Here is a 64,931-nt window from a genome sequence, read left to right on the forward strand (position 1 = left end):
TGACACTGAAACAGGATAAGATTGCAATTTTTATGATTAATAATTTGAAGATTAAGACTGGAGTCTGGAAGTGAACTTAGTGTGGTTGTCTCCTGGCTGGCCGTGAAACACATTTTAAAAGTTATTTGAAAATGTCAATCTGGTCTTGCTTCTCTGGCTCAATGTTTTTGAGGCTCAATTCTGTTTGAGGGCCCCCTGACCTTCGGCCCCTGCATCGATACCCGGTAGGTCCGTTCTGGGATCCATCCCTGCAGAAGGGTGAACCCACAATTTCTGCTTGTAGTGTCGTAAAAATACCAAGAAAATGTTGGCACATACTGTATATAAACTTCACTAAATACACTGTTGCGGGGTCAAGGTGGCATGGTCAAGCCGCTGCTGCAGACAGGTGGTGCAGGCTCCCCTCCCGGAGTTACTCAGCGGCTGGGGATCGGGCAAATCAACAGAGGAGCTCAGCTGATTTGTACAATCCTGGGCCAGAACACCCGTTCCCAACATTAACTGCACCCCCCTGTAACTTTGACTGTGGTGATCCACAGTAAACGGAAACTTTCTAATTCAGGCTTCTTGGGTCATTTGAAAGCGAAACGCAATAGTCGGCACGTTATACCGAGAAGCTGGACCAAGATTGTTAATGTCACTAAAACTAATTTGAACACACACACACACACACACACAGCTCTGAGGCAAAATCTGACAGCTCAGCCACTGTGGCTGAACAATTTTAGAGATTAGTCCTTGAATGCTGCGGAAAATTTGTTAAATGTCTCAAGTAAGAACACAAGATACAATTCATTTAATTTAATCATTCAGAACAATTGTTTCCTTGAAAGAAAATGTATTCTTTCAACCTTTCACCACAATTGTACTAATGTTACCGGAACAAATGGTAAAAAAGCTCAGGAGTGCGACCAGAGAGGGGTCACTGGTAGTGTTATCATGAGGTGTTATCACCAATTTCACCACAATGCTCCCTGGGTTCAAGGAACCGTCTGACAAATAATTCACCGTATCAGAATTAGGCAGAGTTGTTGAGTTGTTGATCTTAAGGAAAGCAACAGCCTCAGCAATTGCCGGTCCAGTGTTTCCCGGACCTGATTAACTTTGTTTTTCAATACATGTCCGATGTTTACGTTTTCCATGTACATGTTCATTGGTTCTATGTTTAATTGTCTCCCCCGTGGTGAATCTCCCCCTGGAGAGGAGTGATGAGTTGTTTATAGACCAAACATGATAAACAGTTCTACAAAGAGGGGGGTTGGTGGTGGTCCTGTACAACAAAACTGTGCTCTTGTCATCCTACAGGTCCTCCACAGGACAGAGTTATTGCAGCAGTTATTGATGATTTCAGAATTAATAAAGAGTTGCATTGCAGGTTGAGAACTTGAACTTCACTTGCAGACTAACTTTGTCCGGGTTGCAAGAGCTTCCAAATACTCTGTGTTGTATGCCCAGCATGCTGACAGCACAGGTTAAAAAAAGAAAAGAAAACGACAACTTAACTTAACAGCTCATCCTTAATTCTAAACTTGTTTGCTTCTTAATTTGATCTTTGTAAATAAATGTTCTAGGTAAACATCTTGTAAATTCTTGAAAGTTCAGAGTTCAGATTTTGCTGGAAGAGCAGAATGTGTTAAAAGGCTGAGGGCCTCGCAGCTTCTTGTCACCCGGGCTTCTGTCAGGATGAGTGGTTTTGGGCACGTGCTGAAGGAGATTGGGGAGTTTGGTCCGTTCCAGAAGCGTCTGCTGGTGACATTATTCATCGCCAACTTCTCTCTGGGTCTGGACATGTTCCTCTACGTCTTCACGGCTCTGAGCTTCCCTCACCACTGCAACACTGACTGGATTTCTGCAATCAATCCCAATCTGACTCAGGAGAAGCGGCTGAACCTGACGCTCCCTGTTGACCAGCATGGAGAGTATGAATCGTGTCGGATGTTCTCACCTGTGGATTTGGATTTGGAGACTATCGAGGCATATGGGATCAATAGCACCACGGGGTGTTTAAATGGATGGATTTACGATGCTGCAGAGGGCGCCACCAGCTTTGTGACTGAGGTTTGTGAATGATGTAACGACTGATTAGTCCAAGCTTGTATTATACTATATATTAATATTTTATTATCATACCTCTAAAGTTACTCCAGCCATCTTGGCAATGTGTAAAAATAGATTGTTTATCATCCTACACTGAAAATGTATTGCATTGGTGAGGTTTAACCAATTTAAACTAAATATTGGATGCACTTAAAAAGAACGGCATCCTTTGTAAAACCTATTCTAAACTAAAACATGCATGGTAATATCTTTCCGGCACTTTATAAGAAATAGTTATTCAATATACTTGCGTTATGCATGTTATGCATGTGCTCCTCTACATGTTGTTTCCATTGTTGATGGCAGGGTCCGCCTTTCCTTGCAAGAATGCAGAGTTTCAAATGAAATTCTGGGACTTGACGTAATCCAACACCCAACACAGACGAGCTGATGCGGTTGAGAACAGAGGTTTGCGTTTTTTGTTTTTTTTAGTTGGAAATATTCAAAAGGCATCCTGTTCCCCTTCTCAGTTTGATCTGGTGTGTGACCAAAGTAGTCTGAGGGAGGCCACCCAGTCCATCTACATGGCCGGACTCCTGGTTGGAGCGCTGGTGTTAGGGCCCATGGCGGACAGGTACGGCCTCCAAAAAAATCTTGATGCTCGATTGTTCCACTTACACTCCATCCAGGTTGTAGGTTTTATGTTTTTCTTTCATGTCGGCAGGTTCGGCCGTCGCTTCGTGGTCCTGTTCTCTATGCTGCTCCAGCTGGGCTTTGGTCTTGGCAGCGCCTTTTCTCCAAACATCTACGTGTACATGGCGCTCCGATTCGTAGTGGGAACCGCAGTCTCTGGCGTTCTGATCAACACCTTCGTCTTAGGTGGGTGGCTACTCTTCAATTTGACCAGATTTGTTTTGGCCAAGTGAGGACCACACCCATTAACCCTTTGTTAGATATTTGCGGAAGTTGCGTTAAACCACATATTATGATGTTTTCAACCGACAAAAAGCCACAATGGGTCAGTTTGGCAGATGGTTTTATCTAAATCAGGGCTTAAATAATCCCAGAGTTTAAAAATGCCTTCCTGAGTCATTGCTTAATTTAAGATGAATTAGTCCTAGGTTTTGAAAGACTAGTCAGCTCCCTTTGTCTGGTCTTGGTGCAGGGCTTAGTCCAGATAATCCATTTTCTGTATTGTCAAGGTCGACCTGGAGCCCCACGTCCATTAATCCAAAAAAAACCCTGCCTCTGGCCAGGTGCATTTTAACTTGGTCAAAAAAAAAGTGGTTTCCACAAGGAAGATTAGAGCTAATCTAGACTAGGGCAAGTCTGAGACTATTTTAAACCATGACTGAGAAACATCCATTTCAGTTAGTCCAGATTAAAAATATGATTTAGTCTAAGATTGTACAAAGCCAAGATACAGTCAAACGGTCTGCATTAATGTCGTTGTCTCAAAGGGGTGGAGTGGACAGGAACCTCCCAACGGGCTCTGATTACCATCACCGCTCATGCCTTCTTCTCCATTGGACTGGTGGTGATGTCGGGCATCGCCTACGGGATCCGCCACTGGAGGGTCCTGCACCTGGTCTTGTCCAGCCCCATGGTCCTGGCTCTCGGCTACTTCTACTGGTGAGTCCAACCCCCGTGTCCTCATGAAATTTAGGCTGAAATGTTTCGAGGGATAAAGGTTATTCAAGTGTTGTCTAACCCTCCAGGTTCCTCCCAGAATCGGCCCGCTGGCTGGCGAGCCTGGGCCGGCAGACGGAGGCCAGGGCAGAGCTCCGACGGGCGGCCAGGATCAACGGAAGGGAGGCCCCGGAGGCTCTGCTCGACAAGGTGTGAGCTGCATAAAACAACACTTCAACACTGCAAAAGAAATCAACGTGTGATACAGTATATATTAATTAGAACCATTTATTTGTTTAGTTGGACATTGAGGGTCCGTCCCAAACAGGAACCATGCTGGACCTCTTCAAGGTTCCCAATCTAAGGAAGCGTGCTCTCTTAATGAGCTTTGTCTGGTGAGAATATTCTTGTCATTGAACTTCCTAATGAAACCCAATACAATCCCTAATACCATGGCAAATGATCCCTTACGGTGAAAATATGCATTTATTTTCTCTCTATCATTTTTTCTGTTGTGATCTCTCCATTAGGTTTTCAACCAGTCTGGTCTATTATGGGCTGGGCCTAAGTGTTGGCAATTTTGGCCTGGATATTAACCTCACACAGTTAATTTTTGGTATTGTAGAAATACCAGCAGGACTTGGCACTATTCTGATCATCGAACACATAGGGAGGAGATGGACTACGAGTGTAGCCTTTTTTTTCTCAGGCTGTGCTTCCCTCCTGATCCTTGCTATTCCAAAGGGTAACTTTCAGCAACAGACCATTACATCCATAATTACATACAGTGGTTTTATGATATTTTTCTAATGTACATTATTGTGATTTATCTTTGCACTCAGACCTTCCAATCGTGGTGACAGTCATCGCTGTGCTCGGGAAGTACGCTTCTACATCTTTATTTTCCACCATCTATGTTTATACCGCGGAACTGTACCCCACTGTCATAAGGTATTCACACAAAACACGAGTGATGATGAACCTTTTAAAGTAGTAATCCGTGAGATCATTTTGTTTAAAATATTAATATATAAAATATTGTGCATATCATGGTTGGTCCATTTTTTCTTAACTGGCAACTCTATACACAACACTACACAGCTATTTAATGAATTAGTGTGATGCATGTGCTCCTCTACTGTATATTCCGTTTTCCATTATTGGTGGTGGGGTCCGCCTTTGATAGGGCACGCACAAGAATTGAAAGGCAACTGCAGGAAATTTGATAAAGCAGTTGTGTTCAGTAAAAATGAACAAAATCAATCGATCAGAAGAAGGGATACTTTAGAGAAAAGAAAGTGGCCGTCTTTGAGTGAGGACTAGAGTAAATGAATGTTGTAGAATGCTAGAAAAAATAAATCAGAATCCTGGGATTCAGCGTAATCCTTCCCACACAGACGATCTTCCGGATTGCCACTTTGGCCTCAATCTGTCCACCAGTGTATCTCAGATTACAGAGTGTTCTCCTCCATGTTTTTCCTTCCCAGGCAGAGTGCCGTGGGTCTGAACTGCATGTGCGGTCGTGTCGGGGGGATCCTGGCCCCGCTGATCCAGCTCCTGGGGGTCCACCACGCCGCCGTCCCCATGGGGCTGTTCGGGGCCGTCTCCCTGGCCGGGGGGCTGATCAGCCTCCTGCTGCCCGAAACCCTCCACACTGAGCTCCAGGACCACACCCAACAAAGCAGGTCTCACCCCACAAAGTATGGAGGAGAAATCATTTCAATCAGTTTTTTGTTTTTTTTGTAAACTATAGATTACATTGAATACTTGATTCGTCCCCAGAGGGAAGGTGTGGGATCATCGCAGCTAAAATAAAACAGGCACTAATAATAAAGTGAAAATTTTAACTAGAAAATATAAAGACAATTGAAAATATGCAATAACCTACAAATTAGCAATACTATAAAAAGAAACAATGAAGAATAAAAAAAATTGCAATATTCTAACTGTACCACTAAATTATAGTTGTTTTAAATGAATATTCTTTATTAAGTCACATTATATAGTGTGTGTTTTTCTGTTAATTTTACAAACAACATGAGCTCTGTTAAAAGGAACACTAAACTTCCTTTACTATGATCTAACTAAAACTAAACATTGCAAATAATTTTTTTTATAGGTTAGACTTCTTATGATTAGCTAGTTTTGTCTTCTCTTTCAAATTCTGTTTCATATTTTTGCTTTCAGAATGCCAAAAGATGGGTGTTTTGAGAAGGACGTCCACGATAAGCATGAAACAGGAATGATATGCACACAACTATAGATGACACTGAAATCATGAAACATGTTTCATAATTTGTCCTCAAAACATCCAACGACCGAAATGACACAAGAATTTTTACACATTCTTTGTTAGTCGATGAAAAAGCTAAAGTCAGAATACAAGATACGATTCATAAAAGTTATTTCAATGAAAAATGAATTCTGACTTGTGAACACATTTGACATTCAGATGCATTTGATAGCTGGTACACTTGGGCATTACTACAGTGATTATAATTTAAAACAGCGTTTACATATAGACACACTATAATGTCAACATTTTTATAGGCCAATTTAAAAAAAATGACAAGATTGGTTAATTATTCCCCATGCATGGTGCCTCAAACATTGTTTCAGTCTGTGCTGTTGTCATTGACACCATCTTATCTAAATTAACCATGATCGAGGGGCAATCTCACAAAGAATGGATTGCAGACTTTAATGGCACCAGGATTTATACATCAATTGCACCTACTAGCTGCCCGTCTCAACGTCTGATTTACAAAAGTTATTGCACTAATGATATGACAGCGCAAACACGGCCATAAGGTTTTGCAGCTGAGTGCAATTTGTTTTGTTTAGCGTCAGATTGCATGTAGGCCCATCCATGTGGCAAAATATAAATGGTGGCTTTGCACATAGAACACAGTAGGCAGGACAATGGCAGAGAGAAGGAGAAAAATGGGTATCAATGGCTCTGCAGACCCGACAGGGGATGCACAGGGCATTTTATGTTTTGTTCGATTAGGAAATGGGGGAAAATAAATACATCCAAAATAAAAACACTGTTTTAATTTATTTTGTTTGGAGAATGGGGATAGCCCTAATGCATAATGGAGAGGGAGCTGCAGCGCATGGTGGAGAACGGAGAACTCCACTCCAATCGCTCCCTCACCATTACGCATTTGAGTACTGGTGGAGGGGCACCAGATGTGCCATGAGGGGGTATTGTAATTTTTGCAGAATCAATTTTACTGTTTTATCCACAAACTCTTTCCCATTATCTGAAGATATGCGATCTGGAAGTCCCCACCTGCTTATGACCTCACGACACAAGAACTTGGCTTGGCAACTGACTGAGCATCTTTACGCTTGGTTGGACATGCTACAGGCCACTGTGAAAATCTATTTTCGACGACTAACATGTATCTTTTACCTCCTACTGGTCTTATCATATCAACAAAATCCACGACCAACTCACGCATGGGACCTGTCGGAGTTGGAATGTGACCGGGTGGACTCCTCACACCCCTCCGAACATTGTTTTTAAAACAGGTTGTACATCTGCCTATGACATAATCAATAATAATTTGCTCAAGCAAGTTCGGTGCCCAAAAAACCATACTCTTTCGTGATTTTTCTTATTACCTCCCCCCTTGCAACATGGGCTAACCCATGTGCTTCCTGAATCATCAGACCTGGTAGGTCGGGGGTGCTACCATCAGTCCTTCATGATTTCTCCACAGACCATTCGGCTCTTGTGTGGCCCCTTGGTCCAACCATAATTGTTTATCTATGGCTTACGCCGCTTCTTGCATCGAGTCCACCTCTGAGCGTGATTTTATCTTCCATGTCCACTTCATGGGTGACAAGAAGAACCTTGCCTGCTTTGTTTGCTGCTGTAACTGCTTTAGCAGCCTCATTCGCTGCTTTGTTACCTTAAGTATCCCTTGACGTGTCTTTTTGTGTGCTGCACACTTAGCTACAGCTTTTCCTTTGGCTTCATCATTGCATGGAGCAATTTCCTTATCTGAACATTATGCTTCTGTGTCCATGGGTTGTTGTTTGACCCCGATAAGCTACTTTTTCTTCACAGTACTGCAGCTTCTTCCATCATTTCTCCTATATGCTTCTGCTCAAATCCTTCAGCCACCATTAAAGTCACATGTGGCACACTTTTCTCAATATAACGCTCTTTATCAAGATAATCATCAGTGTTTATCTTCATAGCTGCTCTTTACTTCCTCATTCCACCACCAAGAATCCTCTTCTATCGGCTACTCCTGTTAGGGGCGCCGCAGTGCATTATCTACCTACAATTCTTTCTGTTCTGCTCATCTATAAACCTTCTCTTTGGCCTTCTTATCGTCATTCTTCTTATCCACCAACTGTATTTGGTTAAGTTTTCTGAGCGTCTCCTGGTCTTGTTCCTTCCTCCGCTTTAGCCCACATCCGTCTGACTGCTGGGTCGTATCCTCCAATAGCTTCGTCCGAGTCACTCACACTCTCTTCTCCTATTTCCAGGCTTCTGACTTTCTGTCTGTTTCCCAAACGGTTCCTTCTCTTGGTACTGTTAGAGCTTGGATACATCTTTATGGTTGTTGTAGCCTTGCCCGTCTCTATTATTTGCTCATCCTCATCTTTGAAGAGATAGTTGCCCTCCGTTGTCATCACTGGGAGCTGGGGATAAACATCAGTGAACTTCACCTCCTTCTCATAAGGCGGGGGCTTCTTTACAGATGCTGTATGTGAGAAGGGTGCGGTAATCTTCTCCAATTCTCAATTTTTCTCCTTCCTTTTCATTTTTCTTTATTTCTTGTCTACTTTGTTTTTTTTTTCCTTTACAGCTTCGAACCATGTCTGTCCCTCCTTTACGAACAACTGCAGAATGCCAAGTTCTGTTTGTCTTTTCTCCGTGCGTCTCTTTCCTCTTTTTCCTTTCTTTTGATTTACTTTATATGTGGACACAAGCACCTGCATTGTTTTAATCACATCCGGGTAAAGAGTTCCTTCAGCTGGCCACGGTTGTTCAATGTCAGGCCACCGCTTGCTCCATTTTCCTGATATTTTTGTAATATCTTCAATAAGAGGATTATTCTTTTGCACTACATCAATAGGAATGATTACTTTTGTAATTTTTGTATCCATTTCTTTTATTGTAAATCGAATTTATTTATTTAAAAATTATTGATAAAGCACCGTGTAATCACACTCAACCAAAAACAACTGAATTTTCCAACCCCAAAGGACACCAATAGCTTCCCACTTATGAAAGCTACTTCACTTGTTCATGATCTGATACATCTGATCATCCTCAATTATCAAAATGTCCATCAATGTTCACTCTCAAAACAACCTCAATCAAGGTAAACCATACTCAGATAATGAAACCAATATTCACAGCACTCAACCGTATTTAAATCGAATCAGTTTTTCCGCACGTGATCAATCAAATCAAGAATGATCCATTAATTAGGCGAATGCCTTGATTAGTCAGTCCGTTGCCAAGTCTCTTTACTAACTAATTGCAAACGCTATATAAGAAAAATAACTACTGTAATCCTATATGAGAAAACAAGCACTCGTGTAGGTTATACCTAAATGTACACACATATAGGTCAATGCAGGTGTCTATTGAAAAGAGTTTGTGGATAATCCGTACTGGCCTGATTCACGAGATTCAGAATTTCTATGCGTTGTCATCCGCAAGCTCCCAGTGTCTGTGAAGAACTGCCAGATGTCTTGTCATCTGCCCCTTGGATGATCCAATTCAGACACATTCCATCTTCTCTGTCTTTCCCCCAGCTTTCACTCAGCCAAGTAAAAGAGAGGAAGAAAGAAAAAAAAAAAAGAACAACACAAGAGTTCAGTGTCTTAAGACCACTCTAAATTCTTATACATACTCTAATACAATTCAATGAGACATACATTATCAGCTTTTTTATTTCTCGCGCATTTGAAATAAAGCAATGTTTTCTTTTATTCATACGACGCATTTAAATCTAAAGAGTATATTAGTCAATCTAATATCACCTCTACTTCATTATTTTTCTTCTATATTCCTATTTAATTGTATTTCTATTTATTTTATTTTATTTTAATATTCATTTATTTATTTTATAAATATAAATAATCATATTATATCATATTACTTTTCTTTTCTGAATGTGTACATGCATGTGTAGGCAGACTGTTTCGGGTGATTCTAGTCCTTCTCTCAAGAAGGCTAATTTTTTTTATCAAATATATAAAGTCCTGTGAAGGTTCATATCGTTTATCAAATGTATATAACGTCCTTGAAAGAAAAAGGCTCATATATATTTATCAAACGTCCTTTAAAGAAAAAGGCTCATATATATTTATCAAACGTCCTTTAAAGAAAAAGGCTCATATATATTTATCAAACGTCCTTTAAAGAAAACTTTACAAAGTCCATAAACAGGCTCATATATATTTATCACTAAAGGGGCAAGAAATGTTTATTTTATGTATGATTTAACTGCTCACCACATATGTATACCTATTTAATAACCCATGTATTCTATATATCATTTATACATATACACGAACAATACACAAATCTCTTCACATCTCTTTAGCCACGGCACACTCTCACACACCCACAGGCACACTCACACCCCAAAAGGAAAAAGACATGTCTGAACGGCAGCACATCTGATTCTCCAAAAACTTCAACAGCGCTTAACTTTATACTTTAACATCGACTCATGTATACTTTTCTAATTTCATCAAGATTTTCACTTTGGCCAGACTTTTAAATTTTCACTTTGGCCAAACTTTTTATAAATTATCCTTTTAATCAGATTCTTTCAGCATGCAGGTTCAATATGCACTCATTCTTTCAGGCTTTTTCATCTTTTAAGCCTTTAACTTCTAACTCTTTTTGCTTCACTTTTCATCTTTTTCATCTTACTTTAGGCTTTTAACTTTTATCTCTTTTTCACTTTCCATGTTTTTCATCTTACTTTAGACTTAACTTTTATCTCTTTCAATTTTTAATCCTTTTTAATCTTACTTTAGACTTTTAACTTTTATCTTTTTTTCACTTTTCATCCGTTTTCATCTTACTTTAGACTTTTAACTTTTATCTCTTTTTCACTTTCCATCCTTTTTCATCTTACTTCATATAATTTTATTTTGAGTCAGTTCCCCTGGCCAGGGTTATTTCCTCTTTGTTTTTCCTACCTAGATTTGACTATATTATATTTTCATTCAGCCCACTTTCACGCAGCATTTAATGTACACATGTCTTACTTTTTAAGGAGATACGGGCCCTGTCTCCATTAATCTTGCATGGTTATTTAAATAGCTTTTGGCTACTTGTTCTGCCATTCTACAATTACTTTTTACTTCTACTTTTTCCATATGTTTTAAGCCTTTATCTTTTACTTTTAACTTCATCTTTTATTTCTCTCGTCTCTATTCTCTATTTCAACTTAAATTCCTCTTTCTTCGTTCATTATTCTCTTATTCCCCTTATTTACGTCTTTTACAACTTAATAAACCCCAATTTAGATGGAAACTCACTTCAAACATCAACACATCATCTCCATCCCCGCACAATTTGCTCTTGTCAGTGCAGCGTATCTGCCCAAAATACTACCGCCTCAAGAACCACACACAGCTCAATTTTGTGAGGTAACACTCACCCTGAGAGTGGTAATTTGCTGGAGCAGGCAGCATCGGCAGGTGAGGCCCAACAGATCCTAGTTCGTGACGCCACTTTGTAGTTTCTTGATGAATTTGATGTGTTGATGAAGAAGGAGAGACCGCTGGCGCTGACTTGAGTAAAATAATAGATTTATTACAAAAGTACAGCATCAGACTGGACTTGCCGAGGATGCCCAGGAGAGAACCGAACCGGATGGATTCTCTGTCAAATCTAACTTGGACGTGTTTTTTTATGCTTCCCCAACGACAATGTTGACCACTTTGTTCCCCTACATAGGTCACAGGTCACATTTTCACCTCCCTTATCACCGGGACCCCTGGCAATGGCCTCTCTCTCTTGGGACCCCTGGAACCGCCTGTTAATAATTATTATTCTATACAATGGGCACTCTCTTGGGACGCCACTCATTCCCAGACACCTCAGTAGCTTGTTGGAGTTTTTGGATTGCAGCTTGAAGATTTAACATTTGGTCTTCCTCATCTACAATCTCAACTAACTCAGCCTGGTGGACTGTGTTGTCCTCCTCCCATAAACCACTTCCAGCTCCTGACGTGGAAAAACATTGAACAAATTTAGAGGAAGATTAGGAAACCGAGGAATTAACTTCAAAATACCTTTTATTAAAACTTTAAACAAGTAGTATGAAGGCTGAGCAGTTCTACAGAAAAGCTATCTTGTCTGCCCACTTTTATTCCCTGTCCTGTAGATACATCTCTTACAGGCTGTCATAACATCCCATGCATTTTTACCTTATTTGGGCACATTTTTATCTTTTGCCAATGTGAAATGTACACACATGTTCTGCACATAGCTTTAGCTTATCTTTCACCTCTGTGAAACATACAGACACGTTCCCTGTGTTTTAGGTTGAATCCAGACTTGGTTTTTTTTCCACACTTATTTTATTCATATAGCATAGGCAAGATCATTTTTATACTTTCTTTAAATGTATAGTGCATAAAAATTGTATTTCCTTTAAACATATCATACATTTCTCCCATATTGGCTTACTAAGTCCCAAAAATCAATTAAGAAGAAGAACCTTTAATTGTCACGCATCACATCACACTACAACACATGCATACACACACACACACATGCACACGCTTTGGATGGTGGCCGGTGAAATGAGGCCTCTCCATTTCACCCATCCTGGCTTGTCCTTCCTCTGGGGGCCAGCCAACGTAAGCTTAATATTCTTTTACAATCTAGAATAATCAAGGGATACTTGCCAGTCTGCTCAATAAATGATCAGTATTCAAATTTCGTTATCAGAAAAATGTACTCCTATTCTGATATCACGACTTTGTACCTGTATGTTTTCAAGGCTTTCTACATGTCTCACATGAACCAAATGTGCTATACCTTTTAAGCATTTCCAACATATGTGATCATAAAAATGTAATATAGAAATACAAACCTTTGAGAAGACTATGAAAATTTGGATCAATTTTAAATGTAAAACAATATCTTTCAATAATGGTAATAGCGGGTGTCTCTACCCACAGTCAAGGGTTCAGGGAGGGAGACGGAGTCTTTCTGGCCATGGTGGGCCAACATGGCTTGAGTTTTATTGTCCATTTCAGTCACGAAGGCCACAATTATCTATATATATATATATATATATCTGAGGGTCTATTATAAAATGATGGATAATAGTCCTCTCGGGCGCAGGAGGAATGGCGTTCCGCTCCTGGGTTGCTCACGAGCCCGTGTGCCGACCTCCTCTGTCAGACAAAGAAGACATTAATTAATTAATTAATTAATTTACTCCCTGCTGTGAGTCGGACCAATCAGCGGCGTTTAGGTGCTGAATGGGCCGATTCAAGGCAGTTTGGTGGCCGCGTGTAAAGGGAACCGTGCTGTCGTCTGCAGCCGGTGCTTGACCACGCCTCTTTGTCCGCCACAGGGATTATATCAACACTTAAGATAGTGTAAGTGTTATGTAAGCGGTATAAGTATTGGTCGTGGTATATACCTGAATAAATATTGGTTATAAAACGTGATTAATCAAAACATCATTATAAGAAATATGTGACATAAAAATAAAAACCTTAACCATCCAATTTCTTTCACCAAGCACAGACGTGGAGGTTCAAGGTGATCTTTATGTATTGGTTTGCTGTCTGTTTGTGGGGGGTTTTGGGCATTATTGTAGTTGTTGCTCCTGTCATCGTCTTCAGATTCTGTAATTTTATGGGTATAATGTTCATTCTAGTTACCAGTGGTATCTTCCACTCTGGTATATTGTATACACCAAAGAGGGTGTGACTCACATATTCTTCCCTATAATCCTCACTATTGTCGTCTCCAATGCAAACCCATTCCAGGGTGGGCAGGAATCTACTAACTGTGACTTGACAATTTCCGTTGTTGTGTGGGACATCTGTTCGTCCAATCTAGATGCTTTCATAGATCTCAATACAGGAATACAACAACAGAAGATTAGTCACATTACTATCATACTTATTAAGGCTATCACACCTACTTTGGAGAATGCTGCTCCCCATCTCCCAAAACTAAGTTCCAGCCATGTAAGCCAGTCTTTCACATATCCTGCATTGTCTTTTGCTTCCTGCCTTAGATTTTTAAGTTTGTTCATTGCAAGAGTGAATGAGAGGTATTATGAGAGGAATTATTTCGGATAAAGGTGCAACACATGGCTCGGTGGCACAGTCCATGGTGCACAGTGCACGGTGGCGCAGTGCATTGCACTGCTGCCTCACAGTTAGAAGGTACTGAGTTTGATTCCCGCTTGGGGCGCTGTTGGCACCATGCTCCGGGCGGGTTATCTCCCAAATAGGAGCCTTTCTGTGTGGATTTTGCATGTGCTCACATGGGGTTTCCCCAACCTAACCTCAGTAAGGACCCCCACCAAAAACATGCACACATCATCGTCTGACCAGCGATGGTCACTCGTTACCAGGTCCCCAGGATGGGTTAAATGCCAAAATTAACTGTACCTTTGCACATCTACCTTTTCATGGTTTAGGGAGTGTCGAGCAGAGAACCTTGTTGCCGCAGATCCAAAACTGTTCTGCCACTACCTCATCCTGGAATTGATATACACAGTCAACAAGATAATATTTGTTTTGATTACCTTTTACAACAGGCGCTGGCCTCCATAGGTGGAACTCATTCCTACAATCTCTTGTGATATTATTCCAAATTGTGTCACATAACTCCTCTGCCACCATTCCTACATCCATGGCATCTGTGCCATTTTCTTCATTTAGGTAACATTCTAATCCCTGTACAAGGTAGAGATCAACTCCTGCCAGTACTGATAATTCACTAGTTTTTCTGGACAACCTAATGTCCAACGCTCGACAATGTCCCATGACGCTGGACATAGACTCATTGCCCCATTTATCTGTTTCGCGGAGATACTCGTTATATTTACTCGATCCTATGTACTTCAAACATTGCGCCGAACATGTGAGTACTACCACCCAACTATTATCTGAGGGCATTGTTGTTTTTACTGTCTTCTTGTTCTCTCGGCTACTCCCGTTAGCGGTCGCCACAGTGGACCATCTGCCTCCAATACCTTGTGTTCGTCGATCTTCCTCCCTTACACCAACCGCCTGCATGTTCTCCCTCACCACATCCATAAACCTTCTCTTTGTCCTTCCTCTTTTCCTCTTGCCTGGCAGCTCCATCCTCAGCATCCTTCTCCCAATGTAACTCTCATCTCTCCTACACACGTGTCCAAACCATCTCAATCTGGCCTCTCTCACTTTTCCACCAAACTGTCCAACCTGAGCCGTCCCTCTAATGTACTCATTCTTAATCCTGTCCATCCTTGTCACTCCCAATGAAAATCTCAACATCCTCAACTCTGCCACCTCCAATTCAGCCACCTGCCTTTTTGTCAGTGTCACCGCCTCTAAACCATACAACATAGCCGGTCTCACTACCGTCCTGTAGACCTTCCCCTTCACTCTTGCTGGAACCCTTCTGTCACAGATCAATCCGGACACTCTTCCCCACCCACTTCACCCTGCCTGTACTCCCTTCTTCACCTCTCTCCCGCACTCTCATCCGCCTTCTCCACCTCTACTCCTTGCATTCTCAGCTTTTCGCCGCCCTCCCTCCCATTCAGGCACATGTATTCTGTTTTACTCCTGCTGACTTTCATTCCTCTTCTCTCTAATGCATGCCTCCACTTCTCCAGGCTCTCCTCAACCTGCTCCCTACTCTCGCTACAGATTACAATGTTATCATAGTCAGAGAGACTCCTGCCTGATTTCATCTGTTAACCTGTCCATCACCATTGCAAACAAGAAAGGGCTCAGAGCTGATCCTTGATGCAATCCCACCTCTACTTTGAATGCCTTCGTCATGCCTACTGCACAGCTTACTACTGTTTGACTGCCCTCATACATATCCTGTACCACTCTTACTTCATACTTCTCTGCCACCCCTGACTTCCTAATGCAATATCACACTTCCTCTCTTGGCACCCTAGCATTTTCTAAATCCACAAAGACGCAGTGCAACTCCCTCTGGCCTTTCCGGTACTTTTCCATCAGCATTTTTAAAGCAAACATTGCATCTGTAGTACTCTTTCCTGGCATGAAACCATACTCCTGCTCGCTTATCCCCACCTCTCCTATTAACCTAGCCTCCACTACCCTTTCCCAGAGCTTCATGTTGTGGCTGATCAACCGTATTCCCCTGTAGTTCCATAGCTCTGTACGTCTCCCTTATTCTTGAAGATACATACCAGTACACTTCTTCTCCACTCCCCGGCACCCTCTCCCTTTCCAGGATGGTCTTAAACAGTCTCGTTAGGAACGCCACTGCCATCTCACCTAAACATTTCCATGCTTCCCCAGATATGTCATCTGGGCCAACTGCCTTTCCACTCTTTATCTTCTTTAATGCTGTTCTCACCTCATCCTTGCTAATTTTCTGCACTTCTTGATCCACTATCCCCACATCATCCACTCTCTCTCCCTCCCTCCCTCCACTCTCCCTCTCATTTTCTTCATTCATCAACTCCTCAAATTACTCCTTCCACCTTCTCAACACACTCTCCTCACTAGTCAGCACATTCCCATCATTATCCTTCATCACCCTAACCTGCTGTACATGCTTCCCAGTATGTTCCCTTTGTCTTGCCAATCGGTACAAGTCATTTTCTCCTTTCTTACTGTCCAACCTCTCATACAACTCCTCATAAGCCTTTTCCTTTGCCTTTGCCACTTCTCTTTTCGCCTTGCGCCACATCAGCTTGTACTCCTCTCTACTTTCTTCCTCTCTCTAACTATTCCTTTCTTCTTCGCCAACCTCTTCTGCTCTATGCTCTCCTGCACTTCCTAATTCCACCACCAACAGTCCTTGTCTCCCTTCCTCTTCCCACATGATACACAGAGTACCTTCTTGGCCGTCTCCCTCACCACTTCTGCAGTTGTTTCCCAGTCATCTGGTAACATCTGGTATCCCACCTATTGCCTGCCTTACCGTTTCCCTAAATTGCATGCAACACTACTCCTTTTCAACTTCCACCATTTCATCTTTGGCTCTTCTTTCACTGTCTTCCTCTTCTTGGCCTCCAGAGTCATCCTACAGACCACCATCCGATGCTGCCTTGCAACAGACTCCCCTCCCAAAACTTTGCAGTCACTAATCTCTTTCAGATTGTACCTCCTGCCTCATTTGAAGTCCAACTGTGTACACCTTCCTCCACTCTTGTATGTCAGCCTGTGTTCTACACTCTTCTTGAAATACGTATTCAGAACAGCCAATTTCATCCTTTTGGCAAAATCCACCACCATCTGTCCTTCCACATTCCTCTCCTTGACACCCTACCTACCCATCACCTTCTGGTGACCTATGTCTCTGATCCCTTCGCCAACATGCCCATTGAGATCTGCTCCAATGACCACTCTCTCTCCATTGGGGACGCTCTCCACCACTACATCCAACTCACTGAATAATTCTTCTTTCTGTTTCATCTCACACCCAACTTGGGGAGCATATTCACTGACTACATTCATTATCACCCCATCAATTTCCAGCTCCATGCTCATCACTGTGTGTGACACTCTCGTCACCTCCAAAACACTCTTGACATATTTTTCCTTCAAGACTATCCCTACCCCATTTCTCCTGCCATCCACTCCATGGAAGAATAGTTTGTACCTCCGGTACTCCTGGCCCTACTCCCCTTCCAGCTGGTCTCTTGTACACATAGTACATCTAGCTTCCTTCCCTGCATCATGTCAGCCAGCTCTCTCTCTTTACCCTTCATAGCGCCAACATTCAAAGGTCGTACTCTCAACTCTACTCGCCTACCCTTCTTCCATTCCTGTTGTCGCCAGACACGCCTTCCCCTTCATCTTCTTCTTCGGCCGACAGTAGCACAATTTCCCCTGGCACCCTGCTGGCTTACGGCACCAGTTGCCGTCGTTGTTAAACCGGGCCACGACCGATCCGGTATGGAAATCAGATTTGTTTTCCGCATGTTTGATTTGGCACGGTTTTTACAACGGATCCCCTTCCTGACGCAACCCTCTCTATTCATCCGGGCTTGGGACCGGCACTGATGATGCACTGGCTTGTGCACACTGAGTAGCTAGATTTGTTGTTTTTACTGTAGTATCTCTATATTGCTGCCCTAGTTGTTCCCACCGTCTTCTTCCTTGTTCATGGTAAGGTTTCATCTCCTCTTCAGTGTTTCCAACTATGTCTAGTATTTGTTTTATACATGCATCCTGACGATTTCTCGTACACATATAACAGTTCCCTGCTTTTATCTGTTTTCCGGTGTATGCCACCCATTTATATCAATTGTTTGCTTTTGCCTGTCTTTATAACCAGTCTTCTTTTTATTACCACGATCGATCCTTCAAGAGGTTCGGATTCTAACTGTTTTAGTGTTCTTGCCATTGAGAAGGTAATTCTACATTTAGTCTCATTATTGTTCTTGGGAATGATTGTTTGTTTTGCAAGCGTCTTCTCTGTATTATTCCTCTCAGGAATAAGTGTCGATGTTACAATTACAGCCGCAATAGTCTGGAATAAATGTCGATGTTATATTTTCACTCGCAGGAGTTTTGGACATGACTGTTGAGGTTACAATCTTATTCAGAGTATTATCATTCTCTTTTGGGGTAATCATTACCTCTGTTGTATGTCTTATTCCACCCCATAAGGTGGTTTGTAAATCATTACAATTCATGATTGGGGCCTCCGTTGGTTTGCTCGTTGCCATTGTTTTTTGTCTACTCGCTGTTAGGATTTATTTGGTTCGCTTGTTGCTAAGGTTTCTCCTAATTTGTAGGCAACTAAGGTTTCTGCAAATTTACTGGCAATTGAAGTTATGCCTAATTCATTGGTAATTGAAGTTGTTTCTGCTTTCCCGACAACTGAGGCTGAGTCCGGCCTATTAGTAACTGATACTAAGATTTTTCCTGGCTCACTTTGTCATGTTAGAGACACTTTACCGAACTGTTCTCTCAATATTCAGGGAATCTCTGTTTTTAGTTCAAGGTCTATTCTTTTTTCTCAATCAACATATGGAAGCTGCACTCTCATTATTTGTAATTCATATTTATGAATGGCATGGTCCCATTGATTTTGTAGTTCTACCGTCACACACCAATGTCTTCTTCCTTTCTAGACATCTACCTTTCACTGATCTTGTCCCAGGGCTATCAGTCCGTACTTCTTATGTATAGCTACAGCACATAATCTATCTTTATTCATCATGACAGTAAGTGTGCATCATTCATTGGCGTGTTCTGGTTCCTGTGGGGGTATCTGAGCTTGTAAGACCACTTTTCATGACCTCTTCTCCCTTGCTTTGTTTACTCTTCCCGAATATCCCGAATATAATAGCCTTAGTCTGGCCGTTCCTGCAATACTTTTTATGCTTTCTGTAGTACTGCCTTTCGTTACCTGGTTACCCCAAGTCTGCCATGTGTTAGACATGCATGTAGAGAATGTTAGACATGCAGCTGCTGTATCACTTGTTTGACAGTTTCCTGGATAAATGCTGAGACATTGTCCGAGCTAATCTCTGTCGGAATTCAAAACCGCGGCATGACTTCTTTGGTCAAAAATTTGATCACAGTTGAGGCACTCTGATCTTGTGTCAGGTACCTTTTCGCATTTACTTTCTTTATCATGTCTACGTAGTCTAAGACCAGATGTATGAATGGTCCCTCAGGTGCGGGAATGTGTCCTAATGGGGTAGTGATTGTTCTTCCTACGTTGTTTTTTGCACATATGTTACATTCATTTATTTGATTATCAACCATGGTTTGCAAGTATGGTGACCAAAAACCTTGTTTTCTGATTTTTCTCCCCCCTTTCGCAATGGTCAAAATCATGCGCATGAGTGAAGCAATCCTAACAATGCCATTGGTGCCTACAACATCCCATCATGGAATCTCCATAACCCTGTGGAGGTGCGCACAGCAACCCTCTTTATCCACATGTTTTGCTCAAACTCCAGCTTTTTCCTGCATGCAGACAACATCCTTCTTTGTAGTATTGTAGTTGTATTGTAGTATTGCAACTTGGACTACTGGTTTGACTCTGCACATTTCACTGCTATTTGCTGATCTGCCAACAAGCTTGTGTTCCAGACACACACTCCTGCCCTTGAAGCGTTAGCTTCAAGCGTTGGCCCATTTGTAGTCGCTCTCGTGTGAAGATGCTCTGTGTAAAGACGCACGTCTACCTCTGCACGTCAAATAGAAGTGCATTTCTGACTAAATCTGTTTTATTGTTGTCGTTTGTTGTTGTCCTTTTGCTGTTGTTTTTCTTGTTATTATTGTTGGTTCAGTCTTATTTGGCACTTACTTTTTCCTAGCTGGTTCAGGGTAGTACCGTCATATCTGCTGCTAATTGCTCAGACATCAGCAAGGGTGTGAGCCAAGCCTCCTTTTTTACTAACAAAGTGGCAGCCATCAGCAGCCAATTCACTAAACAACTTACTCACAACCTGTCTTCTCCAGCCCTAGGCTCATCGTTCCCTGATTTCACCCCCCTCGCTGAAAGTGAGGTATCTAAACTACTAACATTAGCCGTCCTACTACCTGTCCGCTAGATCCGATCCCATCTAACCTCCTTCAAGCCATATCACCCCGGCAATCACACATATGATTAATTCTTCCCTAACTTCCGGTACTTTCCCTTCCGCTTTCAAAGTTGCTCGGGTCGCACCACTGCTCAAAAAACCCTCACTCGATCCCAATCAAGTAGAAAACTATCGGCCGGTCTCTCTCCTCCCATTTCTTTCCAAAACCTTAGAGAGGGCGGTCTCTAGACAGGTTACAGAATACCTGTCAAGAAACAACCTTCTCGATACACTTCAATCTGGCTTCAAAAGTGACAGAGGCCTTAAAAACTGCTGGAGCTGCTGCCAAATCCTCGGTTCTCATTCTGCTAGACTAATCAGCTGCTTTTGACACTGTCAATCACAGCATACTCCTGTCCATACTCTCAAGTATGGGCATAACGGGCAGTGCACTTTCCTGGTTCGAATCTTACCTTACTGGGCGCTCGTTCAGTGTGACATGGCAAGGCCAGCTGTCTGTGCCTCACAACCTCACCACAGGGGTGCCCCAAGGCTCGGTGCTAGGACCCCTCCTCTTTGCCATATACACCACCTCACTGGGCCCGAGCATCCGCTCACATGGCTTTTCATATCACTGCTATGCGGATGATACTCAACTCTATCTGTCCTTCACGCCCGACGACCCCACTGTCGCGGATCTCGGATTGTTTGCTGACATATCCACATGGATGAAGGATTATCATCTTCAACTAAATCTGGCGAAAACGGAACTGCTGGTCTTCCCAGCCAAACAAGGTATTTATCACAACATTGATATTAAAATCGACTCTCTATCTCTTGTTCCTACCAAGGCTGCAAGGAATCTTGGTGTCATTATTGATGACCAACTGACATTCTCGGACCATGTTGCCGCCGTCTCCCGGTCCTGCCGCTTCGCACTACTCAACATCCGAAAAGTCAGGCCGTACCTGACCCAATATGCCACTCAACTGCTGGTACAAACCTTGGTGATGTCCCGTCTCGAACTACTGCAACGCCCTCTTAACAGGCTTGCCGGCCTGTGCGGTGAAGCCACTACAGATGATACAGAACGCGGTGGCGCGACTGGTGTTCAACCAGCCAAAGAGGGCACATGTCACTCCGCTGCTCATCGAGCTCCACTGGTTACCTGTAGCCGCTCGCATCAATTTCAAGTCTCTTATGCTGGCCTACAGAGTGATTGCTGGGAATGCTCCTGCCTACTTAAATGCTCTTGTAAGAGCATATGTTGCCCCCCGGATGCTGCGCTCGTCAAATGAGCGTCGCCTGGCTCTGCCGGCCATACAGCCACGGCAATCCAGGCTATTCTCATTTGCAGTTCCACGTTGGTGGAACGAGCTGCCAAAAATGACCAGAGCAGGGATCTCCCTCTCTGTCTTTAAGAAGCACTTGAAGACCCAGCTCTTCAGTGAGTACCTCCTCTCCTAACCTACAATTACTTAGCACTACTTAGCAGTATTTATTGTTACACTAATGTCTCTGTCGCAATGTAGCTTGAATGTTATTCTCCCTTGTAAGTCGCTTTGGATAAAAGCGTCTGCTAAATGACTAAATGTCAATGTAAATGTAAATGTTCTTCTGTAGGCACAGCCTAAGCATGGTCTATTGCCTGGATTGCCCTACTGCTGTTCGAGGCAACTTTGGCGTCCTCATCTGCAGCCTTGTTACCTTTTATTACATAATCATTACCTTTCCTGTGTGCCTGACATTTTATTATTGCCACTTGTTTAGGCAGTAGCAATGATTAAATTAATGCCACAATCTGATCACAATGCATTGTGGGGAACCTATCTGTTTTCTTAGGTCCCCTCATTTTCCATACTGCTCCAAACAAATGACATTCTGTACACCATGTGCATATGCAGAATCTGTGTATATATTAACCGTTTTTCCTCTTCCTTCTTGACAGGCAGCTGTAAGAGCTCTCAACTCAGCTAACTGTGCTGAACATAGCTGTTTACAATGAGAACTTTGAATAACAGCAAACGTTTTGTCTGGGTTCTGTCTCACTACTGCAAACCCAACCATGCAGGGTTTGCATCCCAAAGATCTTTGTAGCAAGATCCATCCACAAAAATCTCTTCTTCTGCCTCAACTATGCGTGCTGTCAATAGATCTGGTAATCAAAGAATCTCTTCTTGGGTGACTTCCTGATTGCATCCCCAACACTCCATAGGCCTTCTGCGCTGGCTAGGGGTCCCTGCTGCTGAGCATATATAGGCTGTCCTTGTGGCCCCCTATATTGACTCTGTACCCATTATTTGGTTTACCACTATTCTGTGTGTACAACAGGTGGGGCGGGTGACCTTTGGATATGAGGCTGTTGTGCTAGGGGAGAGAACGCCTGACGTGGGGCCTGTTGGACAATTGACATCATTGTGCCTGCTTCTGCAACAACTGCCTGTTTTTTCTTATCTTTGTCTATCTTTGTCATTTCCTCCGACTGGAACTGAGACAACTTTCTTGTTACCTCTTTGCTTTGTTCTTGCATTCTTTGTTCATTTTGACGGTATCTGTCCACCGCATGAACCAGGTGATCAGTAAACTCTTTATTGGTCTTTGATGAGGTCAGTCCTACTATATCTTCTAGCTTGTTTTTTATTGGGCTAGGTACTGTCTGAACATGACAGAGACCAACGGATCTTCCTCTGGATCTTTATCAATTGTGTAGCCTTTCAGGCTCTTGTGGTCCACATGGGTTGGGTAATTGCTTCTAAATGCACCCCAGGTGTTTTGTCTGGAAGTGTCAAACATCCTGTCCAGGGCTTTATCCAACAGCCGGCCCAAACCTCCATTTTCCAGTACGCTCTCCATCTTTGATATAACTAACACTCTGGCCAACAAAGCTTTCAGGTCCCCCACCGCTATTAACTTTCCCACTGTATGTTCCTCTAATATCCTGATCCACTTTGATTCTCCATCATTTTTGTTAAGCAGTCTAGATACTGACCCCTCTAAGTCCTGCGATCCTCATGGAACATACTGGGCTTGTTGTCCCTTCACCAGGATAGGGGAAAGTCCTGCACAACTTTTTCTTTTAGATCTCATATTTTAAGTGCTTCTATCAGCTCTAGTGCTAGGGGGCTTTAGCTGAGTGTGTCCCCCTCTTCTCTGCGCCGGGCCCCCTCCCTATCTCTCTGCTCTCTGTCCCTCTCTCTCTCTTGACTACAGTCCTCTCTCTCCCTCTTTCCAACCTTTTTTTTTCCATACACCTTATCTCTTCTAAAATTCTTTTTTCTTGTATCAGTTTTTCCAAGCGATTTCCTCTGCTCAAAGCTTATCATTGTCTTCATTATTATTCTCCCTCATCACTATCACTGTCATTACTTCGCTCCTGTATCTCTTCCCTAATTTCTTTGTAACAATTAATGTGTATGGGCGAGGCTTTCCTTCTCTGTGTTCCACAATCCCTGTTTCTTCCTTTGTCCAACTCTATTTCTCCTTAAGTGTCTACTGTTCCTGATATCAGCGAGTACAACCTTCAGCCTTCAGAGGTGGTGATTCTAATTCTTTATCCCCGGCAACCATTTCCCTTGATACCCTTTCTTTCTTTCTCCATTTTCCTCCTTCCCTTTTGAACATGGCTAGTACTACCCTTTCCCTTTCCCTTTTTTCTACTGTTTTCTTTCTTTTTTTATTAAGTTTTTGATTTTTCATCATTACCTCCATTTCCTCACACACTGCTGTATCGAATCTTACCTCTTTTGACAATTTTGTGCCTGCCTTTACTGTTCTTTTTTCCCATTTTTCTGAGATCTTTTTTATCTCCTCTTTATTTAATGGGTTCGTTTTACCCAAGATTTCTACCGCTGTTGATGGCATGGTTGGTTTAAATCTTTCCCTTTTTATGTCTGCCATTTGAGTGTACTGTTATTCTCCTCACTCCTGTTTTTTAGTTCCTTCCTTCTCCAGTGTCTCAACAATGGTTCCACTTGGGCCAATTCCCTCCCACCTTTTTGATCTTCACTCCTCTACTCTGTCTAACCACTGCTCTACTTGGATTACTAAATAAATGACTCTGTAGCGTACCCCTCCATTATCTAATAATGTAAATAAAATTGGCCATTAGTTCCTTATTTTTATTAATTGTAATGAGATTTATATTCTTCAATTACTGAATTACTTGCGTTTTTATTCTTCCTAGAATATTTTCGTACCCTGTTCCTAGTTTAGTAAATGTTTCTTTATTCTAAGTGTTCAGTTTGTCTTATAAATAGTTTTTGATAGTTTTATTCTTCTATCAGTTGCTTCTGGCACTTACTCTGAGCTCCTACACTCAAAAATTCGATTAATTTATTACTTTTGTACTCTCCCTGTTCAGACCTTTGCAAGGTTGTCTTGCCAAGTGATGCCCGCGGAGTCAATTTCAGAATTCTCTACCCGTTCAGATCTTAGCAAACCTTCTAAGTGGTATCTTCAGAGTTTATTTCCAGATTTGTATACTCTACCCATTGAGGCCTAAGCACGTTTTTCTTGCGAAGTGGTATCCACAGAGTTTGGTTCTACTCAGGCAGACCCTCTAGAAGTGCATTTTCTTGAGGCGTTATCATAGAACCTACCAGTCTATCCAAGAAGACTCTTACAAGACTTTTCAAGACTAAACCTCACTTCTGACCAAGCAGACCCTCTCTTTCAGAGACGGTATCTCAGAATGAAACTCACGTCTGACCAAGCAGACCCCCTCTGCTCGAGGCAGTATCTCAGAACAAAAACTCCCTTCTCACCAAGCAGACCCTCTTTTAGAGGCGGTAATTCAGAACTAAAACTCACTTCTGATAAAGCAGACCCTCTCTTTCAGAGACGGTATCTCAGAATGAAACTCACGTCTGACAAAGCAGACCCTCTCTGTTTAAAGGCGGTATCGCAGAACTAAAACTCACTTCCGACTAAGCAGACCATCTCTTTCAGAGGCTGTATCTCAGAATGAAACTCATTTCTGACCAAGGAGACCCTCTCTGTTACAGGTGGTATTTAGGAACGAAAACTCACTTCTGACCAAGCAGACCCTCTCTTTCAGAGGCGGTATCTCAGAATGAAACTGACGTCTGACCAAGCAGACCCTCTCTTTCAGAGCCAAAATTTCAGACCGAAAACTCACTTCTGACCAAGCAGCCCCTCTCTGGTAGAGGTGGTATCTCAGAACTAAAACTCCCTTCTGATCAAGCAGCCCCTCTCTGTTTGAGATGGAATCTCAGAACTAAAACTCCTTTAACTTTTTACTATTTTATTTTATGAATTAATTAATCAATCAATTAACCAATCAATCAAAAAACACATCAACTAACGAATCAATCACCAAACAAATTAACCGCCAACAAATCAATCAACCAATTAAGCAATTATTCAATTAATCAGAGTCAGAGTCAGAAATCAATTAACCAATGAAACAATCAACTAATCAATTGATCTAAAAATCAATCAATCAACCAACCAACCAACCAATCAATCAATTAACAAACAACCAAACAATTTATAAATGCATCAATCAATCAATTGATCTACCAATCAAACAATCAATCAACCAACCAATCAACGAATCAATTAGTCAACTATCAATCAAACCACCAACCAACCAATCAATCAATCAATCAACTCAAAAAATCAATCAATTCATCTATCAATTAACCAGCCAATCAACTAATCACTCAATAAAGTACTCAATATATCACAAAAGCTTTCACAAGAGTTATTAGCAATTTTTTATGAATCACAAAGCCTTTAAAAACCTTTATCAGCAGTCCGGTATATCACAAAAGCTTTCAAAAATGTTATCAGCAATTTTAGTACATTTCAAAGTTATTTTTTGAAACGTACTAAAACTATTAATATTATTAGCATTTAGCAAACTACCAGGCTTTCAAAAAGTTTCATCTGCATTTTTGTAAAACACACACCTTTTTGATTAATTCATGCACATTTATCCACGGCTTCTTCTCTCTTTTCTCTTATGTATACTATGGTTCATAAATTTGTATGAACATTTTACTTACTGCTTAACAAACAACTTAATTTACATAGACACAGACAATAGGACCCTTTCATGCAAAACTCCCTCATATTCAGACCCGGATCATTGCGTTCTCTCTTTCATCACCCTGTGTGCAGTATATATATTTTATTTATTTGTTAAGTTTCAGTAAAAATGCTTATTCTCTCCCTGTCCGGTATCACTGCTCACTGGTTCCCTCATTTCAAGACACGTGCATAGAAACTCTCCTCACATGGGGTTTCCTCCACCTACCATCAGTAAGGACCCCAACCAAATACATGCACACATCATCATCCCACCAGCAATGGACACTTGGTACCAGGTCCCCAGGCGCGTCGACGAATGTTGCCCACTGCTCCTGGGTGCCCCCCCCCCCCCCGGAGGAAAGACAAGCCAGGATGTGTTTAATGCAGAGGCCACATCTCACTGGCCACCACCCAAAAAAGCATGTGCGTGTGTGTGTAGATATATATATTTACATGTGTTGTAGTGCAGTCATGTGACAAATGAAGATTCTTCTTCTTCTTATTCTCTCAATGCTTTACCACTGAGGACACAATATTTGGTTTTATATTTATATTTGATTAATTCTTAACCGATGTCGACTTTATCAATTAATAACCCACCCCCTCACAGAAAAATAAAAAACAATAAAATATAAAATAAATATTTTGCAAAGACACTACCCACTTTAACCATGCTGGTTTAGCTAATAATAACAAAAAGAATTCAAAAAATAACAATTCATTTGCAAAAATACTACCGTCTTTAACCACACTGATTAAGGAAAGAATAAAACTAAACTTATAATAACAATGAATTTGAAAAAACACTTCCGGCTTTAACCACGCTGGTTTAGCAAAGACTAAAACTAAAATTAAAAAAACAATTCATTTGCAGAAACGCGACCAACTTTACCCACGCTGGTTTTCGCAAAGAATAAACTAAAATAAAAAAATAACAATTAATTTGCAAAAACACTACCTACTTCAACCACGCAGGTTCAGCAAAGAATAAAACCAAATTAAAAAAAATAACAATTAATTTGCAAAACTCTCCAGACTTTAACCATGCTGGTTTAGCAAAAAATAAAAATTAAATAAAAATAAAAACAACTAATTTGAAAAAACACTCCCGGCTTTAATGACGCAGATTTAGCAAAGAATTGCTCACATTCACCCCTTAGATCATTCATTTCCCAGGAAATGAATGATCTATACGTGTTCTATAACTTTATGACTGTTGAACTTTCTAGTTCAGGCTTCTTGGATCATTGTGTGTTTGAAAGCAAAATGCTATAGTCTGCACGGTATACTGAGAAGCTGGACAAAGATTATTAATGTAAGATAAGATAAACCTTTATTTGTCCCACAATGGTGAAAATTTGCACAGTTACAGCAGCAAAAAGTGACAGCAGAAAATAGAGAACATCAATAAAGAGTCGTAGTAACTAAAAATTAAGTGAGAGTCAAGGTAAGCACTTTATGCAAAATAAAATATATAGAAAATATATACCTAAGTAGAAACAAAATAAATAGGAATCAGAGTAATGAAGCGTAATGCACATATTTAGACAAATTGCACATCAGGGATGGTACCTTTTTTTTTTGATTAAAAAGAATTGCACTTTGGATTGTTCACAGTTGTGTGTGTGTGTGGTCTACTCGGTGCGCTGTATGTGATATAGGTTATATGTCGCTAAAACTAATTTGAACACACAAACACACGCACTTATGCACAGCTCTGAGGCAAAGTCCGATGACTCAGTCTCTCTGACTGTACAGTTTTAGAGATTAGTTCCCGAATGCTATGAAAAATTTGTTAAATATTTCAAATAAGAACACACGATACAATTAATTTAATTTAATCATCTAGAACATAATTGTTTACTTGAAAGAAAATGTGTTCTTTGAACCTTTCACCCTGATTGTTCTGAATTTACCGAAACAACGGTAAAAGATCAGGAGTGCAACCAGAGCGGTCGCACTCCTGCACTCCTGAGTGCGACCAGAGCGGTCGCACTCCTTTAATGTCTTTAAATTCTTAGGAGTTCAAAGTTCGATTTTGCTGGAAGAGCAGAATGTGTTAAAAGACTGAGGGCCTCGCAGCTTCTTGTTATCCGGGCTACTGTCGGTATGAGTGGTTTTGGGCACGTGCTGAAGGAGATTGGGGAGTTTGGTCCGTTCCAGAAGCGTCTGCTGGTGACATTATTCATCTCCAACTTCTCTCTGGGTCTGGACATGTTCCTCTACGTCTTCACGGCGCTGAGCTTCCCTCACCACTGCAACACAGACTGGATTTCTGCAATCAATCCCAATCTGACTCAGGAGAAGCGGCTGAACCTGACGCTCCCTGTTGACCAGCATGGAGAGTATGAATCGTGTCGGATGTTCTCACCTGTGGATTTGGATTTGGAGACTATCGAGGCATATGGGATCAATAGCACCACGGGGTGTTTAAATGGATGGATTTACGAAGCTACTGAGGGCGCCACCAGTTTTGTGACTGAGGTTTGTGAATGATGTAACGACTGATTAGTCCAAGCTTGTATTATACAAAATATTAATATTATATGATCATCGCTCTAAAGTTCCTCCAGCCATGGTAGGCAATGTGTAAAAGTAGATTTTTTTTTCATCCGACACTGAAAATGTATTGCATTGGTGAGGTTTAACCAATTTAAACTAAATATTGGATGCACTTATAAAGAACGGCAACCTTTATAAAACCTATTCTAAACTTAAAATGTGCATGGTAATATCTTGCCGGCACTTTATAGGAAACAGCTATTCAATATACTTGCGTTATGGATGTATGGATGTTTCCTCTACATGTTGTTTCCATTATTAATGGCAGAGTCCGCCTTTCCTTGCAAGAATGCAGAGTTTCAAATGAAATTCTGGGACTTGACGTAATCCAACACCCAACACAGACGAGCTGATGTGGTTGAGAACAGAGGTTTGCATTTTTTTTTTTAAAGTTGGAAATATTCAAAAGGCATCCTGTTCCCCTTCTCAGTTTGATCTGGTGTGTGACCAAAGTAGTCTGAGGGAGGCCACCCAGTCCATCTACATGTCCGGACTCCTGGTTGGAGCACTGGTGTTAGGTCCCATGGCGGACAGGTACGGCCTCCAAAAAAATCATGATGCTCGATTGCTCCACTTACACTCCATCCAGGTTGTAGGTTTTATGTTTTTCTTTCATGTCGGCAGGTTCGGCCGTCGCTTCGTGGTCCTGTTCTCTATGCTGCTCCAGCTGGGCTTTGGTCTTGTCAGCGCCTTTTCTCCAAACATCTACGTGTACATGGCGCTCCGATTCGTAGTGGGAACCGCAGTCTCTGGTGTTCTGATCAACACCTTCGTCTTAGGTGGGTGGCCGCTCTACAATTTGACCAGATTTGATTTGGCCAGGTGAGGGCCACACCCATTAACCCTTTGTTAGATATTTGCGGTAATTGCGTTAAACTACATATTATGATGTTTTCAACTGACAAAAAACCACTATGGGTCGGTTTGGCAGATGGTTTTATCTAATAATCAGGGCTTGAATAATCCTACTTAAATAATTCCAGAGTTTAAAAATGCCTTCCTGAGTCATTGCTTGATGTAAGATGAATTAGTCCTATGTCATGAAGGACTAGTCAGCTCCCTTTGTCTGGTCTTGGTGCAGGTCTTCGTCCAGATAATCCATTTTCTGTATTGTCAAGGTCGACCTGGAGCCCCACGTCCATTAATCCAAAAAAACCTGCCTCTGGCCAGGTGCAATTTCAGTCTTCACTGGGTCAAAAATAAGTGATTTCCACTAGGAAGATTAGAGCTAATCTAGACTAGGGCAAGTCTGAGACTATTTTAAACCATGACTGAGAAACGGCCATTTCAGTTAGTCCAGATTAAAAATATGGTTTAGTCTAAGATTGTACAAAGCCAAGATACAGTCAAACGGTCTGCATTAACGTTATTTTCTCAAAGGGGCGGAGTGGACAGGAACCTCCCAACGGGCTCTGATTACCATCACCAGTCACGCCTTCTTCTCCATTGGACTTGTGGTGATGTCGGGCATCGCCTACGGGATCCGTCACTGGAGGGTCCTGCACCTGGTCTTGTCCAGCCCCATGGTCCTGGCTCTCGGCTACTTCTACTGGTCAGTCCAGCCCCCATGTCCTCATGGAATTTAGGCTGAAATGTTTCGAGGGGTAATAGGTTATTTAAGTGTTGTCTAACCCTCCAGGTTCCTCCCAGAATCAGCCCGCTGGCTTGCGAGCCTGGGCCGGCAGACGGAGGCCAGGGCAGAGCTCCGACGGGCGGCCAGGATCAACGGAAGGGAGGCCCCGGAGGCTCTGCTTAACAAGGTGTGAGCTGCATAAAACAACACTTCAACACTGCAAAAGAAATCAACGTGCGATACAGTATATATTAATTAGAACCATTTATTTGTTTAGTTGGACATTGAGGGTCCGTCCCAAACAGGAACCATGCTGGACCTCTTCAGGGTTCCCAATCTAAGGAAGCGTGCTCTCATAATGAGCTTCGTCTGGTGAGAATATTCTTGTCATTGAACTTCCTAATGAAACCCAATACAATCCCTAATACCATGGAAAATGGCTTATGGTGAAAATATGCATTTATTTTCTCTATCTTTTTTTCTGATGTGATCTCTCCATTAGGTTTTCAACCAGTCTGGTCTATTATTCCCTAAGTGTTGGCAGTTTTGGCCTGGATATTTACCTCACACAGTTAATTTTTGGTATTGTAGAAATACCAGCAAGACTTGGCACTATTCTGATCATCGAACGCATAGGAAGGAGATGGACTACGAGTGTAGCCTTTTTTTTGTCAGGCTTTGCTTCCCTTCTGATCCTTGCAATTCCAAAGGGTAACTTTCAGCCACAGACCATAACATCCATCACTACATACAGTGGTTTTATGTTATTTTTCTAATGTACATTTTTGTGATATATCTTTCCACTCAGACCTTCCAGTCGTGGTGACAGTCATCGCCGTGCTCGGGAAGTTCGCTTGTACATCTTTATTTTCCACCATCTATGTTTATTCTGCAGAACTGTACCCCACTGTCATAAGGTATCCGGACAAAACACTAGTGATGACGAACCTTTTAAAGTAGTAATCCGTGAGATCATTTTGTTTAAAATATTAATATATAAAATATTGTGCATATCATGGTTGGTCCATTTTTTCTTGACTGGTATTCTATAATACACAGCTATTTAATGAATTTGTGTGATGCATGTGCTCCTCTACTATATATTCCGTTTTCCATTATTGGTGGCGGGGTCCGCCCTTGATAGGGTACACACAAGAATTGAAAGGCAACTGCAGGAAATTTGATAAAGCAGTTGTGGTCAGTAAAAATGAACAAAAAGAACAAAATCAATCGATCAGAAGAAGGGATACTTTAGAGAAAAGAAAGTGGCCGTCTTTGAGTGAGGACTAGAGTAAATGAATGTTGTAGAATGCTAGAAACAATAAATCAGAATCCTGGGAATAAGTGTAATCCACCCCACACAAACAATCTTCCGGATTGCCACTTTGGCCTCAATCTGTCCACTACTGTATCTCAGATTACAGAGTGTTCTCCTCCATGTTTTTCCTTCCCAGGCAGAGTGCCGTGGGTCTGAACAGCATGTGTGCTCGTGTCGGAGGGATCGTGGCCCCACTGACCCACCTCCTGGGGGTCCACCACGCCGCCATCCCCATGGGGCTGATCGGGGCCGTCTCCCTGGCCGGGGGGCTGATCTGCCTCCTGCTGCCCGAAACCCTCCACACTGAGCTCCAGGACCACACCCAACAAAGCAGGTCTCACCCCACAAAGTATGGAGGAGAACTCATTTCAATCAGTTTTTTTTTTGTAAACTATAGATTACATTAAATACTTGAATCGTCCCCAGAGGGAAAGTGTGGGAATAAAGTAAAATAAAACAGGCACTAATAATATAGTGAACATTTTAACTAGAAAATATAAAGACAATTGAAAACATGCAATAACCTCCAAATGAGCAATTCTATAAAAAAAAACAATGAAGAATAAAAAAATGGCAATAGTCTAACTGTTCCACTAAATTATAGTTGTTTTAAATGAATATTCTTTATTAAGTCACATTATATAGTGTGTGTTTTTCTGTTAAATTTACAAACAACATGAGCTCTGTGAAATGGAACACTAAACTTCCTTCACTATGATCTAACTAAAACTAAACATTGCAATTACATTTTTTTATAGGTTAGACTTCTTGTGATTTTTTTAGTTTTGTCTTCTTATTCAAATTCTGTTTCATATTTTTGTTTTCAGAATGCCAAAAGATGTGTGTTTTGAGAAGGACGTCCACGTTAAGCAAGAAACGGGAATGATAAGCACACAACTATAGATGACACTGAAATTATGAAACATGTTTCATAATTTGTCCTCAAAACGTCCAACGACCGAAATGACACAAGAATTTTCACACTTTCTTAGTTAATCAATGGAAAAGCTGAAGTCAGAATACAAGATATGATTCATAAAAGTAATTTCAATTAAAAATGAATTCTGACTTGTGAACACATTTGACATTAAGATGCATTTGATAGCTGGTACACTTGGGCATTACTACAGTGATTATTATTTAAAACAGCGTTTACATATAAACATACAATAATGTTAATTTTTTTATAGGCCAATTTAAACAAAACATTACAAAATGTAGTGAATTATTCCCCATGCATGGTGCCTCAAACATTGTTTCAGTCTGTGCTGTTGTCATTGACACCATCTTATCTAAATTAACCATGACTGAGGGGCAAATTCACAAAGAATGGATTGCAGCCTCTCATGGTACCAGGATTTATACATCAATTGCACTTACTATCTGCCCGTCTCAACGTCTGATTCACAAAAGTTATTGCACTAATGATATGACAGCACAAACACAGCCATAAGGTTTTGCAGCTGAGTGCAATTTGCCCATGTCTAGCATAAGATTGCATGTAGGCCTATCCATGTGGCAAAGTAGAAATGGTGGCTTTGCACATAGAACACAGTAGGCAGGACAATGGCAGAGAGAAGGAGAAAAATGGGTATCAATGGCTCTGCAGACCCGTCAGGGGATGAACAGGGCATTTTATGTTTTGTTCGATTAGGAAATGGGGGAAAATAAATACATCCAAAATAAAAACACTGTTTTAATTTATTTTGTTTGGAGAATGGGGATAGCCCTAATGCATAATGGAGAGGGAGCCGCAGTGCATGGTGGAGAACGGAGAACTCCACTCCAATCGTTACCTCTCCATTACGCATTTGAATCCTGGTGGAGGGGCACCAGATGTGCCATGAGGGGGCATTGTACCCCAATGCCCCCCCCCCGTGACAGGCCTGCATGATTTGAAGTGGAGGACGTGTGGCTCTTTGCGCTGGTGTTTGTGAATTGGACTTTGTTTTTTCAATGACCGAGGTGTAGGTCTACTGTCCAGAGTGAAAGGAAGTCCTTTTTCCCAATCTGCCAAGCCAGTGGGCTGACCCCTTCACTGCGGTGGAACAGCTGTCGGACGTGGTGTGCATGGTGAGGTTGGTCAAGCAGAACCGGCTCTACAGGAGGCAGAGGGCAGTGGCTCTAACGTTTCGTAGCACTTATTTTGCTCTTGCTCCTTTTCTTGATGGCGACCTGCATCAACTTCTACCTCCACAGTCTGAATTTCACATTTAATCACAGAGGCTGGATGCTTGAAAGCTTCTTGTGAAAGCGACTTTCTGGTTGTGCTTTATCCTGGATCCCTTGATGTAAAGCTTTAGCGTCTATTGTAGCTTGTTGGAGTTTTTGGATTGCAGCTTGAAGATTTAACATTTGGTCTTCCTCATCTACATATTAACTAACTCAGCCTGGTGGACTGTGTTGTCCTCCTCCCATAAACCACTTCCAGCTCCTGTCGTGGAAAAATAACATTTAACAAATTAAGAGAAAGTTTAGCAAACAAAGGAATTAACTTCAAAAATACCTTTGTTCAAACTTTAAACAAGTAGTATGAGTGCTGAGCAGTTCTGCGGAAAAGCTATCTTGTCTGCCCAGACTCTGACTCTTATTCCCTGTCCTGTAGATACATCTCTTACAGGCTGTCATAACATCCCATGCATTTTTACCTAATTTGGGCACATTTTTATCTTTTGCCAATGTGAAATGTACACACATGTTCTGCACATAGCTTTAGTTTATCTTTCACCTCTGTGAAACATACAGACTCGTTCCTTGTGTTTTAGGTTGATCCCAGACTTGTTTTTTCCCACACTTATTTCATTCATATATCATAGGCAAGATCATTTTTATACTTTCTTTATATGTATAGTGCATAAAAATTGTATTTCCTTCAAACATATAGTACATTTCTCCCATATTGGCTTACTAAGTCCCAAAAATCAATTAAGAAGAAGAAGAAGAAGAATCTTTAATTGTCATGCAACACATCACACGACAACACATGCATACACACACACACACACGCACATGCTTCGGATGGTGGCCGGTGAAATGAGGCCTCTGCATTTGACCCATCCTGGCTTGTCCTTCCTCCAGGGGGCAGCCAACGTAAGCTTTACATTCTTTTACAATCTAGAATAATCAAGGGCTACTTGCCAGTCTGCTCAATAAATGATTAGTATTCAAATTTCGTTATCAGAAAAATGTACTCCTATTCTGATATCAGGACTTTGTACCTGTAGGTTTTTAAGGCTTTCTACATGTGTCTCACATGAACCAAGAATAAATGACCAAATGTGTTATACCTTTTCAGCATTTCCAACATATGTGATCATAAAAACATGTAATATAGAAATACAAATCTTTGATATGACTATGAAAATGTGGATCAATTTTCAATGTAAAACAATATTTTTCAATAATGGTGATAGCGGGTGTCTCTCCCCACAGTTAAGGGTTCAGGGAGGGAGACATCTTTCTGGCTATGGTGCGCTGCTGCCTCACAGCAAGAAGGTCCTGGGTTCGATTCCCCCCTGGGGTGCTGTTGGCACCATGCTCCGGGGGGGTTACCTCCAAAATAGGAGCCTTTCTGTGTGGAGTTTGCATGTTCTCCCTGTGCTCACATGGGGTTTCCTCCACCTCACGTCAGTAAGGACCCCCACCAAAAACATGCACACATCATTGTCTGACCAGCGATGGACACTCGTTACCAGGTCCCCGGGCGTGTCGACTAATGCTGCCCACTGCTCCTGGCTGCCCCCCCAGAGGAAGGACAAGCCAGGTTGGGTTAAATGCGGAGGCCTCATTTTACCGGCCACCATCCAAAAAGCATGTGTTGTAGTGTGGTGTGTTGCGTGATAATTAAAGAGCCTTCTTCTTCTTCCTATAAGAGCACATACTCCTACTTTCTCCGCTAATAGCCAGTCTAGGGCTTGTCTGTTTTGCCAGGTCCTAGTGCTTGTGGCTTGCAGTTGTTCGCCTAAGGCGGATAAGGCATCGTCCGTGAAGTTCATAAACCTCTGCTGATTGTAATAGATGTAATTAATCCATTCTTCATTTTTGGATAATCCTAATACTGATATTATTGCTTCAAATACTGCTCAATTTCACTCCGCACGTTATATCTGTTGAGTATACCGCTGGGTTGTCCTACTGAGTCGATTTTTACTGCAGGGTCTGTTATGTATGCTCTTTTACGTCTGCTCAATGTATTACTTTCGAGACCGGGGTCAACCTCCTTCAGGGGAGGTAAAAATACAATTTCCAAAATTAACTGTACCTTTGCACATCTACCTTTTACATGATTGAGGGAGTGTAGAGCAGAGAACCTTGTTGCCGCAGATCCAAAACTGTTCTGCCACGACCTCATCCTGGAATTGATATACACAGTCAACAAGATAATATTTGGTTTGAGTACTTTTTACTACAGGTGCTGGCCTCCATAGGTGGAACTCATTCCTACAATCTCTTGTGATATTATTCCAAATTGTGTCACATAACTCCTCTGCCACCATTCCTACATCCATGGCATCTGTGCCATTTTCTTCTTTTAGGTAATATTCTAATCCCTGTACAAGGTAGAGATCAACTCCTGCCAGTACTGATAATTCACTAGTTTTTCTGGACAACCTAATGTCTAACGCTCTACATTGTCCCATGACGCTGGACATAGACTCATTGCCCCATTTATCTGTTTCGCGGTGGTACTCGTTATATTTACTCAATCCTATGTACTTCAAACATTGCGCCGAACATGTGGGTACGACCACCCAACTATTATCTGAGGGCATTGTTGTTTTTACTGTCTTCTTTTTCTTCGACTGCTCCTCGTTAGGGGTCGCCACAGCGGATCATCTTCCTCCAATACCTTCTGTTCTGCGCATCTTCCTCCCTTTCACCAACCGCCTGCATGTCCTCTCTCACCACATCCATAAAGCTTCTCTTTGGCCTTCCTCTTTTCCTCTTGCCTGGCAGCTCCATCCTCAGCATCCTTCTCCAATGTAACTCTCATCTCTCCTACACACGTGTCCAAACCATCTCAGTCTCGCCTCTCTCACCTTTCCACCAAACTGTCCAACCTGAGCTGTCCTTCTAATGTACTCATTTTTAATCCTGTCCATCCTTGTCACTCACAATGAAAATCTCAACATCCTCAACTCTGCCACCTCCAATTCAGCCACCTACCTTTTTGTCAGTGTCACCGCCTCTCAACCGTACAAGATAGCTGGTCTCACTACCGTCCTGTAGACCTTCCCCTTCACTCTTGCTGGAACCCTTCTGTCACAGATCACTCCGGAGACTCTCCTCCACCCACTTCACCCTGCCTGTACTCCCTTCTTCACCTCTTTCCTGCACTCTCCGCTGCTTTGGATGGTCGACCCCAAGTACTTGAACTCATCCGCCTTCTCCACCTCTACTCCTTGCATTCTCAGCTTTTGGCCGCCCTCCCTCCCATTCACGCACATGTATTCTGTTTTACTCCTGCACTTCTCCAGGCTCTCCTCAACATGCTCCCTACTCTCGCTACAGATCACAATGTCATCATAGTCCACGGAGACTCCTGCCTGATTTCATCTGTCAACCTGTCCATCACCATTGCAAACAAGAAAGGGCTCAGAGCTGAACCTTGATCCCACCTCCACTTTGAATGCCTTCGTCATGCCTACTGCACAGCTTACTACTGTTTGACTGCCCTCATACATATCCTGTACCACTCTTACTTCATACTTCTCTGCCACCCCTGACTTCCTTATGCAATATCACACTTCCTCTCTCGGCACCCTAGCTTTTTCTAAATCCACAAAGACGCAGTGCAACTCCCTTTGGCCTTTCCGGTACTTTTCCATCAGCATTTTTAAAGCAAACATTGCATCTGTAGTACTCTTTCCTGGCATGAAACCATACTCCTGCTCGCTGATCCCCACCTCTCCTATTAACCTAGCCTCCACTACCCTTTCCCAGAGCTTCATGTTGTGGCTGATCAGCTTTATTCCCTTGTAGTTTCCACAGCTCTGTACGTCTCCCTTATTCTTAAAGATGGGTACCAGCACACTTCTTCTCCACTCCCCGGTACCCTCTCCCTTTCCAGGATGGTGTTAAACAGTCTAGTTAGGAACGCCACTGCCATCTCACCTAAACATTTCCATGCTTCCCTAGATATGTCACCTGGGCCAACTGCCTTTCCACTCTTTATCTTCTTGAATGGTGTTCTCACTTCATCCTTGCTAATTTGCTGCACTTCTTGATCCGCTATCCCCACATCATCTACTCTCTCTCCCTCCCTCCCTCCCTCCACTCTCCCTCTCATTTTCTTCATTCATCAACTCCTCAAATTACTCCTTCCACCTTCTCAACACACTCTCCTCACTAGTCTGCACATTCTCATCATTATCCTTCATCGCCCAAACCTGCTGTACATCCTTCCTAACTTGTTCCCTTTGTCTTGCCAATCGGTACAAGTCATTTTCTCCTTCCTTATTGTCCAACCTCTCATACAACTCGTCGTATGCCTTTTCCTTTGCTTTTGCCACTTCTCTTTTCGCCTTGTGCCGCATCAGCTTGTACTCCTATCTACTTTCTTCCTCTCTCTAACTATTCCTTTCTTCTTCGCCAACCTCTTCTGCTCTATGCTCTCCTGTACTTCCTCATTCCACCACCAACAGTCCTTGTCTTCCTTCCTCTTCCCACATGATACACCGAGTACCTTCTTGGCCATCACCCTCACCACTTCTGCAGTTGTTTCCCAGTCTGGTAACCGTTCATTCCCACCTATTGCCTGCCTTACTGTTTCCCTAAATTGCATGCAACACTACTCCTTTTTCAACTTCCACCATTTTATCTTTGACTCTTCTTTCAATCTCTTCCTCTTCTTGGCCTCCAGAGTCATCCGACAGACCAACATCGGATGCTGCCTTGCAACACACTCCCCTCCCTACACTTTGCAGTCACTAATCTCTTTCAGATTGCTCCTCCTGCATAATATGAAGTCCACCTGTGTGCACCTTCCTCCACTCTTGTATGTCACCCCGTGTTCCACACTCTTCTTGAAATACGTATTCACAACCGCCAATTTCATCCTTTGGGCAAAATCCACCACCATCTGAAGAAGAAGAAAAGAAACAGTCTTTATAAGTCACGCAACACACCACACTACAACACATGCTTGCACACACACACACACACGCACATGCTTTTGATGGTGGCCGGTGAAATGGATTCTCTGCTTTTGACCCATCCTGGCTTGTCCTTCCTCCGGGGGCACAGCCAGGAGCAGTGGGCAGCATACGTGGACGCGCCCGGCGACCAGGTGATAATTGTCCATCCCTGGTCAGACCATGATGGGTGCATGTTTTTGAGGGGGGTCCTTACTGACGTGGAGGAAACCCCATGTGAGCACGGGGAGAACATGCAAACTCCACACAGAAAGGCTCCTATTTGGGAGATAACCCGCCGGAGCACGGTGCCAACAGCGCCCCAGGCGGGAATCGAACCCAGGACCTTCTTGCTGTGAGGCAGCAGTGCAATGCACTGCGCCACCGTGCCTTCGCCAACATGCCCATTGAGATATGGTCCAATGACCACTCTCTCTCCCTTGGGGACGCTCTCCACCACTACATCCAACTCACTGAATAATTCTTCTTTCTCTTCCATCTCACACCCGACGTGGGGAGCATATGCACTGACCACATTCATTATCACCCCATCAATTTCCAGCTTCATGCTCATCACTCTGTCCGACACACTCTTGACATATTCTTCCTTCAAGACTATCCCTACCCCATTTCTCCTGCCATCCACTCCATGGAAGAATAGTTTGTACCTCCGGTACTCCTGGCCTTTCTCCCCTTCCCCTTGGTCGGCATTGATGATACACTGGCTTGTGCATCCTGAGTAGCTAGATTTGTTTTTTTTACTGTAGTATCTCTATATTGCTGCCTTAGTTGTTCCCACCATCTTTTTCCTTGGTAAGGTTTCATCTCCTGTTCACAGTGTTTCCAACTATGTCTAGTATTTGTTATATACATGCATCCTGACGATTTCTAGTACACATATAACAGTTCCCTACTTTTATCTGTTTTCCGGTGTATGCCACTCATTTATACCAATTGTTTGCTTTTGCCTGTCTTTATAACCAGTCTTCTTTTTATTGCCACGATTGATCCTTCAAGAGGTTCGGATTCTAACTGTTTTAGGGTTTTTGCCGTTGAGAAGGTAATTCTACTTTTAGTCTCATTATTGTTCTTGGGAATGATTGTTTGTTTTGCGAGTGTCTTCTCTGTATTATTCCTCTCAGGAATAAGTGTCGATATTACAATTACAGCCGCAATAGTTGGGAATAAATGTCGATGTTATATTTTCACTCACAGGAGTTTTGGACATGACTGTTGAGGTTACAATCTTATTCAGGGTATTATCATTCTCTTTTGGGGTAATCATTACCTCTGTTGTATGTCTTACTGCACCCCATAAGGTGGTTTATATATCATTACAATTCATGATTGGGGCCTCCGTTGGTTTGCTCGTAGCCATTGTTTTTTGTCTACTCGCTGTTAGGATTTCTTTTGGTTCGCTTGTTGCTAAGGTTTCTCCTAATTTGTAGGCAACTAAGGTTTCTGCAAATTTACTGGCAATTGAAGTTATGCCTAATTAATTTGTAATTGAAGTTGCGTCTGCTTTGCTGACAACTGAGGTTGAGTCCGGCCTATTAGTAACAGATACTAACAATTTTCCTGGCCCACTTTGTCATGTTAGAGACACTTTACTGAACTGTTCTCTCAATATTCAGGGATTTTCTGTTTTCAGTTAAAGGTCTATTATTTTTTCTCAATCAACATATGGAAGCTGCACTCTCCTTATTTGTAATTCATATTTATGAATGGCATGGTCCCATTGATTTTGTAGTTCTACCGTCACACACCAATGTGTTCTTCCTTTCCAGACATCTACCTTACTCTGATCTTGTCCCAGGGCTATCAGTCCGTACTTCTTATGTATAGCTACAGCACATAATCTATCTTTATTCATCATGACAGTAAGTGTACATCGTTCATTGGCGTGTTCTAATTTCTGTGGGGGTATCTGAGCTTGTAAGACCACTTTTCATGACCTCTTCTCCCTTGCTTTGTTTACTCTTCCCGAATATCCTGAGTCTGGCCGTTCCTGCAATACTTTTTATGCTTTCTGTAGTACTGCCTTTTGTTACCTAGTTACCCCAAGTCTGCCATGTGTTAGACACGAATGTAGAGCATGTTAGACATGCTGCTGCTGTATCACTTGTTTGACAGTTTCCTGGATAAATGCTGAGCCATTGTTAGCGCTAATCTCTGTCGGAATTCAAAACCTCGGCATGACTTCTCTGGTCAAAGATTTGATCACAGTCGAGGCACTCTGATCTTGTGATGGGACTGCTTCTATCTGCTGAATCTATCAATGACTACTAACATTTACCTTTTCGCATTTACTTTCTTTATCATGTCTACGTAGTCTAAGACCAGATGTATGAATGGTCCCTCAGGTGCGGGAATGTGTCCTAATGAGTGATTATTTTTCTTACGTTGTTTTTTTGCACATATGTCACATTCATTTATTTGATTATCAACCATTGTTTGCAAGTATGGTGACCAAAAACCTTGTTTTCTGAATTTTCTAACTACTTCCCCCCTTTCGCAATGGTCAAAATCATGTGTATTAGTGAAGCAATCCGAAGAATGCCATTGGTACCAACAACATCCCATCATGGGTTCTCCATAACCAGGTGGAGGTGCGCACAGCAACCCTCTTCATCCACATGTTTTGCTCAAACTCCAGCTTTTTCCTGCAAACATCTTCTTCTGTTGGCACAGCCTAGGCATGGTCTATTGCCTGGATTGCCCTACTGTTGTTCGAGGCTACTTTCCTGTGTGCCTTACATTTGATTATTGCCACTTGTTTAGGCAGTAGCAATGATGACATTAATGCCACAATCTGATCACAATGCATTGTGGGGAACCTATCTGTTTTTTTATGTCCCCTTATTTTCCATACTGCTCCAAACAAATGACATTCTGTACACCATGTGCATATGCAGAATCTGTGTATATTTTTACCGTTTTTCCTCTTCCTTCTCGACAGGCAGCTGTAAGAGCTCTCATCTCAGCTAACTGTGCTGAACATGGCTGTTTACAATGAGAACTTTGAATAACAGCAAACGCTTTGTCTGGGTTCTGTCTCAATACTGCAAACCCAACAATGCAGGTATTGCTTCCCAAATGATCTTTTTAGCTAGATCCATCCTCAAAAAATCTCTTCTTCTGCCTCAATTATGTGTGCTGACAATAGATCTGGTAATCAAAGAATATCTTCTTGGGTGACTTCCTGATTGCATCCCCAACACTCCATAGGTCTTCTGCGCTGGCTAGGGGGTCCCTGCTGCTGAGCATATATAGACTGTCCTTGTGGCCCCCTATATTGACTCTGTCTGTACCCATCATTTGGATTACTATTCTATGTGTATATACTGACAACAGGTGGGGCGGGTGTCCTTTGGATCTGAGGCTGTTGTGCTAGGGGAGAGAACGCCTGACATGGGGCCTGCTGGACAATTGGCATCATTGTGCCTGCTTCTGCACAACTGCCTGTTTTTTCCTATCTTTGTCTATCTTTGTCATTTCCTCCGACTGGAACTGAGACAACTTTCTCGGTACCCCTCTGCTTTGTTCTTGCATTCTTTGTTCATTTTGATGGTATCTGTCCACCGCATGAACCAGGTGATCAGTAAACTCTTTATCTTTGATGAGGTCAGTCCCACTATATCTTCTAGCTTGTTTTTTATTGGGCTTGGTACTGTCTCTATTATGGAGGGTCTGAACATGACGGAGACCAACAGATCTTCCTCTGGATCTGTATCAATTGTGTAGCCTTTCAGGCTCTTGTGGTACACAGGGGTTGGGTACTTGCTTCTAAATGCACCCCAGGTGTTTTGTCTGGAAGTGTCAAACATCCTGTCCAGGGCTTTATCCAACAGCCGGCCCAAACCCCCATTTTCCAGTACACTCTCCATCTTTGATATCACTAACACTCTGGCCAACAAAGCTTTCAGGTCCCCCACCGCTATTAACTTTCACACTGTATATTCTTCTAATATCCTGATCCACTTTGATTCTCCATCGTTAAGCAGTCTAGATACTGACCCCTCTTAGTCCTGCGATCCCCATGGAGCATACTGGGCTTGTTGTCCCTTCACCAGGATAGGGGAAAGTCCTGCACAACTTTCTCTTTTAGATCTCATATTTTAAATGATTCTATCAGCTCTGGTGCTAGGGGGCTTTGGCTGAGTGTGTCTCCCTCTTCTCTGCGCCGGCCCCCCTCCCCTCCCTAAGCAGATTCTCTCTTTCAGAGGTGGCATCTCAGAATGAAACTCACGTCTGACCAAGCAGACTCTCTCTGCTAGAGGCAGAATCCCAGAACTAAAACTCCCTTCTGACCAAGCAGACCCTCTCTTTCAGAGGTCGTTTTTCAGAACGAAAACTCACTTCTGACCAAGCAGACCCTCTCTGTTTGAGACGGTATCTCAGAACTAAAACTCACCTCTGACCAAGCAGCCTCTCTCTGTTTGAGTGGTATCTCAGAACAAAAACTTGCTTCTGACCCAGCAGACCCTCTCTGTTTGAGGCCGTATCTCAGAACTAAAACTCATTTCTTACCAAGCAGACCCTCTCTGTTTGAGACTGTTTCTCAGAACTAAAACTCCCTTCTGACCACGCAGACCCTCTTTTTCAGAAGTGGTATTTCAGAATGAAAACTCACTTCTGACCAAGCAGACTCTCTATGTTTGAGGCGGTATCTCAGAACTAAAACTCACTTCTGACCAAGCAGCCTTTCTCTGTTTGAGACAGTATTTCAGAACTAAAACTCACTTCTGACCCAGCAGACCGTCTCTGTTTGATAGATCAATTGATCTATCAATTAACCAGCCAATGAACTTATCACTCAATAAAGTACTCAGTAAAGCACAAAAGCTTTCACAAGAGTTATTAGCAATTTTTAATCAGTGTAATCACAAAGCCTTTAAAAACCTTTATCAGCAGTCTGGTATATCACAAAAGCTTTCAAAAGTGTTATTAGCCATTATAGTACATTTCTAAGTTGTTTTTGAAATGTTCTGAAACCATTAATAATTATCAATGTATTTATGATTTATACATGCACATTTATCCACGGATGGACACTTGGTACCAGGTCCCCGGGCGCGTTGAAGAATGCTGCCCTCCCAGAGGAAGGACAAGACAGGAGGGGTTAAATGCAGAGGCCACATTTCACTGGCCACCACCCCAAAAAGCATGTGCATGTGTGTATATATATATATATATATATATATATATATATATATATATATATATGCATGTGTTGTAGTGCCAAATAAAGATTCTTCTTCTTCTTTTTCTCTCAATGCTTTACCACTGAGGACACAATATTTGGTGATATATATTTATATTTGATTAATTCTTAAACTATGTCGACTTTATCAATTAATAACCCACCCCCCCAAAGAAAAATAAAAAACAACATAATAAAAAATAAATAATTTGCAAAAACACTACCCACTTTAACCATGCTGGTTTTGTTAATAATAAAAGAATAATAAAAAACATAACAATTTATTTGCAAAAACACTAACGACTTTAACCACGCTGGTTAAGGAAAGAGTAAAACTAAAATAAAAAAATAACAATGAATTTGCAAAAACACTACCGACTTTAACCACGCTGGTTTAGCAAAGAATAAACTAAAATATTAAAATACAAATTCATTTGACAAAAAGACGGCCAACTTTAACCACGCTGGTATATAGCAAAGAATAAAACAAAAATTTAAAAAAACCCAATTAATTTACAAAAACACTGTCAACTTTGACCACACTGGTTAAGCAAAGAATAAACTAAAATAAAAAAAATAACAATGAATTTGCAAAAACACTACCAACTTTAACCACACTGGTTTCGCAAGGAATGAACTAAAATAACAAAAATAACAATTCATTTGCAAAAACACTACCTACTTTAACCACGTGGGTTTAGCAAAGAATAAAACCAAAATAAAAATAAAAACAATTCATTTGAAAAAACACTGCTGACTTTAACTATGTTAGTTGAGCAAAATATAAAACTAAAATTTAAAAAAATAACACTTAATTTCCAAAAACACGACCAGCTTTAACCACACTGGTTTAGCAAAGAATAAAACGAAAATAAAAAAAATAACAATTCATTTGCAAAAACACTACCGGCTTAAACAACGTTGATTTAGAAAATAATTGTTCATGGTCTCCTTATAGATCATTCATTTCCCAGGAAATGAATGATCTATACGTGTTTCTTTGTCACACCAGTGTAATAAGTTTCCCCTGATGTCTACAGATTTATTATGAACTACTTGAAGCAACAGTATCCACTAATATTCAAGCCTTCTATCTAGCTTTTAAAACCAGTTTGATCTCACCTCAATTTCGTTTGGAGACTTGTGTTGGTGATGTCGGATTCGTCCATGCTCAGAAGAAGAAAAAGGGAGGAAGACGGCTGGAATAAAAAAAAAAAATAATAATTAAGAGGAAAAAAAATATTGGGGGGGTCTCCTATTTTGTTTAAAGTTTAAGGAAGATATTGAGAGGTTATTTATATTTTTCCATTACACTCCTAATGGAACACATGTTGAAGAAGAAGGGTGACCCCTCAGCTTCTGCTTGTAGTGTCATAAAAATATAAATACCAAGAAAATGTTGGCTCATACTGGATATAAACTTCAAGTTCACTAACTACATTCTGGTGGGTCAAGCCACCACTGCAGACAGGCGGTGCAGGCTCCTATCCCAGGGCCACTCAGTGATTGGGAATCAGGCAAATCAATGGAGGGTCTCCACCGATTAGTCCGACTGGGAACTAATTCAGAATGAGTTTTTCCACGCAGTAAGGGCGGTGCGTGGTTTGGAGACATGAGACCAGATGGGCAACCCGGACGCTAAGCGCAGCAGACTGGCCAACATATGGCGGCAGACACTTCAGGCTTACCCTGTTTGCCAGCGAGTGCATGTTTTGGTTTGAAAATTGTAATAAATACACAGCAACCGGCGCTGTTTTGCCTTCGCCTGCCTCCCCACGCTCATTCCCTGGCCCTGGGCCAAGGCAGCCGTTCACAACATTTACTGCACCCTGTAACTTTATGACGTGATGATGTGGATCATAAAGGGAAACTTTCTAGTTCAGGCTTCTTGGATCATTGTGTGTTTGAAAGCAAAATGCAATAGTCTGCACAGTATACTGAGACTCTGGACAAAGATTATTAATATAAGATAAGATAAGTTCAACCTTTATTTGTCCCACAATGGTGAAAATTTGCACAGTTACGGCAACAAAAAGTGAAGCAGAAATAGAGAATATCAATAAAGAGTCGTAGTAACTAAAAATTAAGAAAGAATCAAGGTAAGTATGCAAAATAAAATATATAGAAAATATATACCTAAGTAGAAACAAAATAAATAATGTATAATGAGTAATGAAGCGTATTGCACATATTTGGACAAATTGCACATCAGGGATTGTACTTTTTGTGTGTGTGTGTGTGTGTGTGTGTGGTCTACTCGGTGCGCTGTGTGTTATAAAGGTTATACTGTATGTCGCAAAAAATAATTTGAACACACACACAGACACACACTTACTCACAGCTCTGAGGCAAAGTCCGATGACTCAGTCACTCTGACTGTACAGTTTTAGAGATTAGTTCTCACATGCAATGAAAAATTAGTTAAATATCTCAAGTGAGAACACACAATACAATTAATTTAATTTAATCATTTAGAACATAATTGTTTCCTTGAAAGAAAATGTATTCTTTATACCTTTCACCACGATTGTTCTGAATTTACCGGAACAGACAGTAGATCAGGAGTGCGATCAGAGAGGGGTCACTGGTAGTGTTATCATGAGGTGTTATCACCAATTTCACTACTGTCAGTATGAGTGGTTTTGGGCACGTGCTGAAGGAGATTGGGGAGTTTGGTCCGTTCCAGAAGCGTCTGCTGGTGACATTATTCATCTCCAACTTCTCTCTAGGTCTGGACATGTTCCTTCACGTCTTCACGGCTCTGAGCTTCCCTCACCACTGCAACACCGACTGGATTTCTGCAATCAATCCCAATCTGACTCAGGAGAAGCGGCTGAACCTGACGCTCCCTGTTGACCAGCATGGAGAGTATGAATCGTGCCAGATGTTCTCACCTGTGGATTTGGATTTGGAGACTATCGAGGCATATGGGATCAATAGCACCACGGGGTGTTTAAATGGATGGATTTACGATGCTGCTGGGGGGGCCACCAGCTTTGTGACGGAGGTTTGTGAATGATGTAATGACTGATTAGTCCAAGCTTGAATTATACTATGTATTAATATTATATTATGATACCTCTAAATTTACGCCAGCCATGGTAGGCAATGTGTGAAAGTAGATTTTTTTTCCTCCTACACTGAAAATGTATTGCACTGGAGAGATTTAACCAATTTAAACTAAATATTCGATACATTTATAAAGAACGGCATCCTTTGTAAAAAGCTATTCTAAACTTAAAACGTGCATGGTAATATCTTGCCGGCACTTTATAAGAAATAGCTATTCAATATACTTGCGTTATGCATGTGTTCCTCTACATGTTGTTTCCATTGTTGATGGCAGGGTCCGCCTTTCCTTGCAAGAATGCAGAGTTTCAAATGAAATTCTGGGACTTGACATAATCCAACACCCAACACAGACGAGCTGACGTGTTTTTTTTTTTAGTTGGAAATATTCTAATGGCATCCTGTTCCCCTTCTCAGTTTGATCTGGTGTGTGACCAAAGTAGTCTGAGGGAGGCCACCCAGTCCATCTACATGGCCGGACTCCTGGTTGGAGCACTGGTGTTAGGGCCCATGGCGGACAGGTACAGCCTCCAAAAAAATCATGATGCTCGATTGATCCACTTACACTCCATCCAGGTTGGAAGTTTCATGTTTTTCTTTCATGTCGGCAGGTTCGGCCGTCGCTTCGTGGTCCTGTTCTCTATGCTGCTCCAGCTGGGCTTTGGTCTTGGCAGCGCCTTTTCTCCAAACATCTACGTGTACATGGCGCTCCGATTCGTAGTGGGAACCGCAGTCTCTGGCGTTCTGATCAACACCTTCGTCTTAGGTGGGTGGCCACTCTTCAATTTGACCAGATTTGATTTGGCCAAGTGAGGACCAGACTCATTAACCCTTTGTTAGATATTTGCGGAGGTTGCGTTAAACCACATATTATGATGTTTTCAACTGACGAAAAGCCACTATGGGTCAGTTTGGCAGATGGTTTTATCTAAATCAGGGCTTAAATAATCCTACTTAAATTATTCCAGAGTTTAAAAATGCCTTCCTGAGTCATTGCTTAATTTAAGATGAATTAGTCCTAGGTCATGAAGGACTAGTTAGCTCCCTTTGTCTGGTCTTGGTGCAGGTCTTAGTCCAGATAATCCATTTTCTGTATTGTCAAGGTCGACCTGGAGCCCCAGGTCCATTAATCCAAAAAAAATCCTGCCTCTGGCCAGGTGCAATCTCAGTCTTCACTTGGTCAAAAAAAAGTGATTTCCACTAGGAAGCTTATCTAGACTAGGGCAAGTCTGAGACTATTTTAAATCATGTCTGAGAAACGGCCATTTCAGTTAGTGCAGATTAAAAGTATGATTTAGTCTAAGATTGTACAAAGCCAAGATACAGTCAAACGGTCTGCATTAACGTTGTTTTCTCAAAGGGGCGGAGTGGACCGGAACCTCCCAACGGGCTCTGATTACCATCACCGCTCACGCCTTCTACTCCATCGGACTTGTGGTGATGTCGGGCATCGCCTATGGGATCCGCCACTGGAGGGTCCTGCACCTGGTCTTGTCCAGCCCCATGGTCCTGGCTCTCGGCTACTTCTACTGGTGAGTCCAGCCCCCATGTCCTCATGGAATTTAGGCTGAAATGTTTCGAGGGATAAAGGTTATTCAAGTGTTGTCTAACCCTCCAGGTTCCTCCCAGAATCGGCCCGCTGGCTGGCGAGCCTGGGCCGGCAGACGGAGGCCAGGGCAGAGCTCCGACGGGCGGCCAGGATCAACGGAAGGGAGGCCCCGGAGGCTCTGCTTGACAAGGTGTGAGCTGCATAAAACAACACTTCAACACTGCAAAAAAAATCAATGTGTGATACAGTATATATTAATTAGAACCATTTATTTTTTTAGTTGGACATTGAGGGTCCATCCCAAACAGGAACCATGCTGGACCTCTTCAAGGTTCCCAATCTAAGGAAGCGTGCTCTCATAATGAGCTTTGTCTGGTGAGAATATTCTTGTCATTTAACTTCCTAATGAAACCCAATACAATCCCTAATACCATGGCAAATGATCCCTTACGGTGAAAATATGCATTTATTTTCTCAATATATTTTTTTCTGATGTGATCTCCCCATTAGGTTTTCAGGCAGTCTGGTCTATTATTCCCTAAGTGTTGGCAGTTTTGGCCTGGATATTTACCTCACACAGTTAATTTTTGGTATTGTAGAAATACCTGCAAGACTTGGCACTATTCTGATCATCGAACGCATAGGGAGGAGATGGACTACGAGTGTAGCCTTATTTTTCTCAGGCTGCGCTTCCCTTCTGATCCTTGCTATTCCAAACGGTAACTTTCAGCCGCAGACAATTACATCCATCACTACGTACAGTGGTTTTATGTTATTTTTCTAATGTACATTTTTTGATTTATCTTTCCACTCAGACCTTCCAGTCGTGGTGACAGTCATCGCTGTGCTTGGGAAGTACGCTTCTACATCTTTATTTTCCATCATCTATGTTTATTCCGCAGAACTGTACCCTACTGTCATAAGGTATTCACACAAAACACTAGTGATGATGAACATTTTAAAGTAGTAATCCGTGAGATCATTTTGTTTAAAATATTAATATATAAAATATTGTGCATATCATGGTTGGTCCATTTTTTTTTAACTGGCACTCTATAATACACAGCGATTTAATGAATTTGTATGATGCATGTGCTCCTCTACTGTATATTCCGTTTTCCATTATTGGTGGCGGGGTCCACCCTTGATAGGGCACGCACAAGAATTGAAAGGCAACCGCTGAAAATTTGATAAAGCAGTTGTGGTCAGTAAAAATGAACAAAAAGAACAAAATCAATCGATCAGAAGATGGGATACTTTAGAGAAAAGAAAGTGGCCGTCTTTGAGTGAGGACTAGAGTAAATTGAATGTTGTAGAATGCTAGAAAAATAAATCAGAATCCTGGGATTCAGCGTAATCCTTCCCACACAGACGATCTTCCGGATTGCCACTTTGGCCTCAATCTGTCCACCAGTGTATCTCAGATTACAGAGTGTTCTCCTCCATCTTTTTCCTTCCCAGGCAGAGTGCCGTGGGTCTGAACTGCATGTGCGGTCGTGTCGGGGGGATCCTGGCCTCGCTGATCAAGCTCCTGGGGGTCCACTATGCCGCCATCCCCATGGGGCTGATCGGGGCTGTCTCCCTGGCCGGGGGGCTGATCTGCCTCCTGCTGCCCGAAACCCTCCACACTGAGCTCCAGGACCACACCCAGCAACGCAGGTATCACCCCACAAAGTTTGGAGGAGAACTCATTTCAATCAGTGTTTTTTTTGCAAACTATGGATTACATTTAATACTTGATTCGTCCCCAGAGGGAAGGTGTGGGATCATCGCAGCTAAAATAAAACAGGCACTAATAATAAAGTGAAAAATGTAATTAGAAAATATAAAGACAATCAAAAATATGCAATACCCTACAAGAACTTGAACTTGAATTTGCAATACTATAAAAATAAACAATGAAGAATTAAAAAATGGCAATAGTCTAACTGTTCCACTAAATTATAGTTGCTTCAAATGAGATATTCTTTATTAAAGCGACATTATATTGTGTGTGTTTTTCTGTTACGTTTACAAACATGAACTCTGTTAAAAGGAACGTTAAACTTCCTTTCCTATGATCTAACTAAAACTAAACATTGCAATTACATTTTTTTATAGGTTAGACTTCTTATGATTGGCTTGTTTTGTCTTCTTATTCAAATTCTGTTTTATGTTTTTGCTTTCAGAATGCCAAAAGATGGGTGCCTTGAGAAGGACGTCCACGTTAGGCAAGAAACGGGAATGATAAGCACACAACTATAGACACTGAAATCATGAAACATGTTTCATATTTTGATGTTTCATAAAATGACACAAGAATTTTCACACATTCTTAGTTAATCAATGGAAAAGCTGAAGTCAGAAGACAAGATACGATTCGTAAAAGTAATTTCAATGAAAAATTAATTCTGACTTGTGAACACATTTGACATTCAGGTGCATCTGATAGCTGGTACACTTGGGCATTACTTCAGTGATTATTATTTAAAACAGGGTTAACATATGGACATACTATGATGTCAAACTTTTTTATAGGCCATTTTAAACAAAACATTACAAAATTTGGTTAATTATTCCCCATGCATGGTGCCTCAAACATTGCTTCAGTTTGTGCTGTTGTCATTGACACCTTCTAATCCAAATTAACCATGACTGAGGGGCAAATTTACAAAGAATGGATTGCAGCCTCTATTGGCACCATGATTTATGCATCAATTGCACTTACTATCTGACCCATCTCAACGTCTGATTCACAAAAGTTATTGCACTAATGAAACGACAGCACAAACACGGCCATAAGGTTTTGCAGCTGAGTGCAATTTTCCTTTGTTTAGCGTCAGATTGCATGTAGGCCTATCCATGTGGCAAAGTGGACATGGTGGCTTTGCACATAGAACACAGTAGGCAGGACAATGGCAGAGAGAAGGAGAAAAATGGGTATCAATGGCTCTGCAGACCCGGCAGGGGATGCACAGGGCATTTTATGTTTTGTTCGATCAGGAAATGGGGGAAAATAAATACGTCCAAAATAAAAACACTGTTTTAATTTATTTTGTTTGGAGAATGGGGATAGCCCTAATGCATAATGGAGAGGGAGCCGCAGCGCATGTTGGAGAAAGAAGAACTCCACTCCAATCGCTCCCTCTCCCTCTTACGCATTTGAGTACTGGTGGAGGGGCACCAGATGTGCCATGAGGGGGCATTGTACCCCAATGCCCCTCCCCTCTTGACAGGCCTGCATGATTTGAAGTGGAGGACAAAAGAAAAAAAATCACACAATAATAATTTATATGAATTAATACACAGAGTTAATTGAAATTTATCAGCAAAATAGGGCTATATCAAAATAGGGAAGCCCCTCTTAGCGCTGCCAATATGCGTGTGGCTTTTTGCGCTGGTGTTTGTGAATTGGACTTTTTTTTTGCAATGACCGAGGTGTAGGTCTACTGTCTGGAGAGAAAGGAAGGCCTTTTTCCCAAGCTGTCGAGCCAGTGGGCTGACCCCTTCACTGCGGTGGAACAGCTGTCGGATGTGGTGTGCAGGGTCAGGTTGGTCAAGCAAAACCGGGTGGTGGCCCTCCACCATGACCCGCTAGATTCTTACAGGCCCCTGGTTCCAACAGAGGAGGTCTGGCCCTAACCCTAATCCGATATTTTGATTGATGGTTTTGAATACTTATAAATGATTTATTAAATCCGTTATCCATTACATTTTATGAGTGAAGTAAAGAAGCAGATACATTAAGTTAATACTTCACCTCAGCTTCTGCTTGCAGTGCTGACAGCGGAAACAAGTATTGTGGAAAATGTCTTTGTCTACGGTGATTTTCTCAGACCGAACCAGACTTTGTGGTTCATGTTCTGAGGCTCTACAGGAGGCAGAGGGCAGTGGCTCTAACATTTTGAAGCACTTATTTTGCTCTTGCTCCTTTTCTTGATACATTTACATTTACATTTAATAATTTAGCAGACGCTTTTATCCAAAGTGACTTACAAGGGAAAATAACATTCAAGCTACATTGCAACAGAAACATTAGTATGAAGTTTCTTGATGAATTTGATGTGTTGATGAATGAAGGAGTGACCGCTGACGCTGACTTGATTAAAATAATAGTTTTATTACACAAATCAGCATCAAACCAGACTTGCCTAGGACGTCCAGGAGAGAACCGAGCCGGATGGATTCTTTGCCAAGCGGCGCTTGGCACTCGCTTTAAAAGCTGTACAGAGATAACATACCACATCTGGTTCCAACCCATAGGTGTCCGCTCAGCCTCTGTCTTGCCATAAATCTAAACATTTCCTCTGGCCAAGCTGGAGTAATCAACACAATTCCTCTCCCATAGGGCCTCTGAATAGACCCGTTGTTATTTTCGTTCTCCGTATGACATGGAAGCAATAAATCTACATTAACATACGTTAATATTATTACCGCACTATATCTCAGCTTTGGGAGCTCAGTGACCTATTCACCTCAAACCTTCCAGACACCTCATATTCCCCCCTTTGAGACTATAAAAAGTCTCGACAGAGAGAAGAGTAACTGAACATATGATGTTAATTGGCTTAATAGAAATCACTTAATAACAAACAAAATTGATTATAATATACCCTTCTGACCATGCTTAGTCGTAGCAATACAGCAAATTTGTGGAGTGTGAGACCCATCTGGCAGCTTCCTTTCTTAGTACATCCAGCAAACAATCAAGACAGGAAAATTCTCTCACGCTCCCTCTGCCCCAGGCAACCACCTAAGGTATTCCAAATCAATTAACAGAAAAAGATGAAGGGTTTAGAAAACTGTATAGGATGTTGCATATAAATACATACATTTAGAACCTCAGAAATAAATCAAGAAATTTGTCCAAAGTCAGGCTGGTCGACCCATCGGACTTCCAATGGACCTTTCCCTGCCTAACACCAATGTCCCTCAAAAACCGCAAAAAAAGAAAATACCTGAGGGCCCAATGTATTCACCTCATCCTATTTCAGACAACTCAAAGAAAACAATAGCAAATCAAAGTAATATGTCTTGCTAAAAATATCTAGTGTAGAATACAGGATATTCATCATAATACAGGTTACATTGTAATAAACAAACTCCAATATTATAAAAACATTCAGGACACATGTATGTATTGAACTGTTGTTTTTTTTAACACCATCAACTTTTAATGATATTTCACTCGACACTCCTGATCATGATGTCCTCAATCAGGGTCCGCCATCCATTTTCGAATGTCTATGTTTGAGTGTTCAAGTCCATTAGGCTGTTAGGATCTCTGGACACAGCCACCCTCTGATTGGTCCTGAAAGAAAGAATCACTAGCCAGTATCTTGCACAAACATCAAATACAGTATAATAATTTCACTTTTGCATTATACTTTAACATTATTCCAATATATGATTAACATTTTCCTTTTCCCCCCTTTGTCGGAGACATCAGGGATCAACGTATAACAGGCATCTCCGGTTAGATTCTAAACCACGCAGAGGCCACCTTGTCTGGCCAAAATACAATCAAGAGCCATGTCGTGTTTCAGCAACGTCAATCGATGACTCCTCTGGGCGTCGACAAATAGTCAAAACCTCTTATGGTCTCATTTGCGAACCCTTGTAGGGTATATGTGATATTATCAATATGATCAGCTAAGAATGTAACCCCATACCATGAAAACAATCCTATAGCCCATTTTTCTCCTTAAGATATCCTCCAATGATAAGCCTCCAAATTTTGAAATTGTGCCAACTCTCTTTTCTTCCTAATTTTGGAAGGCTTTGCAGAATCACCCTTATCTGTCTTTTGTCCCTTCTGAATGACAAAAACATCATAAGGAAGTTTCAACTGTGCCATATAGCAACATCCAGTCCATCCATACGGCAGAAATACAAATGCTTTATCACCATATACCCACCAAATATCTTTGAATGTTCCTATAGTCACATTTCCCCGTAAAGTTTGGTTGTTCATGCTCAAAGTTTTACTCTGTCGACGATTTGGTGCGATTTGTGTACTTTGTTCAAATTCCATCATGTAGATTTCACATTCTTATATCCCCATAAACATACCATCTCCTTTATGAGTATCATTAGAACAAAAACAATCTCTACCTTTCGCAGGTGTCACTTCTATAGCATCAGGTGTTGCTGTCCTAATATCTTCATACTTATCAAGAAGATTTAAATATGGTAATTCTCTCAACCAGGAACACCTACGTCCAGGTCTAAATAGATTGACCGACAGAGCCAGCCATACTTCATTCACTGCTTGTTGTCTGAATAGCAGCAACGATAATGCATTACTTTGACATTCAGATGTCAAAGGTTCCGGTACTGTCTCTAGAATTGATGGCCATGTGCCCAAAGCTGGAACTCTCACCACACACGCACAATTTGAATTAGTAGACATTCTAACGGAGTGAGTTATCTGTTGGAACCACAGATTTCTCTTTGCCCATGGGTCTGTTATTTGCAGCGCCGAGGAATCAAACCCATATGGTTTCAACTGGGTTTCTCGCTTCTGTAACGCATGAAGATGATCAGTCATGTCTTCTGATGTCCACTGTTGTTCAAGAAAATCATTAACCACATTTGATATAGTTGTCTGAATTATTTCACCTGAATTACTATCAATCTCCTCAGAAATTGGCTCTCTAATCACAGAGCTCTCCTTGCTGTTGTTTAACTTAATTTCCAACTTCACCATAGACTTCTGAGTTATATTTATCTACTTCTCAGATGATGAGGATGTAGTGATAGGTGTCAGAATCTCATCTACGGAATTTGTAGACACCAAAGAAGTCGTCATTGTTTTATAGGTGGTGGATCTCATCCTCACAACCTCCCTTGTATGATTACAGGGAGTTACAGAAGTAGAAGTTGTCATCATCATTGTAGTAACATCCTTTTCTGCCAATGTTGTAGCTAGAGTGGTAACTGATGATGATACGTTAATACTACTAGTTATTCCCCGAGCTAAGGAAATAGATGTCATCGGTCCAACATTCACCCTTGGTGTGACTAGTTGGTTTTGAGACCTTTCATTACCTGTCATTCATCAACACATACTTTTGTTGATTGCGAGGCACACTGCTAACATCAGGTTCTGTTAGCACTATGTCTTCACCACGCGCATTTTTCCATTTGGGGGAAATATTTCCACCAGTATTCCATTTACTTCATTTACATGGAAGGTTAGCTGTATTTCCTAATTTAGTTCTAATCACAGTATTCACTGAAATTGGAGTTGTTGAAATCATCTGAGGCGCAGCAGTAGTTAAGCGCAATTCCTGTGCAACATTAGTGACTTTCAGACCTAACAAGGCGGATGTCTGCTTTGTTTCTTCAGTTGGTGGGAGAGTTGATACTTCAGTTGTCAATTTTCCTACTTCTTCAACAACTGCGGACTCTACAATTTTACTTTCATTTAGTATCACAAGAGTCACAATTTTATATCCATAATCAGGCCTTGTTTGCACTCCATCCTCTCTCACATTCACAAATTTTGGATCATAATAAGAACACTTGTAGTCTCCTTGATCTTCAATCTGGGGTCTACATAGATAAAGACTACAGTCATCCTCCATCTTCAGCCTTCTTTGATCATTTAGCAGCACATACTTCTTTAGTCGTGACGTTCCCGACAAGTCAATTACCTTCCCATGGTTATATTCCCACTGGGCTCGGAATTCCCCTTTTTCATCATTTTTTTTTGTACACTGACATGGCAGCTGAACTGACTTTCCCAAAGTCCCTTTAACCCTACTCCTCGTATCATTTTGGTTGAACCCTTTTTCGAATTTGCCTTGGACTCCTGGGTCCAACTGGGTTGGTGCACTTTCCTGGAGAGGTGTCACAGCCCTCTGGAGTCTTTGACGACTCATTTTCTCTGGAATTAGACTCTGTCGTGTCTGGGACATGTGTTTGGTGACAAAATGTCACCAAAGTATCTTTCTTGCTCAGGGACTGACAATTCATCCCTGGGATCATCAAAAGTGTGCTCACCATCATCATGCACACCCACATCATCGCCAATCCCTTCTTCTGGGTCTTGACCTCGGAGGTCCTCATGAACCTCTGCTGTGTCTGCAGCTTCTGTTGGCGCTCTTGAGCTTTCAACATCTCTGCTCAGTGATCGTGGTGCCTCTTCTTTTGGCGCTCTAACACAATGTGATAAATGATACCATGTAGGAGAACCTTCAACCTGAACTGCAGTTCCTGTACTGCGAACAACTTCAAATGGTCCTTCGCGGCGTTCTTTAAACCACTTCCTCCTAAACACCTTCACAAATACCTTGTCTCCAGGTTGCACCGCGTTCCTCTTTTGCTCATCAAGTCTCTCTAGCACCTCCTCTTGTTTTTGCCTGTGAGAGACATACAGTATGTGTGTCTTTTCTTATGCAGTGCAGCCACGTAGTTAACATACACTCGTATTTCATCTTCTAAAAGGGCTCCACTTGGACCCTTTCCACTTGTGCGCAAACACGGTGTTAGCATCCGTGTACCCGTAGCCAACTCATGGGATGTCATGCGCAAATCACGGAGCCCACTTGAATGACACACTATTAATGCCAACGGAAGTGTGTCTACCCAATTCAGACCTGTGTGCTGACAGATTTTAACAATGCGATTTTCCAGCACACCATTCATTTTAAATACAAACACCTTGGCTTTGCGGATGATAAACAGCTCCTAAACGTTGTTTAATTCCCAATTTTTGCAGAATTAATTTTACTGGTCTATCCACAAACTCTTTCCCATTATCTGAGGATATGCGATCTGGAAGTCCCCACCTGCTTATGACCTCACGACACAAGAACTAGGCAACTGACTGAGCATCTTTACGCTTGGTTGGACATGCCTCAGGCCACCGTGAAAATCTATCCACGACGACTAAAATGTATCTTTTACCTCCTATTGGTCTTATCATGTCAACAAAATCCACAACCAGCTCACGCATAGGACCTGTCGGAGTTTGAATGTGACCGGGTGGACTCATCACACCCCTCCGAACATAATTTTTAAGACAGATTGTACATCTGCCTATGACTTAATCAGTTTGCTCAAGCAAGTACGGTGCCCAAAAACCATACTCTTTTTCTCCTTACTTCCCCCCTTGCAACATGGGCTAACCCATGTGCTATGGTCAGGGGGTGCTACGATCAGTCCTTTATGATTTCTCCACAGACCAGCAGAATCTTGTGTGGCCCCTCGGTCCAACCATAATTGTTTATCTATGGCTGACGCCGCTTCTTGCATCGCAATCACATCTCTGAGCGTAATTTTATCTTCCAAGTCCACCTCATGGGTGACCAGAAGAACCTTGCCTGCTTTGTTTGCTCCTGTAACTGCTTTTGCAGCCTCATCAGCCACTTTGTTACCTTGTGTGACCCTTGACGTGACCATTTTGTGTGCTGCACATTTAGCTACAGCTGTTTCCTTTGGTTTCATCATTGCATGCAACATTTTCATTATCTGGGCATGATGCTGTATTGGAGAACCATCGGTTTTCTTAAATCCTCGATTTTTCCACACTGATCCAAATAAATGACACACATTATGTGCATATGCAGAATCTGTATATATTGTCACTCGCTTGCCTTCGGCCAAGAGACAAGCTTCAGTCAGGCCCACAAGGTCAGCAAGCTGTGCAGAAGCAGGTTGTGGTATTACTTCTGCTTTCTCAACAACAAATTCAGTTCCCTGGGCTTTGACTCCTGCGTAACCGGCACACAATGTGTCTACTATTCGATAGCAGGACCCATCAGTCCAATACTCCACATCTGACACATGCAGTGGGAAAGCTTGCAAGTCTGATCTGAGCTTTACATATCTCTCTACTTCCTGCACACAATCATGTGGCCCTCCATCCTCTGGTGTTGGCAAATTCTCAGCTGGATTTACCATGACGCACCTTACTGTAGTTGTTGCTTCTGCTCCTGTCATCGTCTTCAGATTCTGTAATTTTATGGGTACACTGTTCATTCCATTTCCCGGTGGTATCTTCCACTCTGATATAGTGTATACACCAAAGAGGGTGTGACTCACATGGAGAGCTTACTATCACGATCACAAGTGAGCATCCTCTGGGCTGTGCAATCATCATGCACGCTTCTCAGAGGTTAAACCCTGACTTCTTCATATTCTTTCCTATCATCCTCACTATTGTCGTCTCCAATGCGTACCCATTCCAGGGTGGGTAAGAATCAAATTCCTGTGACTTGACAATTTCGGTTGTTGTTAGGGACATCTGTTTGTCCAATCTAGATGCTATCATATATCTCAATTCAGGAAAACAACAAAAGAGAATTAGTCCCATTACTATCTAACTTATTAAGGCTATCACACCTACTTTGACGAATGCTGCTCCCCATCTCCCAAAACGAAGTACCAGTTGTCTTTTGACCATTGTCTTTTGCTTCCTACCTTAGATTTTTAAGTTTGTTCATTGCAAGAGTGAATGAGAGGTATTATGAGAGGAATTATTTCGGATAAAGGTGCAACACATGGCTCCAATAAAAGCACATATTTCTACTTTCTCCGTTAATATTCAGTCTAGGGCTTGTCTGTATTGCTAGGTCATAGTTCTTGTGGCTTGCAGTTGTTCGCCTATGGCAGATAAGGCACCTTCTGTGAAGTTAATAAACCTCTGCTGATTGTAATAGATATAATTGATCCATTCTTCATTTTTGGATAATCCTAATACTGATATTATTGCTTCATATACTGCTCAATTTCACTCGGCGCTTTATATAGGGGATGGTAGCTCAGGAGGTAGAGCTGGTGGTCTAGTGATCTAAAGGTTGCTGGTTCGATCCCAGGCTCCTCCTGCTAGCATGCTGTAGTGTCCTTGAGCAAGACAATTAACCCCTAATTGCTCCTGTTGGCTGCGTCCGTCGGTGTTTGAACAATTGTAAGTCGCTTTGGATAAAAGCGTCTGCTAAATGACTAAATGTAATGTAAATATCTGTTAAGTATACCGCTGGGTTGTCCTACTGAGTCGATTTTTACTGCAGGGTCTGTTATGTATGCTCTTTTATGTCTGCTCAATGTATTACTTTCTAGACCGAGGTCAACCTCCTTCAGGGGGGGTAAAAATACAATTTCCAAAATTAACTGTACCCTTGCACATCTACCTTTACATGATTTAGGGAGTGTGGAGCAGAGAACATCATTGCCACAGATCTAAAACTGTTCTGCCACTACCTCATCCTGGAATTGATATACACAGTCAACAAGATAATATTTGGTTTGATTACCTTTTACAACAGGCGCTGGCCTCCATAGGTGGAACTCATTACTACATCTTGTGATATTATTCCAAATTGTGTCACATAACTCCTCTGCCACCATTCCTACATCCGTGGCATCTGTGCCATTTTCTTCATTTAGGTAACATTCTAATCCCTGTACAAGGTAGAGATCAACTCCTGCCAGTACTGATAATTCACTAGTTTTTCTGGACAACCTAATGTCTAACGCTCGACATTGTCCCATGACGCTGGACATAGACTCATTGCCCCATTTATCTGTTTCGCGGTGGTACTCATTATATTTACTCGATTATACGTACTTCAGAAATTGTGCCGAACATGTGGGTACTACCAACCAACTATTATCTGAGGGCATTGTTGTTTTTACTGTCTTCTTATTTTTCTTTCGGCTGCTCCCGTTAGGGGTCGCCACAGCAGATCATCTGCCTCCAATACCTTCTGTTCTGCGTATCTTCCTCCCTTACACCAATCGCCTGCATGTCCTCCCTCACCACATTCATAAACCTTCTCTTTGGCCTTCCTCTTTTCCTCTTGCCTGGCAGCTCCATCCTCAGCATCCTTCTCCAATGTAACTCTCATCTCTCCTACACACGTGTCCAAACCATCTCAGTCTCGCCTCTTTCACTTTTCCACCAAACTGTCCAACCTGAGCTGTCCTTCTAATGTACTCATTTTTAATCCTGTCCATTCTTGTCACTCCCAATGAAAATCTCAACATCCTTAACTCTGCCACTTCCAGTTCAGCTGCCTGCCTTTTTGTCAGTGCCACCGCCTCTAAACTGTATGACATAGCTGGCCTCACTACCGTCCTGTAGAACTTCCCCTTCAATCTTGCTAGAACCCTTCTGTCACAGATCACTCCAGAAACTCTTCTCCACCCACTTCATCCTGCCTGTACTCCCTTCTTCACCTCTCTCCCGCACTCTCCGCTGCTTTGGATGGTCGACCCCAAGTACTTGAACTCATCCGCCTTCTCCACCTCTACTCCTGCATTCACAGCTTTTCGCCGCCCTCCCTCCCATTCAGGCACATGTATTCTGTTTTACTCCTGCTCACTTTCATTCCTCTTCTCTCTAATGCATGCCTCCACTTCTCCAGGCTCTCCTCAACCTGCTTCCTACTCTCGCTACAGTTCACAATGTCATCATAGTCCACGGAGACTCCTGCCTGATTTAGTCTGTTAACCTGGGGGGGATGGTAGAAGGTAGAGCTGGTCGTCTAGTAATCTGGTCGTCTAGTAATCTAAATGTTGCTGGTTCGATCCCAGGCTCCTCCTGCTAGCATGCTTTAGTGTCCTTGAGCAAGACCCTTAACCGTCAGTCCATCAGTATTTGAAGAATTGTAAGTCGCTTTGGATAAAAGCGTCTGCTAAATGTAATATAAAAAAAAAAAAAACCTGTCCATCACCATTGCAAACAAGAAAGGGCTCAGAGCTGATCCTTGATGCAATCCCACCTCCACTTTGAATGCCTTCGTCACACCTACTGCACAGCTTACTACCATTTGACTGCCCTCATACATATCCTGTACCATTCTTACTTACTTACTGACTTCCTCATGCAATATCACACTTCCTCTCTCACCACCCTATCATAGGCTTTTTCTAAATCCACAAATACGCAGTGCAACTCCCTCTGGCCTTTCCTGTATTTTTCCATCAGCATTCTTAAAGCAAACATTGCATCTGTAGTTCTCTTTCCTGGCATGAAACCATACTGCTGCTCGCTTATCCCCACCTCTCCTATTAACCTAGCCTCCACTACCCTTTCCCACAGCTTCATGCTGTGGCTGATCAACTTTATTCCCCTGTAGTTTCCACAGCTCTGTACGTCTCCCTTATTCTTGAAGATGGGTACCAGTACACTGGAACGCCACTGCCATCTCACCTAATCATTTCCATGCTTCCCCAGATATGTCATCTGGGCCATCCGCCTTTCCACTCTTTATCTTCTTTAATGCTGTTCTCACCTCATTCTTAATCACCCTAACCTGCTCCACATCCTTCCCAGCTTGTTTCCTTTGTTTTGCCAATCGGTAGTCCTTTTCTCCTTCCTTACTGTCCAACCTCTCATACAACTCGTCGTATGCCTTTTCCTTTGCCTTTGCCACTTCTCTTTTCGCCTTGCACCACATCAGCTTGTACTCCTGTCTACTTTCTTCCTCTCTCTAACTATCCTATTTCTTCTTCGCCAACCTCTTCTGCTCTATGCTCTCCTGTACTTCCTCATTCCACCACCAAGAGTCCTTGTCTTCCTTCCTCTTCACACATGATACACCGAGTACCTTCTTGGCTGTCTCCCTCACCACTTCTGCAGTTGTTTACCAGTCATGTGGTAACTGTTCATTCCCACCTATTGCCTGCCTTACCATTTCCCTAAATTGCATGCAACACTACTCCTTTTTCAACTTCCATCATTTTATCTTTGGCTCTTCTTTCACTCTTTTCCTCTTCGTGGCCTCCAGAGTCATCCTACAGACCATCATCTGATGCTGCCTAGCAACACACTCCCCTACCACCACTTTGCAGTCACTAATCTCTTTCAGATTGCACCTCATGCCCAAAATGTAGTCCACCTGTGTGCACCTTCCTCCACTCTTGTATGTCACCCTGTGTTCCTCACTCTTCCTGAAATACATATTCACAACAGCCAATTCCATCCTTTTGGCAAAATCCACCACCATCTGTCCTTCCACATTTCTCTCCTTGACACCATACCTACCCATCACCTTCTCGTCACCTATGTCTCTGATGTCTTCGCCAACATGCCCACTGAGATCTGCTCCAATGACCACTCTCTCTCCTTTGGGGACGCTCTCCACCACTACATCCAACTCACTGAATAATTCTTCTTTCTCGTCCATCTCACACCCAACTTGGGGAGCATATGCACTGACCACATTCATTATCACCCCAATTAATTTCCAGCTTCATGCTCATCACTGTGTGTGACACTCTCGTCACCTCCAAAAAACTCTTGACAGATTCTTCCTTCAAGAGTATCCCTACCCCATTTTTCCTGCCATCCACTCCATGGAAGAACAGTTTGTACCCGGCTCCGGCAAAAGCCTGGCCTTACTCCCCTTCCAGCTGGTCTCTTGTACACATAGTACATCTACCTTCCTTCTCTCTATCATGTCAGCCAGCTCTCTCTCTTTACCCTTCTTAGTGCCAACGTTTAAAATTCCTTCTCTCAACTCTACTCTCCTACCCTTCTTCCTCTCCTGTTGTCTCCAAACACGCCTTCCCCCTCTTCTTCTTCTTTGGCCGACAGTAGCACAATTTCCCCTTGTTAGGGGGTATGCTGAGTGAACCCAGGTGCAGAGAACAAGGCAGAGGCGAGGTGGCAAAAATAGAGGTTTACTCAAAACAAGTACAAAAACTGGGCAAAAACAAATAAGAAGTCTCGGGAGCTTGGGACAAGAGCGTTGTCATGAGGTTAGACAAACTCAAGACTGAGCGCCCGAGGACACAAACGACAGGGTCTAAATAGGGACGACCAAACGAGACACAGGTGAAACATATCACCTAATGAGGCAGGGTAATCAGGAGCAGAAATAGGTGAAGCAGAGCAACCTTGAAAAGGCAGTACTGGTGGCTTCTAGTGGCTGATGCTGGTAGGACCCGGGCGAACCCTGACAGGACCCCCCGTCTAGGAACGGCTCCCGACGTTCCTCCAGGGAGTGTCGGGTGGCGACGGCGGAAATCCTTGATCAGAGAGGGGTCCAGGATATCCCGGGCCGGAACCCAGGAGCGCTCCTCCGGCCCGTAACCCTCCCAGTCCACCAGGTATTGCAGGGCCCCGCGGACCCGGCGGGAGTCCAGGAGCCAGCGGACCGTGTAGGCGGGCTGACCGTCGATGATGCGAGGCGCCGGAGGAGGCCTCGTGGTGGGCGCCAAGGTGCTGGTGACCACCGGTCGGAGCCGCGACACGTGGAAGGTGGGGTTTATCCTCATGGACCTGGGGAGCAGAAGACGGTATGCGGCAGGATTGACCCGCCGCACGATCTTGAAGGGCCCAACATACCGTGGCGCGAGCTTGCGTGACTCCACCCGTAATGGAAGGTCCCTGGTGGACAGCCAGACCCTCTGGCCCGGACGAAGCATAGGCGCTGGTCTGCGCCGTCGGTTGGCCTGGATCTGCTGCTGCCGGGATGTCCTCAGCAGGGCCTGACGAGCCCTCTGCCAGGTCCGTCGGCACCGCTGGACGAACCGCTGGGCTGACGGCACTCCCACCTCCGCCTCCTGCTCCTGAAACAGAGGAGGTACGTACCCGAACTGGCACTCAAACGGGGACATGCCAGTGGAAGAGCAGCGCAGAGTGTTGTGAGCGTATTCCGCCCACACTAGATGGTCGCTCCAGGAGGCAGGGTTGGAGGACACGAGGCACCTCAGTGTTGTCTCCAGGTCCTGGTTGACCCGCTCCGTCTGGCCATTGGATTGCGGGTGGAAACCGGAGGACAGGCTGACGGAGGCGCCGAGGAGCTGGTGGAATGCTTTCCAGAACCGGGATGCAAACTGCGGACCGCGGTCTGACACCACGTCCAGGGGCAGGCCGAACACCCTGAAAACGTGCTGCACCATGAGCTCAGCAGTCTCCAGAGCTGAGGGGAGCTTGGGCAGAGGAATAAAGCGGCAGGCCTTGGAGGACCGGTCCACAATGACAAAGATGACGGTGTGGCCCCGAGACGGGGGAAAGCCGGTGATGAAGTCCACTGAGAGGTGTGACCAGGGCCGACTGGGGATGGGAAGGGGATGCAGCAGCCCCATGGGACGTGACCGGGGGTTCTTGTTCTGGGTGCAGATGGTGCAGGCAGCGACGAAGGACCGGACGTCCTGCTC

The 64,931-nt window shown here is 42.5% G+C and overlaps 3 protein-coding genes across 3 annotated transcripts; all 3 read left to right on the top strand.

Moving 5' to 3' along the window:
* Positions 1-1,683: 1,683 nt before the first annotated feature.
* On the top strand, positions 1,684-5,929 carry LOC307245010 (solute carrier family 22 member 13-like; the record flags this gene model as incomplete). The annotated part of the gene is made up of 10 exons (XM_080020421.1): positions 1,684-2,058; positions 2,568-2,671; positions 2,762-2,916; positions 3,498-3,669; positions 3,756-3,876; positions 3,967-4,061; positions 4,197-4,411; positions 4,509-4,617; positions 5,154-5,366; positions 5,854-5,929. 10 exons carry the CDS (start codon positions 1,684-1,686, stop codon positions 5,927-5,929), a joined length of 1,635 nt encoding a protein of 544 aa, XP_079876547.1.
* A 22,609-nt stretch (positions 5,930-28,538) lies between these two features.
* LOC307245011 (solute carrier family 22 member 13-like) lies at positions 28,539-41,984 on the top strand (the record flags this gene model as incomplete). The annotated part of the gene is made up of 10 exons (XM_080020422.1): positions 28,539-28,913; positions 29,422-29,525; positions 29,616-29,770; positions 30,372-30,543; positions 30,631-30,751; positions 30,842-30,936; positions 31,067-31,275; positions 31,373-31,481; positions 32,019-32,231; positions 41,975-41,984. 10 exons carry the CDS (start codon positions 28,539-28,541, stop codon positions 41,982-41,984), a joined length of 1,563 nt encoding a protein of 520 aa, XP_079876548.1.
* A 4,866-nt stretch (positions 41,985-46,850) lies between these two features.
* Positions 46,851-52,723, top strand: LOC307245012 (solute carrier family 22 member 13-like; the record flags this gene model as incomplete). The annotated part of the gene is made up of 12 exons (XM_080020423.1): positions 46,851-47,225; positions 47,705-47,808; positions 47,899-48,053; positions 48,648-48,819; positions 48,906-49,026; positions 49,117-49,211; positions 49,347-49,555; positions 49,652-49,760; positions 50,298-50,495; positions 51,005-51,041; positions 52,260-52,445; positions 52,652-52,723. 12 exons carry the CDS (start codon positions 46,851-46,853, stop codon positions 52,721-52,723), a joined length of 1,833 nt encoding a protein of 610 aa, XP_079876549.1.
* Between the last annotated feature and the right edge of the window lie 12,208 nt (positions 52,724-64,931).

This window comes from Zeus faber (genome assembly GCF_960531495.2).
Source record: "Zeus faber genome assembly, chromosome: 19".
NCBI lineage: Eukaryota > Metazoa > Chordata > Actinopteri > Zeiformes > Zeidae > Zeus > Zeus faber.